Source organism: Pseudopipra pipra, chromosome Z (assembly GCF_036250125.1).
Source record: "Pseudopipra pipra isolate bDixPip1 chromosome Z, bDixPip1.hap1, whole genome shotgun sequence".
Classification (NCBI taxonomy): Eukaryota; Metazoa; Chordata; class Aves; order Passeriformes; family Pipridae; genus Pseudopipra; species Pseudopipra pipra.
Window position 1 is genome coordinate 28,636,157 of NC_087581.1, and position 72,089 is coordinate 28,708,245.

Sequence of the window (72,089 nt, forward strand, 5' to 3'; positions counted from 1 at the left end):
TTCTTATATACATAGTAGGAAGAAATGAAGTTTCAGGAACAGCCATGATAATGTAAATAGTTAGTAATGTAGAAAGACAAGTTAAATCAAAGCAATTGTTTTTCACAACACAAAATTGTGGAATCATAGAATTGTTTAGGTTAGAAAAGACCTTCAAGGTCATCAGTCCAACTGCTACCAGCAAGGACTGGAAAATGCTTGAGCCAGGTGCAAGGAATCTGTTCAACCAAACAGTTAAAAATCATTGTAGAACAGTTGCTTTCCACACCAGTGCTATCCACCTGGAGTGAACTGATGTTGGCAGAGACCCTACTGAGAAAGCAAGATGAGGCTGTACAACTAATCAGCATCCCTGGCTAAAGCTGAAGATACAAAAAGACACAGATGTACCCGTACTTTGGCAAATCACCAGAAAGCTTGAAGCAAGAAACAAAGTACATTAGAAATGTAGACTTTCTAGGCATCTCTGTCTTTGGCACCCACAAAGATTCATCGTATTACTGAGCCAAAAAGAATTGGTACAACATTCTTCACCTGACCATGACCCATTCACTCAGCTGTGCCAGGACATAGCACAGGACTGCTTATGGTTGAGACTCAAGGCTGCAATTCAGTATGCAGTGTTGCTGACACACTCTGAAAAGAAGGGGAATGGGGAAAAAGAGAGAGAAGGTAGAAGGTTAGCATGTCCCTGTGGGCTCAGGACAAGTTCTCCAAAATCATTTCTGTTTTGTTTGTAGGAGTAAGCAGTAAACAGAGCAGTGTTTATGTGTATAGTTTCTGAGACCACCTTACTTTACTGTCAGCCAACTCATCTATTCCTTTCTTTAGAAGTTGCTAAGGAAATTTTAAAGAAACGTGCTGATTTTACTGTTGGATTTTATCTTGCTAGAAGGACTGAAAGTGTACTCATAAAAACTAAACAAAAACTGTTGTAGGAAAGAGTATCTTTGGTACCTCAGTGGGATACACTTGATGCTTTCATGAGGGTGCATGAGGATTATGTGAGTGATGCCTTAGGATTTTTAGGATTTTTAGCTTTTTGTAGATTTTAGTATAGCTGTGTAGTTTCTCACACTTTAGAATAGCAGCTGACACTTACCCAATCCTATTCTTACACTCCATATAGAATTTTCTAAATTCTTTAGGCTTGTTTAGGTTCTTTTTCAAGGAAGGTCTATAGCAAACACATCCTGTTTAAGAATATAGGCACTCTAGACTGGAATAACAAAGTATCTTGTACCTAAAGCAATGTTGAAGGCCCAGAATCTTGAAGAAGCTCCAAAGATAATATGTGCCGGAAGGAGATCCAGGAAGACGAGGAAGAAATGGGTCTTGAGACCCCTCACCCAGTCCCGGGGAGACATGCCAGGGGGGGCAATTCTGGGAAGGATCTGGGGGAAGTTAGTTCTCAGATTGGATGGATAGTACCATAAAATTGTAGAAGCCCTGGACACAGTGCATGCCAGAAGGTCTTCATTAAAGACCTGCTCTCTGTCTTATCTATACTGACATTGTCTTCTGAGTCTTATTCTCCTGATTTTTAGGCAACATGAGGAAAGACCCTGGTGTTCCAAGTCTCACAAAGGTTGTTGCATTTTTAGTAGCATGGAAACTCCTTCCCTTTGTGAACAGAGATATCCAGTCTATATTTGGGAAGCAAAGTACTAGAAACTGAAGTAGTGATAACCTCTGGCAATAATAAAGTACTTCATAATTCTACATCCAGATAAGCAAGAATAAGGCTTGAAAATTTCTAACTGAGATGCCAAATTGAATTCACCCTACTGATAGGGACATGGTACATATAGAACTGAAATGATTTTCCTGAAGGCCTCACAACATGTGAAAAGAGAACCAAGATTTCCTGAACACTAATTCGTTGTTATTTGACTGTGTTATACTAATGCATCCAGCTTTTTCCCCTGTGTTTTTTTCCCCTCTTCAAGACAAGAAGTGATCTTCAGGTAACCTTCCTACCTCCATACGTCACAACAAAAAATTGTCCCCACAAATTTTCTCTAACTTACGTGTTACACATCTTTCACCTGATCTTCCCACTGTGGATGCTTGATAATGTTTTCTCCAATCACTGCTCAGGCTGAGATTTTTAATAGAATAAAATTATTGGTGCTTGTGTGTAGGTCCAACTAGGTCAGCAGTAAACATGAAAATGGCTCCAGTAAAAGACTGGTGTCTGGAATTCATGTTGCAATAAAATAATATTAAATGTCATAGCAAAAAAAAGTCCTCATAATCAAGCTTTTTGTTATGATTCATCCATGATATTAGAAGGGCTGACAGTTGAAGGATTTAGAAATACAACTAGGCAACTGTCACATTTCCTCCTATCATGTGTCAGAACTGCATAAGATGAGCATAAGTCATAGGATGTTGTTCTACTTCCTTATGTGTCTGATCTGACTAATTCTAGAAGTTCAATTTGTTTTTTTATGTAAGTGTGATATAACCCAAAACTTGGCCATGATTTGAAGGTTTTGGCATAAATCTAAGGGATCCTGGATGTTTGGAATTTTTTTGTCCCAGAAAAAAATAAGTCTTAAATTTAGATTGTTGCATCTAGAGGTCTCTTGCTCATTTTATTTGTAAAACTGACACACATTATTAATTTCACAACAGCTAAAGGACTCAGTTCTGTTGGTGCATTGGGAGCACAGCTCAATGAAATAGTTTTTCAATCAGAGGCTCAAAAATCGTGGGAGATCTGTAGACGGTTTCTTAGGCTTGTTTTGCTAACTTGTCTGTATAAACTACTGTCAGGATATTTAAAGCTATTGTGCAGCAATGTATTTTTATGCAGGAAAATATTATGAAGTTTGTAATTGGGAAAAAAAATTAAACCACTGGCCTTGAAGGTTATTGAGATGCCTGCATGCTCTTGGGTGTTGCACAGAATTCTATGTACAGTCTCCAGTATTGCTTACAGCCTTATATATATCAATGCCACTGTAACTCTGACGCAAATGACTACCACAGCCTCTAAGCTCTTTATACTAAGCTTGACCCATAGGTGTAGTTCGTTGTCCCATATATTTTTAAAGTAAAGCGGATTGTATAAATGGTACTTACAATCTCTGCCTACTGGCGGTAGCACCTAAGGAAATCATGTATGTACATGGGCAAAAGCAGTAGAGAAAGAATAATAATGCTTTAGATACGCTTCTATGTTCTCCATGTGCAATGATTAATGCTTCTGAACTCAGCAGGAGGCATTGGTACAAGTTGCTGGGAACACGTTGAAAAACTGGACCTTCTCTGTATGCTTTCAGTTCTGATTCATCTGGGTTCTTGTGCAAGTCTGTGAAATAGTAAGTGCAGCAGTCTCATCTCCTCCCTTTAAACAAAGGCAAGAAAATAATAATAATCTGGTTTTCTGAATGCTGTTACTGCTTTCCCTTTTCTGCTCTCTTCTCCCAGACCATGGCAAGGAGTTCCAGAAAGGAGATTAATAGCTTTTAGAAGGTGTCACTGAGACAGTGTGTCAAAACTAACATAAATAAAATGGGCTGCTACTTTCACATCACCATGTTCATGTTCCAGTGTTCCCTGGAATTTGGACACAGGACAATGCACAGCAGTGGTATTCCTCCTGAGGCTGCTGTGGAGGTAATAGTGTGTCAGAGCAAGGTGCTCCTGATAGCTATTTCAGGCTTTCACAGTTCTTTTTCTTACAGCTGCACGCAGCCAGATTTGGAGAAAGCCTGCTTTGGAGTGAACTTCCTACACACTGAATCCCCCACACAATCAGACTTTGGTTCATATGACCTAAACTTGTCTTATTCTATAAACAAGCACTAGACTTTATTTTGTTAGTGGATTTGAGAAATAGTCATCTTGATGGTGATTATTAATACCTTCTGTTAGTCTACCTGACTTTACTCATCTGCAGTCATTCTTTCATTATAGAGTATCTTCATTCCTCCTAAGGGACCCACTTAAGAAGTTCATCATTACCCTCCCCAAGCCGGAGTCACGCAATGTGACACCAAAGCATGACCAGTGAACATCCCTCTCAAAACACTTCACTCTTCTCTGGGTGTTGGTTTGAATAAATGATTGCTTCCTAGAAGCATCTGACAAAGAATACCGGCATTGTGATGTAACTGGTTGAAAGCAGGAAAGGCAGGACTCCTGTCTACCACACCCTATGTTGTCATGTACTTGGAATTCTCTTAATGCTCCTGCAGCCTTTGAAGAGAAGAGAAAGGCCCCATTTCTGTAGCCCATACTTCCAAGGGAAGGTTATTATGAGAAATACATTATCACATTATGAGAAATAACTCCCAAAAACTGGCTGTCCTCCAGGAAATTAATTTTTTAAAGAACTTTAAATATTCAAAGTCTGATATGACATAACTCCAGATTAAATATCAACCAAACTTTTTGCTGTACTGTAGGAATCTGTCTGACACTGTCAACCTATTAAGGAAATAATAAACTTGTACAGGCTTAAGGTAGTTGCTGGCTACCTTCCAACATATTCTTCCAACATAATTTTTATAAAGGGGAAAAAGCAATGACAATATATACGAGCATTCGGGTCAGTATGGTAGAGCATTTTATGTTGGCCAAAAGGTGAGGTCTGACTGAATGCCCAATCAGTCAGCTGAAAACTTTGAGCAGTCTCTGAATTAGGCTAATGTTTCTGACACCGGTGAGTCAAATTCATCTTGGATGTACTCTGGTTGAGAGAGGGCTTGACTGTGGGTGCACCCCTTTGGATCTGGCTCCAGGAAAATTCCTACATTTTAGAATCATATTACAACTATTTTTGCCCTCTAAGACATCTTAAAGACTTTATTTAATGGAAATTGAAAGAAAAAGTATTATGAAGAGATCCGTTATTATTAAAATCAATTATACAACTAACCTGAGTTGCTGTGTCTCATCCCCTAAGTATAACGTCCCTTAAGTATATCATCCCTGTAAATAAATTTGCTTTTATTTTGTTATTTCTTTCCATTTTGAAGTCTAGCACTCCTCAACATGCATCTTTTGTGGAAAGCAAAAAAAAGACGTACATTGAGAACAAGACTTTAAGCCTCTTCTCAAGCCGCCCGTTGTTGTCCTGTTTCATGACTTTTGTCCTCTTATTTCCCATGTGTTTATCTTCAACAATCACTCAAGAGCTAAATTTGCAAAGAACTATCATTAAAATGAGGTTCCCATCTTACAGGCTTGAAAGTAGTTACCTGATTAAACTACATTCCTGAAGTTCATAAAATCAAGGTCACGATGTGATCTTCAGAAATACACGTGTGTCGCATGATGGCACTATGGGTTTTTTACAGTATTTTCACCCTCCTGGACAAAGACAACACCGTGTTCTGGACCTCAAAGGTCTAAGGCATCAAGAAAAATTAAACAGTGAATTAATTTCATTTTACTTTCAAAATGTTTAACATAACATCCACTCTCCAATTTCTTATGTAAAATCATGGTTTGGCCTAAGGCAAGTCTAAGGCCATGCTCAGTAAAGTCATGTGAAGAAACTTTTATTCCTTCACTCTTACACCCTGAAGGGGATGCATATGAGATGGTGTGACAACAGAGAGCCTGTCCAACAAGAAGCTGAACAGCTTCATCTCTTATGCACACAAGAATTCACACTTTGTTGGACTGAAATATCAAGACTTCCGGCTACAGAAAGAATGAAGGGGTTGATAGGAGGCTTTAACAAGGTGTTAAAATTGGTGAATATGTCTTACCTGGACTTAAAAACAAACAAACAAACAAATAAGCTAGTAAAGACTGATCTAAATGACCTTATTTAGAGATTCAAAGTAAGAGATTCAGAAAGCTCTGAATCTCAGATAAAGATTAGACAGCACAGGGCTGAAGAAAACAGGGTAACACAGAAGGACAAGAGAGATACTGTTCACACTGTAGAGAGTAAATTCATGTGGCCAAAGCTCAATTAAGGTCCAAACTCAACAGCACTGTGAAGGACAACAAAAGAAGCTCCTTTGTTAAATATGTTAACTAAAAAAGAAGAACCAGAGATAATAGTCATCCGTTATTCGATTAGGTCAGTCACCTCAAAAACAAGATGTAGACAAAGGAGAGGCATTTAGTGCCTTTTTTTCCTCTTTCTTTAACACCATTGAGTCCTGAGCTCTGTTTTGGAAGACTGTAATTGGGGAAATTATAAGCTCCCAGCTGACTCTGAATTTTTTTGGGCCTTACTGTTTCAGCTACATGCATATAAATTTATGAGAACCACTGAGACCCTGCCAGTATAGTGAAAAAGCTGGCTAATGTCATTGCAGAACCTCTCTCCACTATTTTTCAACAGTATTGTGAATCTAGAGAGGTCCTAGTCAACTGGAAGTACAGCAAATGATCTCCCAGTTTTCAAAAATTTTAGGAAGGAAGACTTTGGTAATTAGAGGCCTGTCAGTCTCACTTCAGTGACTTGTAAAATTATGGACAAATTTTTTCTGGAAGTTAGTGAAAAACACTTGAGATACAATACAGTCACTGGTGACAGCCAGCACTGATTCATGAGGGAAAAGTCCTGCTTCGCTAAATTAGTTTCCTTTTATGACAAAGTCACCACCCATCTAGTTGTCCATGGAAAGGCAGTAGATGTGGGCTCTTCGATTTTAACAAAGCTTTTGATACAGTCTCTCACAGTGTCCTTCCGGACGAAATGTCCAGCACACAGCTAGTCAAGTTCATAATTTATTGGGTCAGCAATTGGTTGATAGGTCAGTAAGTGGGGTTATATCAGGCTGGCAGCCAGTCACCAGTGGGGTTCCCCAGGGCTCAATTTTAGGGCAGTGCTCTTCAGTAGTTTTATAAATTACCCGGATGCAGGAATTAAATGTATATTAAGTTTGCCAGTTATACTAAAATAGGAGGAACTGCAAACTCCCTCCAGGGTAGAGAGGTCTTACAGAGCGATGAGGATAAACTAGAGAGCTGGGCAATCACCCATAGCATGAAATTTGACAAGAGTAAGTGCCAGATTCTCTGCCTGGGACAGAGTAATCCTGGATACACATAATTGATGGAGAGACCAGAGAGAAATATTAAAGAGATTCCTTGGTTTGGGTAGATGGCAAGTTGGATACGAGTCAATGATATGCCCTGGTGGCCAAAAGAGCCAGACCTGTCCTGTTGTGCATCAAGCACAGCATCATCAGCCAGTCGAGGGAGGTGATCGTCCCACTCTACAGTGTGCTGGTGCAGCCCATATCAAGTCCTGTGTGCAGGTGTGGGTGCCTCAGTAAAAGAAGGACATCAGATTATTAGAGAGTATCCAGAGGAGGGTGACCAAGGCGGTGAAAGGCCTTGAGGACAAGGCATACGAGGTCACTCTTTGTTCACCTTGAGAAGATAAGGTTGTGGGTTGTCCTTACCAGACACTACAGCTTCCTCATGGAGGGTGATGGAGAAGGATCTGGTCTCTCTGACAACCAGCAACAGGACACGAGGAAACAGAGTGAAGATTCATCTGGGGAAATTCCTGTTGAACACTGGGAAAATGTTCTTTGTCAGGAGAGTTTTTGGTCACTGGAACAGGCTCCACAGAGAAGAGGTCACAGTACCAAGCTTGTCAGAGGCCAAGGGCTGTCTGGATGATGCCCTATCATACAGTTTAGTTTTAGATAGTCCTGCAAGGAGCAGGGAGTTGAACTAGATTGATCCCCTTCCAACGTAACACATTTTAAGATTGTAAAATGAAGAGAGAAGGTCTGACTGACAGGACAAAAATGCAATTTGTTTACTGCTTACTGTTTACTGTTTTTGTTTATTTACAGAGAAACCTGTTTCCTCGAAACACTTATGAATTTAACAAATCTGACAACCCTAGAGATTTAGCAAGGTGACCGTAAATAGGCATATCTTTTTATCTTTGTAATTCAAAAGTATACCCATGGACTTGCTAACTGTTACACTGATGCAAGGCCAGTGAGAGGTAAGAATCAGGCCACCAGATGGTGAAGAATAAATTCATGAACCCATAGGGTACATTATGTATTTAACTTTCTGAATGTTGCTTATAAAGAATAACAGAAAGGGTTTATTTTCATTATTTTTAGGTTATTTACAGTAGAATTTTGGGAACTTTTTATTACTATGAACACTCTTTTTAAACTAGTATAAAACTTTGGACTATTTCTTCTTATATTTTCATTTTAAGAAGTTTGATTATTCAGGTAACCTGAAATATTTTTGAAAAATAATATTAATTTTTCAGATTTTTTAAAAAATGTCTTCAAAAAGAAAGTTTGAACAGAGTTGAATCATTACTTTTTTAATGCTTCTTGTATAACAAAAAATTGTCCTTTAATAGTTCAATGTCCTAACAAAAATAATGATATAAACTTGTACTTTTACTTAACAAGGCATTCATAGATCACTGAGGAAGACTTTCAGTGGGATTCTTACTAATCTACAGAATGGCATAAACAATTTGAGATGATATAGAAACTGGTCTCTAAATATCCATATAACTGTATGACATATTTGGTACTGGTGGCACTGATTTTGTGTGTGTGGCTGCTTTTGGCTTTCTTTTCTAAAAAATATTGATGGAGTTTTTGTCATCAAAACTTGCGAATATGAGAGAGAAAAATGTCTTTGCATACGTCTCACACAAAGGACTTCCAGATGATTATAGTGACACAATAAGGGTCCTGATCTAAAATCAATGCACCTCTAAGATTATCAGATATGTCTGTGAATTTTTTGCTTGACTGTACTAAATCCTTGCAAAATTCTCTGATCAATAAATCTCAGATTTTAAAGTACTGATGAAATATTTTGCAGAGAGCATCCAGTTTGCTGTAACAACATTTTGCTTCCCAAGCTCACCACACTACTTTTTGTGATTCTAGATGCTGTAAAGGACCTGGCACTCAGGGTTGGTGGCCTTACCCTCTCAGCCTCCTTGACATGTGTCAGCTGCAGTTCCACGGATCTGGCTATTCACACCTTTGTGCCTAAAAGGATTTCCAGTGCTGTGACAGGTATATGCAGCAGCACCATGGGACAGGGAGCTAGCTACAGGACACATCCAGCACTGCTACCTACACAGCCAAGACTTGCCTTGCTATCAGAGCAACTGGCTCAGGTTGCAAGTTTAACCTCTTAAAGAGGACGAGGGTAAAAAAATATTAAAAATAACAAGAGTTTTGGGGAGGAATCAGCTTGTCTGCAACAAAACCTGTTTGACAAGTGGGAATATCATTTGCACTGTACTTATGCTCCTATCCCAGTTAGAACGGGAGACTAGTTAATTTTCTTTTGTGTTTTGGGGTTTTTTCCACTTTTTCCCTTTCTCTTTTCCTTTATTTTCTCTTTTCCTTTATTTTCCCTTCGCTCTCCCCTTTTTTTTTCTTTTGCTCTTTTTCTTTTTCTTTTTCCTTTTCCTTCCCTTTCTCCACTCCTCCATCTCTCCTCTCTTTCCGCCGAGGGCACACGCAGTTCCCGAGCGCTGTCCCCGGAGCCTGGCGCAGTCCCCACCGTGCGAGGGCGCCCCGCGGCCGCGGCCGCGCTGCGCCTCTTCTCCGGGCACCGCGGTGGGAGGGCCGCGCCGCGCCTCTTCCACCTGCCAGCGGCTTTAAAGTTGCAGCCGGGCGGGACGCGATGACTCGGGTCGCGCTGCCCAGGCCGGCGGCCGTCGGGGTGCTTCGCGGTCTCGCACACGGAGCAGAGCCGTTTTCCACCGTCGCCCCCGCCTGCCCGCCGTCGTCTTTCCCCGCGGCGGCAGAGCAGGGCCGGGGAGGGGGCGGCAGGGGCTGGTGTGCCCGGGAGATGCCCGAGCCCGCGGCGGGTCCCCCGCGCGGCGCGGCCGCCGTGGGTCTCGGCGCCTCCGCGCCCCGGCAGCGGCCGGACGGACGCGGGTAGAGCCGGCGCTGCCGCCGCCGCCGCCGTAGGCCCCTACCAGGCAAGCCATGGAGCCGCCTGACCTCCGCGACGTCGAGCAGAAACTGGGTCGCAAAGTGCCCGAGAGCCTGGCGCGGCCCCTGCGCGGAGAGGAGCTCGCGGCCCGCCCCGCCGCCGCGGCCCCCGGCCCCCGGCACCGCCGCGCCGCCCTGGCCCGTCTGGAGGCGAAACTTCAGCTCCTGAGGCAGGAGATGGTGAGTAGCCCGGCGCCGGCCGCAGCCCTCACACTCCGCCGCCTCCCGCTCGGCGGCACCGGCCGGGATGGGGACGGCGCTGCGCTCCCCCTGCCCTGCCGGCCCGCCCTGGGAGAGGCGCTGCCTGACCCGGGAGCAGCCGCCGCCTCGCATCCATCCCCCGGCGGGGCCGGGCGGCAGCGGGGGCTGCGGTGCCGGGAGGGCAGGAGGCTGCTCGGCGGAGCGGCGTGGAACGAGGAACTTGCCGGTTCCTTCCCTCGCAGCGTGGCAGTTCGCCAGTGACTCGCTGTTGGCTTCCGTTCCTCTGTCAGCTCGTTAGAAGTACTGAAAGCTGGAGTACCAATAAACGAAAGAATGCACTTATCTCTCACCTTTGTAAGTGCATTTTCTGCATCGCACCTGTTTCCTGCTGATGACTAGTACCTAAGGAGACACGGGATATTTTGGGGCTGGAAATTTGGCCCAGAATTCAGGGACTTGATTTCTGGACTTCAATCTTCAGAGACTTAAGTAGTTCCAAACAGGCTACAGATGATGCACACTAATTCTTGAGCAACTATTTATAATTTGGTGGAATGATTTCTCTTTTTTTTGCTAGTGATCTGTGATGGGACTAAGGTGTACGTAGTTTGGAACTTTTAACTTGTTTACTGTCTTAATGCAGGCTTGTCCTCCTTTGTATGCCACCATCTCAATAAATTTATTTTTTGATGATGCCATAAAGCTGGCTTAATTTTTTAAGACAAACAAAAAGAATGCTCTTTGCAAGCAAGTGAGCACCTAGTGAACACTCAGCACATATGATCTTGACAATGCAGGGTACCTCAGATTTGCAGCCACAGTTAGCTTCCATTTTTATTAGGGAATAATTGTTATGTGAGGTCCTAAAAGACTCTTTTCAGTAGCAGTTCTTTCCATAGCTCCTGCCACTAAGCTTATTTGAACACAGGATAAAATTTGATCGTGTTGGGATGAGGATTTTTCTGGCAATGTGTTGAGATAACTTTGTGCAACAGTCTTGGAACTCAACCGTTTACAGCAAACAAATCAATCTCAATCTGTGTGAACGACTGTAATGCCATACCTTCAGTCCCTGTGCAATGTCACATATATAGATGGATAGATATAAGTGAAAGGTGTGTGGGTTCATAAGTGTTTTTAAAGAAGAAGAATGCTAAACAAAAAGAGGAAGAGAATGGATATTTTGAGAGTTAATAGCCAAAATGGTAATGTTAATCTTGAGGGGTAATTTATAAATCACACTTGCTATTGTAGGGCTTCAGGTTATTTAAGAGATACACACAAATCAAGATATCAACATATTCTGTGGAGACCTTTTAGGCACCTTTCAGTATCTAAACAGGGCCAAGAAGAAAGCTAGAGAGGGAGTGTTTACAAAGACATGTAGTGATGGGACAAGAGGGAATGGCTTTAAAATAAAAGAGGAGAGATTCAAATTAGATATTCGGAAGGAATTCTTTATTCAATGGGTAGTGAGGCACTGAAATAGATTGCCCAGAGAAATTGTGGGTGCTCCATCCCTAGCAGTGTTCAAGGCCAGGTTGGACAGGGCTTTCAGCAACCTGCCCATGGCAGGAAGATTGGAACTAGTGATATTTAATATCCCTTCAAACATAATTCTGTGATTCTATACTGTTAGTTTAATGATCACTGGGAATTTCAGTTTAGCATTGAGTAACACACTGTCAGCGTATCTCATGTTTATTTTTTAATTTTAAGCTTGCACAATATTGTAGCATGACCTGCAGGTAGCTTATAATGTATGGGATGTCAGACTGCAAAGGAAGCAAATAAGGTAGCCAGAGTTCTCGGCATGCCTGTCTAGACATATCATGACAATTAGGCCTATTAAGGGAGGGGGATGCCAGTGAGTTGCCCATATCACCCTTTCCTTTCAAGTTGGTCTCTTCACCTACTTCATACTTAAAAGTTTCATGTCACAATCTTCGATTTGCCTCTTCTTCCTCCTGCCACCCAGTTTCCCTCTTTTTCCTTCATGCCGTAAGCATAAACATGTTTTAGTTCCAAAAGCCTTGACCTCTGCTGTTCTTCATCACTTCAATGACTGACTGACTTTCGCATCTGAACTCATTGCTCTTGGTAAGCAAGGAGAATTCAGTTACGCATCTCTTCCTATTTGACTTCTGGTCTATGTATACACATTAAACCACCAGTAAAATGACTATTTGTGAAGTATTACTACCCTGTCTATATCTTATTCATGCTTTCAGCTGTGTTCTGTAATTCAGAGCGTGAAAGTGAACTACCTTCCTGAGGTTTGTCTCTAGTCTCTACCATTTTTACTATTTTCCTCTATCCTAAGAGTTTCTTAATGGTCTTAATCTGTCACTTTCCCCTCTGCAGTTTTCTTTGTTACATTGTGCAGATTTAATCAATTTAAGAACAATACCAGGTAAAAATTGTGGTTCCTTTCTATGTTTTTTTTCTCTTTTACTGCATATCAGTCAAAACTTCTTATTTCAGACCTCTATCTTATTTATTGTTCTTTGGCTTTGCTGCATGGCCTAAGATGCCTTTAACATATAGAAAAGTAATTTATATTTGCTGCAGTAGTAAAAAAATGCAAAAAATGGAACATACTAGAAGCTTAGAAAACCAAGTGTCATCCATCAAGCTGGTTTTTTCTGGTTGTGCTATGATGGCAAATTCCGCAGCCCACTCACTGAATTTTGGATAGAGCTATCTCTGGTTTTTTTTTGCTTGCTTGTTTCAGACTCGAGGCAAACTTTTTGCCTTGAATAACAAGGTTATTCAGGCTCTTCTTTTCTAGTCAAATATGGAAAAAATTTACAATATTTGACTTGGAAATGCTGGTTTTGACTGTGAGTTACAGTACCTGACAGACTGGGGGGGGGGGGGGGGTGGCAACTGTACGCCTCCTGGGTAAAGGTCTTGAGGCTCCTTCAGATCCTTTTGTGGTTCACAGCATATGGTTCTTTTTCCCTCGAGCCTGGTTTTGCTGATAGTCACTTCAATCACACACAAAGCACCACAGACTATCTTTCTAGAAAGGCAGACCTGTTTGGCCTTACTTCCCTTTCCTTATCCTCCACTTTCCCCAACAAGGCCACAATGGAGACTGGGTTGGATGCTGAAAACCTTTGAGTTAAAAGGCCATAAAGTTACGAGAGTAGCAAGATGTAATTGCCAGTGCAGGTCAAAACACTGTGCTCTGGTCAGCCTAGAGTGGAATGAGTACTTCCTACTAGCTAATGTGGCCTTGACTCAGTATGAAATTTGTCACAATATTACTGTTAAGCTCTTTTTTCCCTGTGGTATTTTAGGTGGAATGTTCCACTGGGGAATTAATAATAACCCTTTATAGCTGCAGCCCTTTTTCTAGTGTACCATGCTCCTGAGGTCACCATTCAACACATATAACTTCAGCAGCTATGCACTACAGTAAATAATCAGTGAGGCTTATTCTGCAGCCTGAAATGATACTGCTTCAAAAGCCTCAATTCTCCTTCAAAAGTTCTGAGGTTACTCAAAGGGAGATTTTCCTTAACACTTGAAGAAAGAGAGTGGGTTTTGGTTTTTTTTCCTTTAATTCAAAAGTTTCCAAAATCAACTTTTTAATGCCTTTTTTGAAAGCTAAAAAATTAAAGAATATAGTCTACATTACATGCAATAATTAAAAAAATATTTTGCATAAAAATGTATCAGGCAGAAAAGATACGCCGTGGCTTGGAATTGAGGGGTGGATGGCAGCGCTGGGACTTTTAAATGAGATTCCTTCTGGTGAACACTGTTGAGGATCAAATACTGTTTATGAGTCTGAAAGTCAAAATTGGTATACTGAGTGCAGCAGTTTTTAGAGTGAAGGATAAAGAAATTGAAACAATCCTATTTTCAAGGAGCGGAGCATGCCAGATTTAGGCTAAACCTATTTGAGATAGAGGTACACTGCTATGCTTTCTCATTCTATTATTTTTTTAGTATAACTATTTTTTAAGGGCTAATTGTCATTGATCCCTGACAAAATGAAATAGAAGTAAAAGCTTCTTTTACTGACTGTAATTAAGGCAAATACAATCATTATGGTGCCAGTCGTTCTTGGGGTTTTATGTTGGTTTTGTTTTGCTTTGTTTTCTTGTTGCTTCTTTTAGTGGTTTTGTTTTGTTTTATTGTATTTTGTTTTGTTTCATTCACATATCCTTAGCATGTCAATGAAGAAGCAAGTTGGAGGGAAAAGCTGTTGTCACTCTCTTCTACCAGCTCTACAGAGTTTGAACAGTGCTTCAGATTTATTAGATCCACAGCTGGGGGGAGAGTCTACATTTATTAGTTTCTTTAAAGAAAAAAAAAGTCAACAACTAATTTGAAACATCTCTTTATCACTTGCTGTAAGTACAGGCTGCTACTTTCACTGTTTTGTATGATAATATCAGTTGTCTTAACTGAAGCCAAGTCTGGTTCAGTGTGCCTAGTCAGCCATGCAAAACTGTGTATCAGATGCTGGGTTTCTATTAGATTAATTGGAATTTTTGCTTAAAATCTTGACTGAAGATAAAATCTTAAATATAAAATTACTAGTGGCTAAGCCTCAAGCCTGTGTAGGACAGTTTGATTAACCTTCATTTATTCGTGAGCAGTTATTCAGTGAGGCTCTTAGAAATAGAAAGACATACAAAAATAGAAATTAACTTATTTCCCCAAGTCCTCCTGAAGTTCACTGGAAAAGGTAGTGTCATGGTTTGAGAGCCCCAAAAATCCAATTCCCTAGTCCTAGCCCCCTCCCACATCTCAACCCAGTGTGAGATGGTTTTTTCCAGACAACCACACGAGACTCAAAATGGGGGAAAGGGAATATATATTACAATGACTGTACAAATAAATACTACAATACATTATATACAATCTTAGCTATCTCTACCATGACATAAGTATTTACAATGGATCAAATCTCTTCTCTCCTCCAAATAAAAGTCCAGGAGGGAAGAAGGAAAAAGATCCCTTTCCACTCTCAGAGCAGCGGTTTCTCTAGGGCAGCAGTCTTTCTTCCTTTTATGCAGCATCTGTATCTGGATCTCTGCCAGTACACACAAGGGGGTCTTCTTTCACCCGTCTCGTCCTTCGACTCCAAGCGAAGGTCTCACCCGTGGACTGGCAGCAGGGACAAAACTCGCATCACCACAGGCATATCACGAAATGCAGGGGCATCTTCGTGAAAGTCCCTTCCTCAGGGGATTTACCTCTGAGTCAGAACGTCTCGGGCAGCTTCAGTTGAAAGTCTTTGCCTCAAGAGTTCCACTAGAGCTCCTGTGCTCCATCTCAAGCAGTGGGGGGGACCAAGGTCTCCCTCTCCACATTCCTTTGGCCGTCCTGGTCCAGCTTTCCAGGACGCTTTGAGCTTTTCAGCTCCTCTGCAGTGCATGTTGCACTTCACCCCTCCCTTCTAGGAGGTGAGGGGTCTCCAAGGAGTTTGGGGTCTTTTGGTTTCAGTTTCTTACCCCAACTCTGTCTCTCTGCTGCTGGCTCTCCCTCGGCTCTCTCAGACAACTCTGTGTCTTCTTTGGTTGCGTGCTGTTTGCTGCTGCTTCTCTGGTTCAGTTCTTATCTGTTGGCTTTTAGCCATAGCCTCTGTTCACTGCTGTCTCTGCCGCTGCTTTTCAGTATCTCTTGCTGCGGCTCATAGTGGAGATACATCCCCCAGCTCATAGCTACAGATACATAGTCCAGCTTAACACTGTTCCAAGTCTCTGTAGCCCCCCCACGCTGGGGGTTTGGGGGGCCCAGCCCCCAGTGGGGCTGCTGCTGTTTCTCCTCATGGCTTCACAACATGGCTACTTCTCCTACCACAACTACAACTACCTTCTCTTCTGTTCTGCTTGTGATATGTTTATATTTTGCAGAAGCGCTCACTGGGTAAAGCCTCAAAACTTCAAGGGTCACCACCCCCTGGGGTTTTACCATTTTATAACTGCAGGGGGAAAAACTGTTTCCCCCCACCACAGGTAGTATTCCTGGATCTTGCAAGGAAGTTCTCTCCATACTCTCCAACTCACATGATGTAGTAAAGGAGTTTGTAATTTTTTACATATAATGCAAATTGGGCAGTGATACCAGGATACTCATGCTAAAAGGCACTTGTAGGTTTATCCTTAGGGAAAATGATCAAATCTGACAGGAAAAAATTGCAACCTAAACAAAGTGCCACCTTTTCAGATCATCTCTGGAATGATGAGCTGAGCAAGATTATTTAAATTAATGCATATTTAAACATATATTTTGACTGGCAAATTTCAGCCAGTGTGGGGCAGAAGAATTTGAGTTGTGGAGTGTCTCCATGTTGCACTTGGTGCTTATGGCTGTTCTTATTCAGCTATAGCAGATGCTGAAGTGTTTAAGTCCCTAGGAAGTACAGATGAATATGTGCATACATTATTAGCTGCTGAATGGCCCAGGGTGTGATACCTTACCTGGCAGCATCAGTGTGAGATACTTTGGTACATACGCTCCTGTCTCATGTATGGATCGTCACAGCGGTGTTGGGGAAACTTGCAGTCAAGACTTCCAGTTAGACTGCCCATGTACTGTGAGACTTCTGCCAGCCTTTATTTCAAAGAGTATATATTATAATTTCATGATTCATTCATGATTACTTTTTCAAGAATAGAAGAATCCTTGAAGTTGCTTTTTAAAGTCTGGTTGCTGACGATTGAAAGACATGGAAACTAAAGCCTTTCTGCACAGAGTTTTACAGTTTATGATAGCTTTTAGCAAATAGATTATAAACTTTCTAATGAAATCAGCAAAACACCATGGTTTTCATAGAATAGCCTAGGAGGGAAGGGCCATTCTGTGAAGGGAGCCCAAAAATTGTCTAGTTTCACCTTTCATAGGACCCAGAGTCTGGGTGAGACTACTGAGCACTCTGTCCAGTTGCATTTTGAAAACCTCCAGCAACAGGGACTCCTCCACGTACATAAGGAGGTTGGTTGTTATCACTGAAAAAAAATTATCATGTATTAAAATGAAGCCTCTCCTAGTTCTCTTTGTAGCACTAGAATACTGTGATGAGACATCCCCATCCCCAAGACTTCTCCAAGGAGGAAAGAACCTGTAGTCTTTCCTCATATGGCCAATGCTCCAACCCTTTGATCATCATAATTTTGTGTGGATGCTTTCTTTTACGTGGATACTTATGGCTAAAAATAATTTAAAAGTACCTTTTGTCTGTGAGCTGGTAAAACTTGAAATGTACAATACTAAATACCTATATTGAGCAGAGATGATGGCAAACAAGTGCATTTCTACTCTTCAATAGTTTCTTTTTCCTAAAAGTAAATACTTAAAGGAAAAGAATACACTTTCAATTCATGTTTTAAAGGTTACAAGATTATTTGTCTATTCTCTGCTCTCAAGGCCAAAACCTAGTAAACTTCCTGCAATGGACATGTTTATTTCCTACGTGTTTCATTTCTCTTGATGTCCTGGAAGAGAGGCTGGATACTTGAATCTGGAACAAACAAGGAAAAAGTTACAGGACTAAAAAGTCAGAGGGTCTGAGCTGTTGAAAAACAGCTAGAATTCAATTAAATCGAGTGCAATTTCTCTAACGGATTTTCACCCACATTTATAAGCATGGAAGTTAGATTTCTTGCATATAAGCAGTTCCAAGAGATGGTTCTCACATTACTGTTTGTAAAGTTGAAGAGCTCTGATTGTAAAATTATGGACAACATCATAATAAAAGGGAAACTTTTTTGATGTGAAGACAGACTTGTAGCCTTTGTTATGGAGCTTTTACTCTTATAAATGAGGCTTCTAATTATGAGCTTTTACCTGTGTTCATGATAACCAATCCTAATCTGAACGGTGACCAAAACAAGTGACCAAAATTCATCCAGGAGGTCTGTAAGCCATCTTGTTTTACAGCTGTGAAAGGTATAAACAACACAGCTTCAAATCTAGAAGCCTATTGGGATGGTCAGTTATTTCAGAGATAACCTGTCCTGTCTTCCAGTGGTGAGTCCCTCTGCTGCATGCCTGTGGATTAGCATGTGGAATGTGTCTGAGGATTCCCCTCCTGAAGTAGCTCCAAAGGAAGTTTCCCTCCTTCCATAAGAGAAGATAAGGAGAATATACTGGGGAGTATATATATATATATATATATATATATATATATATATATATGTATATATATATATGTATATGTTAAAATTAGCTACTCTGTTTTGTTAGGATATGCAATCTCTTCTAGAGCTTCCATAAACATAGAGAAGAGCTTAGTGGCACACCTGTGCAACCCTGCTTTCATCAATCCAGTCCTCATCCTTCCCCACCAACTAGCCTTTCTTAATACTTTTGTCAAGGGAATGATATAGCACATTTGTTAATTAACAGGAAACACAAACTAGCGAAGCTGCTAGAGAAGTTACCTGTTTCATTTACTGTGCTGTAAAATAAACTCCAAGTATTGTGTGGCCCTGTTGGGTGCAGTGCCAGGTGAAGTGAAAATATTTAGTGACTGTAAAGCAATGCTAAATTGCTATTTAGCTGCTGGGAGTTTCAGATTTTATAAACACTTATAAACATTTTACTGGCTTAATTTGTAATTTTGTTTGCTGCATTCATGACTAAAATGCTTCCAGAAGGAGAGCAATTTTACTACCATTATGCTTTGGCCATGAAACCTCTCTTTAGGTACAGAAGGAAACACATATCCAAGGATTACAATGTAACGTGTTGAGTGTTTCCAAGCTCACAGGTTTTTACCTTAAGCAAGAAACAAAAATAGAACAGCTTTGTTGCTTTACGGTTTTCTATTATTTTCTATTTTTTTGTCTTCCTACAGAATTTCCACTGGTTTAAAGAAATGTATTTGAAATTGTTTCACTGCTTTTTTTTGTCACAGATACATGCTTATGTAGTAGACATTGGACATGACTAAATATTAAGTGTTTACTGAAAAGACTGAGGGTGACTGAGCACTGGAACACGCTGCCCAGAGAGATTGTGGAGTCTTACCTCTCTGGAAGTTTTCAAACCCCACCTTGACATGATCCTGTGCAACCTGCTGTAGCAGTGAGGTTGGATTAGATGATCTTCAGAGGTCCTTTACAACCCCAAGTATTCTGTGATCTGTGATTCTGAATATCTAGCATCCTTCCTGAAATGAGATTAACATGTACCTTTTTAAGAGTGGCCAGAGAAGGCCTGTTCCAGCCACACTGAAAGCCTGAAGTTGTCCTCCAATGAGCATGATCATAAAACAGTGATAATGTAGTGGTTTTATGTTGGTTTTGGTACTGAACAATCCTTTCCACAGACAGGATTTGGATGGGTCTGCGCAAAAATATGACAACTTTGAGAACTCAATCATTGTAAACTCCAATGGTAGACTATTTTTCTAAAAGACTTCTCAAAACTATACACCTGTGAGAGGAGCAAATATGAAACCAGAATGATAATTTTTAGAGATCTTCTCCTGTTCTTTGGCTCCAAGTGCATTTTGCCTTCACAGGAGCACTCCAACCACTGTGACTATTAGTGGTCTGTCCAGATGTCTTGGGAGAATTGTGCTGTACACTGAAATATTTTTGTTTCACGTTGTGGCCCGTGTCAGGGTCCTAGTGTTACAGGGTTTGTAGGAATTGTAAATCCTGCAACAGCAGAGGAGAAAGCTTCTTCGCAGGAGAAGAATAGTACCACCGGCATGCCAGAGCAACTATAAGTTTCTTCAAATGCCCATGGAATTAACATCCTCCTTTGCTAGCATCTAGCACTAGTTGTTGTGACTGGAGCACTGGAGTGGAAGCGTGTTTTGTGTTTTTCCCATAGCCAGACAAAGTAGCCCTCTGTGATGATCAATTCATAAAGTTATTTATGCATTCACCACTGCAGAGCATCAGTCCTCCCATTTCAGACAAAAAAGAAACGCAACCCAAACAACAGTATGATGTTTAAGCTTTGTTATTTCTCTGTTTCATTTTCACTAATTTGTACTTAGTTGACAAAATTACTTCAGAAGAGTCCTAACCAGCCCTTTTCAAATGCAACTGAACTTCTCTAATCCAAACCTGTTGCGTCCTGGTTTTCCTTGTCTAGTTCTCTCATTTCCCAGGTCACCCTTGATTATTCGCAAAGGCCATGTTCGTCTTTTTCTAGCCATGTGTTGCAAGTCTTGCACCTTATTTCTGCTTCCCAACTAGCTTAGTAGCTAGTATTTTCTCAGTAGAAAGAGAAATGGGAAATATAACTAATGACTTTGATTCCTTCCGACTCTACTCATACCTCTGGTAACTGCGTTGATAGCTATGATTAATATTCTTTGCTGAATTAGGATCACTTTACACTGCCCCAGTACTCTTCTATGTAGAAACCTTCATTAAGAACAGGTTGAAATTAAAAAAGAGTAGTATGACATGAGTTAGAGTTGTGCAGGAGAGGCTGAGGACTGCACTATATGGTGTGGATGATAGTTATTGATCAGAGGCGAGTTCAAATAATATAGAAAGACTGGTACCTACAGTGCCTGATTTTGCCTTGAAGTTTACAGTTCATGACTGATTGCTCTTGCTACCTTCTCTAATCCTTCCCTGGAAGTATAGAATTTTTCTTTGTTTAATTGTTAATGTATGCTTTCACTGTTCTACCTAGATAGTCATGCCTTGTGACCTGCAGAACAGATTACTGCAGTGTGTTCTGTAGTAAACAATGGGGTACATGGCTTTTTGATCCATAATGGCTCAAAAGCTGCAGCTAGCGCAACTTTCAACAACCTACTTTGCTAGTTGTGCTGGACAACTTCTGCATTTCAGCTTGCTAGAGATGGTTCTAAACTCTTGTTTGCTTCTAGATCTTTAACCCATAGATTCTATATGCATCTTATCTGCTGGCTGTTTGATACCTTCTTAGTGGATGAGAGAAAACTAAAGAAGCTAACTTTTTCTAGATATCTGGAAGTTTAAAAGGGTGTTTTTGTTTGAAAAACTCAAAATATTCAGCTTCATTTTATCTGAAAGACCTAAAATTTGCTAGTACTTTCTGATAGACATAAAGACTGCGCAGGAACCATATTTTAGGAGGATGGTGATTACACCAGTAGGAAGATTTAGATGAAGTTTTACATTTAAAAGAATAAATGAGTCTGAATTTGAAAGACATGCAACTTTAAATAGTGCACAAATTAAACGTAAAGAAAAAAAAAACAAAAAGCCTTATTTTATAAGATATTGAATCATTTTTATTCAATAAGTTTTAAAATATTTAGCATGGAAATGTAATGCTTATAATGTTTTAATAGGAAAAAATCCCAGTGATCACCATATCACTTTCTAATACTGTTAAAGCAGTTCTAAGAGCACCTGTGATCACTTAGAATTACAAGTCTGTCTTGAAGTTCTTTTTTATTCTTATCCAAATAAACCTTAAGTAAGTAGGATGGGAGTTTGCCTTTACTAAAGTTTTGGTTGTTAAATTAAAAATGTGCTTTCAATAGGATCTACCCCATCTCCAGGAACACAAAATTATTTCAAACAGAATTCCATTTTGGCTTCTGGGGAGATTAGACAAAGATTTTTAAATTTTTTTTAATAGTATGTGTCTTTCCAGTGGTATTGTGGAAGCAGACTTGAATTTCAAGAAACTTCAGATTTGTCTCCAGCATTAATATTGTCATTTCTCAGTTCTAACTTAATGAAATAAGTTGGGTGGTTAGATTTTTTTGTTGTTGTTGTTTTTTGTTTTATTTTGTTTGGGGTTTTTTTTACGTTTTTGAATATTTTCAAAATTTGGTGTTATCTCTGTAAAAGCAATATCTTCAAATTTTGAATAAGTAAAACCCATTATCTTTTTTCACTTTTACTTTAGTTATATGCTTTTGAGCATACTTGTACAGTGCCAGTATTAAAAATAATTAATTTTAAAGGGATGAACAGGTCTGAAGTGATTATTAACCAAACGAGCAGACATTTTATCCATTTTTTGCATTGTGTTTTTAAGAGCATGTTTTGGTCAAGACAAACATAAGACAGAGAGTGAAATTCAATGAAATAAAAGAAGTTAGATATGCTACTGAGCCCCAGAGCTGTCTCATGTTGGTGGGGTGACACATACAGTCCTGTATTGTGGCTGGTGTCCAGAACACTTAATAATGATGCTGTGATCGTCCATCTGCTGTAACACTTTCTGACACCAACAGCCAAACATTACCGCTTCATATTGACCTGAATGTTTGCAGTGGTATTATCTTGTCTGTCAACGTATGTGGGTCCATATTATGGATTGTTCTGGACATTTTCACCTTTGTCATAGATACATCTCTAAGGTCAGATGATGCTTTTATGACAGTAGCATGAGATATTTGGAAACATTTGGTAAGACCTTACAGTAGCATTACAAGTTTTTGCTCTTCTCAAACCCCTACATTTCCTCACTGCTCCTTTTCATGTTAATTCAACCAAGTTTTAAAAGAATCAGGATCTTCCTTTTACATTCATTCATCTTTATGAGGCTGGATGTTTCTCTATCTGAATTCTGTGGTACTTCTATGTTTAAAGATCTTATTTTATGTTATTTTAATTTGGACAGGAGGTCATGAAATAGGGACTTAACTGATTAACCTTTATTTTTTTCCTCCTTCTTACTCTGAGGTGTATAGCATGTTTCTCTCTGATAATTCTTGTCATATCTACTTAGGAGATATTTAAATTGTTCCTTCTTTTTCATAGTAAAATAAAAAGAAAGCCAAAAAACTAGAACAAACAAACAAACAAAACGACACTATACCTCCTGAGATTTTTTTTTATTACACTTAATCATACAAGATACCTCAAATTGTATAATGTTGAAAAAAAAAAGAATTGTACCCTACTGAGCAAATGATTCATCTGAATCATTGATATTTTACTACCAAAGGTATTAATGCAAATGACAGGCTACACACACACACACTACACAGAAAAGGACCGTGCGTATTTCAAGGAGGTGGAAAAAGGCCTTGTGATCCACTGTTTCTTTTTTTTTGAGATAATGTGATTAAACAGTTGCACAACTTGGCAGTATGTATTTTTCCCGTCAAGTCTGAGAGGAATCAATTACTATGCATAAATTAAAATATTAAAATATGGTGTTGTAAGAGAAATGTAAATCACCAATATTGTAATTTCCTGTACCGGATGATAACCATACTAGCATAATATTTTAGTCATTTATTTGCAAGAAATGTCCTTGGAACCTGTTAATTATGTTATTTACTCTCATTGCTTGCTGAGTTAACTTGCTCTCTGATGAAGTTGCTCTGCCTTCCTGATTATTCTGGTGGTGGCTCAGGCTTGACTGCTCGCTTCCTTGCTTTAGCTAATCAGCTGGTAAGCTTTGCTTTCAGAAGGAGAATCCTTTTTTGGCCGATGGAGAATCACAAGGTCTCTCCTTCCTGGTTAAAAATCATTGTGCACAAAGCTATGTTATGTGGCTGCCAAATTTTACAGGAGGACCTGCAGAAATATTTATTGGAAGCATTTGGTGAAGGATTGTACTGGACTGCAGCACCTTGAAACAGGTGATGATGACTATGCTAGAGCTTCTGTTTAAAGTAGCAAAGTAGCAAAGGGTGCAGACAGAAAACCAAATTACTGAAAACTGAATGACTGCTCACTTTCTGAACAGCTGGGACTTCAGTGATTGTAACGAATGCTGCCTAAAAAACTGCTATGAGGGTTTTAACAATTTTGGAGTCTTCAAGGGAAACAAGAGTATAAACAATCTCTTTGGCAAAAGCCAAAAATCAAGTGATTAAGACTGCTTCTGTAGCCAGCCACAATGTTTTTATTGTGACTCATAATGGAAGAACATCTGAGAAAGGTCAGTGTACCTCACTCACTTTGCAGAAATAAAGTAGATCAGCACACTGCAACTAAAAATCAATGGATCACATAAATTTAGCTTTTGTATAAGCACATAGCTTTTGTATGTGCTCTCTCATTGTCTGAAGTTTACCACAAGCCTAAAAAACAGGAATAAGTAAATGGGAAAATGTTACAGCAATACATTTTGAAACAAATCCATGATGAAAGAAACCAGGTCCACAAAAAGCTGTTGATCTACATATATCACTGTTAACCAAACTTTTATTTACCTAAATCAGCGTGAGGTAAATCACATTCAGAGACATCTGGCCTAATGATGAACACTGCAGCACCTACCTCAATTTACTGACAGTCTCATCTCTGCCAGGCTTTGGTCAACATCTCTGTTGTTTGAGAGAGCTCACATACAGTGTCAGTCAGGTTGGTTGGGTTACCCTGAATTACTGTAGTGCCTGAATTAATCAGAGCTAGTTGGCTTTGCTATGGAGTGAATGTGAAGCATTCCCAAAAGCAGTTACAGTTTCACCTGTGCAAATATAATCCCTTGCAGTTAAGGATAGTAAACTTATGTTCTTACACTGTGAAAAAAAAAGCTCCGTTTTTTTTTACAGGAGATGCTGAAGATTGTGTTCAAATTCAGAAGTCAGCCTAGGCATTCTGATTTCTTCATCTTGATCCTGAAATACCATTACCTAAAGCAGCATCATTATTTGAGGAAACCACTGCAAATATTTTGAATCAGTGAGACAATTTAGAAGCAGGCAAGATGTTTAAAGACACGCGGATGCATATGTATTAGTTAAAGTAGATGTAGCTCCTGCACAGCCTGTTAATCATGTTGTGTGTTAAAGGAGCAGACATTATCTGTTATTTGTGAGTTTATTTTATTTTAGACATGTTAACTGGAAAAAGAGCTTCCCTTCTACTCAGTGGTGTCGAGAAGCTGTGGTAGTACCATTTTGAGCTTGCTGACCTTCAAGTGGCATGCTCCTTGTTTTGTGGTGGTTGTCCAATAAACAAAGCCTCTGTGTGTGTTACCACACTTGTCCTTGTTGTAAATATGTTAACTTGGTGACTCCAATTAAATAATGCTTGCATTCACATGTTCTGAACCTTGGACATTGAATAGATTGTTTATGGTCTTTTTAGCTTGTTATATATATTCTCTCACAGAATTGGCTGATGAGGTTTAATTGTTCAGTTTTTTATGCTTATATATCTGCTTATTATATTTGTATCTTGATAAGGCTTGAATAATTCAATATTATTAACCACTGTTTACTTTCCACACTCTCATCTTTCTCTTTGTAAATTGATTTTCTTTAAAAATTGTTATTCAGTGTTTGTCATAGCAAAAGTAACACCAGGAAAAAGTGGAAGAAGGCTAGCTTTTTTGACAGAAGAGGCATTGGAGAATGCAAAACAAAGTATTACTTGGACATTAATTTTTAGGGGTTTTTTAAAATTATATCTCAAAATAATTCATAGAAGTCATTATTCCATGGAAAACTGAGGTAATCTGCCTTTAAAAAAAGAAAGGGGAGGTAGGCATAGCTGGCAAGCTGTTCATCCTGAATGATATAGGAAACAGTGGAAATCGAATAGGAAAGTGGGAAGGAGTGACTGACACATCCTAGAAAAATGAAACAACAGTAGCATTAATATTCCTGAACTGTAGTGGTCATGCACCTACTTGGCATGGAAATATTCTCCTGGTTAGAAATTCTGTTTGTAAAAGGTGCAATAGAGATGGGTATGGCAGCATTTAACAACAGATAGAATTGACTCTTCATCTAACCCTCTTCACATATTCATTATCTTCTACAAGACTTCTCACATACTGAACCTCTGAGTGACTTTCCGTATAGTACTGTACTTTGCTACTGTTTCCATCCAACTTCCATTTATAGTGCAATATGTGCCCAAACTCATACTGCTTTAGAACATAGATTCCATAGTAGCCAACGCTAGATCCATGTTTGAGTCCTGCTCGAGACCCTGTACAGAACAGAACTTCTGTTATGAGTGACTTAAATACCTCCCTGAATCCATTAACTTGTAAGTATAAGATTTTGTGCCTTACTGTAGGGACTTATTTCGCTGTGATCTTACTGTAGGGACTTATTTCACTGTGATCTGGCTAAAAGATTTGTCTTGAAGGATATACTTTATTATTTAGGCTCACTCATTTCTTTTACTAAGGAGCTCTTTACAGCACACAACATGAAAGTGTTGAGGAAAAAATGAAACTAAAATAGGTTAAATAAACTTAGGAGTATCTTTTCCTCAGATGACATTTTATCATTGACACTAATATCCCTGCAGACTCTCTGTAATTAGAAGAAGCAGCAACATGTGAGCTCAGGAATTTAAAAGAAAGTAATCTGCAAGAAGAAACTAGAGTTTCAAACAGCTTTCAGATATTAAAAGGCTATATCGAACAGAATTTTTAGCTTTGTCATTTTTGGAAAGAAACGGCACCCGCTATATTTGGACCAGACTGGAAACTGCCTACAGAACATGCAGCAGGAAAACACAAGTCCATTTTGCCCATATTCTGAGTGCAAGTGCAACTTTGATTCAAAAGCTAAGTGACCAGTCTAGGGACAGCTAATGCGCTGCGTTGGGTGAAGGCCAGGAAGCGATAATTTTCTCTGTTAGCAGCCCTGGTCATTAAGAGTTTTATTCTAAAAACAATAACCTTGTCAAGTCCTTTTTTAAAAACACTGTATATATAAAAATAGCATGAATATATGCATATGTCTGTACATACATATGTACACAAATGCCCATATGTTTGTAAATATAAATTCTCTTGAATATATAAGCCAGTGTTGTGCATATTATTATGGATGACCAAAAGCAAGGCTAGTTGCGTAAGGAAGAAATATTTTGTTAGAACAAACAGTATGAGAGAGAGGCACAGACAGATGCTTAGACCAGCTATCCCTTCCAGACTAAAGATCTGGTCCTGTCTGAATGCTAATCTGTCCACCTGTGCTACCAGACTGTGTTACTTGAAAGATGCTGTCACTTTAATTTCGTTATTTTCTCTTACTGTGACTAGCTGTTGATATTAAATATTTACGATCCTTCCTGTGGATCTGCACTATTGTAATTATACAAATTAAGCAAAAATATATAAAAACCTGTAGCAAGAATTTATTTTTTGCTCTCTTATCATGAATCGTTTCCTCTGTACACCACAAGTTTTGCTGAGGACTGCTCTATGCTAATACACACCTTCCCTATGGTATTGCTGCACTACCTGTTACTGTGAATAACAAGTGGAGCTGTCAAACATGGTGGTATTTTATTGTGTTTAGTGCCTTTAGCTGAACCATCTTGGACTGTTTTTTTAAATTGTTAAATTTGTTTAAATTGGTTACAGCCATGGAAGTGACTAAAAACTAATGTGATTGTGTCTGGGCTAAAGCTGATAAGGGGCAAGAAATGTCATTTTGACATTCTTGTGTTATCAAACAGATGATAAAGTAAACCATGTTAAAGAAAGATGACACTTTTGGACTACTTTTTAATGTTTGCTTTAGGAAAAGCGCGCTCTTGATATGGGAGACTTGGGATGACATGGTAGCTAGGAGGAGGAGAACTCTAGTAATCAGGAATGCAAAAAATTGCTTCCGGTAAGGCTATTCCACAAAAAGGATGTAGCTGTGGGTGTATTTAGAGCAAAAAATTATTTCCAGTGAACTGAATCTCAAATATATGAGATTCCCTTTATCTAGAAGGGACTGTTTCATTAGAGTCATATTAGTTCTAGTTCTGTTGAAGATTTTCTTAATCAGCCTTTTGGGAAACTTGTCTCCGAGCTTGCTTATATTCAGAAAGTTGCTGAAGTCTGTAGTTGCATTTGAGAAGCTGGGTAATTCACTGCTTTCATGACAGCCTTGTTGCTGAGCAAATGGTTTCTAGTGATTTATTAGTAGGACTAGAGGAACTGGCTTGTGCAGAAGAACAACAAAATGGTCAATTTGTTTTCATAACCTCACATCTGAAACAATGAGAGTTGGACAGTATTGTTAAAACTGTGAATGGTAAAGCCATTTTGCACAGTACCAGGTTAACTGTGTTAAATCCTGGGATGTTGGATTGAGAATAATTCAGAAGTCATTTTGGTGATTGAGAAGGAAACTGAGAATACATATGACAGTTACTTAGGCAGTCTGTTACTGGCAAAGTTTGAAATATCTTTGCATTGGGTTGACCCTGACCAGTAACTAAGCACTCACCAGCTGCCCACTCACTTCCCTCTCCTCTTCCAGTGGGATAGGGGGAGAGAAATGGAAGAACAAAAGTAAGAAAAATTCATACATAATAATGAAGACAGTTTAAAAAGTCAAGGAAATAAATCAAAAAAACCCAAACAAGTGATGCAAAGTCAGTGATGCACTATGTCCTGCCAGGAGACCAATGCTCAGCCAGTCCCCAAGCAACAGCTGGATTGGAAAGACCAAATGCACAGGTTTTATTGCTGAGCACAACATTATATGGCAAGGAATATCCTTTTGGTGCATTCTGGTCAACTTTCCCATCTCTGTTCCCTCCAAACATCTTTCTCTGTCCCAGTCTACTCGCTGAGAGTGCAGAGTGAAAAACAGAAAAGGCCTTGGTGCTGTGCAGTCACTGCTCGACAACTGCTGAAACAATGGTGTGCTACCAACATTGATTTAGTCACAGATACAGAGCACAGCATCACACTGGCTGCTAGGAAGCATCCCAGCTACAGCCAGTACAATCTTCTGCAGTATCTAGCAAAATAGAAATACATTAAAATAGATTTTTGAACAACTGCTCCAGGTCGATGTAATTAGGGTACTGAGAATATGACATTTGAGTATGGAAAGAACCATGTTCAGATTGTACTCTCAGCAAAACAAGATACAGTCTCTGCTTCCTGAGAATACAGATTCCGTTCCAGTCCATTGTGTATGAACAATACGGGTACTATTTTTCTGTATAACAGTTGTCAACATGGAGAATATCATAAAGTATCTATTGTCTGATGTAACAGGTCTTACTTGTGTTTTTCTTTATATCTCAATTGAGTGAAGATGTTCAAAGGCGTCATAGATTTTTTTTGCCAATACTTGTTATATTTCAGATTAAGAGAAAGCAGCAATGAATATAACCCTTAGGCCTCACCTTTATTTGTCATCTGAAGTGGCTTCTGAAGTGGCTTGCTTATAAATTGGCTTATATAGTTAGCCTATTAAGGAAAACATGAAGTCGATTAACTCAGGTTTGTCTGTGAAATGCAACACCACAATGTTCCACTGTGCATTGCCATTAGCACTTCTGTGTGTATGCATCGACCACCACAATTAAGTGGGAAAGTAGGAGTTGGTACTTAATGTCCATTTTTTATTTAGTTATTTATTGCAAAGTGTTGCTCTTTTGACTGTGAACTCATCACCTTCATCTAATATAGGTTTAAATAATTGAAATTTATATTTTCAATAAGTTCAATATTTTAACAGTCAGACATTTATACAGCAGATAATAACATCAACGCAGGAGTAATGTGAGTAAAAGTTGAATGTCCACAAGCTTTTTTCCAAATGATGCACATCTGAAAATTTTAGGTTACCCAATAAAAATAACTTTGGGTGAATGCTTAGATGCCTGTAGCTGCAAGTAGCTTGGAGTAATTGCAAATAGAAATGGCTTGGTGTCTTGCTTCTCTGATTAGTGAAAAGCTGTCCCCAAGTGTTGTCATATTAGCTGTGTTTCTCATCTAAATAGCGTCATACCAGTGTGTGTATAAATATTGTCATTGACTAGTGTTCCCATTAATGGACTGCTTAGGTAGCCTGATTAGGTTCCCACTTGACCTTCCTTGAAAGCATTAGTATAGCAATATATTTTTTTTTTACTTGTATTTAAGTAGGTTGGCTCTAGATTGGCTGGATTTTTTAATGTGTTTTCTTTTAACCCATTCTTTGCCTCCAGCCTGCTATTTGGTTTGATTTTGAAGAAAAAAGAGTAATTTTTTTAATCCTTTTTGCATTATAGGTTAATCTCCGAGCCACTGATGTGAAACTTATGCGCCAGCTCCTTATCATCAATGAAAGTATTGAATCAATCAAGTGGATGATTGAAGAGAAGGCCATTGCCAGTAGAGGCAGCAGTTTGAGCGGCAGCCTGTGCAGCTTACTGGAAAGTCAGGAGACATCCCTCCATGACAGCTGTAACAGTTTACAAGACTGTAGTGATGGACTGGATGGAATATCAGTAGGGAGTTATTTGGACACCTTAGTGGATGATGTCCCTGGTCACCAAAGCCCTTCAGATATGGACAAGTTCAGTGATTCTTCTGTTACAGAGGACCCACAGCCTCTTCATAAGCATCCCAAAATTGATTCTGATGAGTACTACTGTTTTGGTTAATAAGAAAAAGTTCCAGTGGGACACAAATGCACTTGTACTTATCCTTTTTCTTTGCTGCTGTTTTATTTCATGTGCAAAAGCCCCAGAGTTCTCTTGGAAGGAGAACATACTATGATACTTCAATGCTACTGCATAACTTTTCCATTGCTTCTAATGCATTTTCTCCTTGATAGGTTGGGCTTTTCTTCTTGCATTTTCTTTTTCGTAATTTATTGTCACAATTTTTCTTTCTGTTTTTTTTGTTTCCATTTTTTACAGTGCTGTATTTACAGGTCTTTAAAAGAGGTGAAGAAAAAGCTTTATCTTTAAAATGAGACATCAGGGAATGAGAGCAACAATTTTGTATTTGTTAGCAATAAAATATCTTCTAAAAAATATATGTTGCCATAAATTTTATTGACTACCAGGTTTGGTCTTTCCAAAGACACTGTTTTTATTGAGCCTTAAATCTGAATCTTGAAAATACCTCTAAAAATAATTTTTCTTTTATAAGCAATGAAATTTGGTTCTGTTAGGCTGTCTTAACTTGATATATAAAGTATCCTAAACTTTTCTGTGTGGGATTTCTTTCTTTTTGCAATGTTCTCATGTCTCTTGTCTAATTTTGCCATTAAATTCTAAGTTTGCTTTTTTATTCAGCAGTGTTGTCCTGCTGTCTTTTGGTTACTGATTTGCAAGTAAGAGTTTGCTTTAACCTTTTTGTGCTTGTTGGTGCAGTGGAGAGCTGCAGCTAGTCAATTGTGATAAAAACAGCTGAGAACTAAAACAGTAACTGTTGTGTGGAAAGTCTCCTGGTTCATGCTTTTGTGCAGAAAACTAGAAGATAAATTTTATTTTAGCTGCTTCAGAATTATAATAAACACCTGAAGATTTTATCTGTCTACAGTAAGAAAAAAATTAGAATAAAAGAAATAGAATTGAACTAGACACTTTAACACATAATGAATGTGTATTTCCAGTGTACAGATAGTGAAAGAGGTATTGATACTTACACGTCATCTAAAAGTGTTCTGTTTTGCCATGTCTGGCAGTATTCTTACTGCCAGTAAACATGAAATTCCCTCACCAGAGAAAGTAATATTTGATAAGTAAAAAAACGCAGTGTCCCACTTAAGAATTTTTTTACACTTTCTGAAGGGATAAATGCCACGGCCTCAGGGGAAAAGGAGTAGGGACACGGCACCACACAAAAAGGTTCAGATGCAGCTGAGGGTCTGGGTGCAATGCTGATTTATTAAGAGAACACAGGGACTTATATAGGGTAAGGATTATATAGGGGAGGATTCATAACTGGGGAGGTGCATGGGACTGACAACCAAGGGTGAGACAGGATTGGAGACAGGGGAAAGGTGGGTGTAACTTATGGGTATCCAAGGGAAGGGACCAACAGGGGCTCACTCTGCACTGCGACAACTCTCAGCTAATCAGTACCAGAGGAGCAGGAAAGCAGGGAACAGGGGAGTAAACAACTTTTGGCGGGAAAATCTGAGGGACAAAGGGGAATAACATTAGGGTACATTAAACTTAGTATGAAATCAATGATAAACTGGGGAATAACAGTCAGTCCAGGAAGATATCAGTCCATTCAAGCTCCATAAATGTCTCTCCATGCTTGAAATCTTTCCCAATTGGATTTCTTATTCTCCTCAGATAAACTAGCACATGCGGCGGCAGATGTATGTTATTTTAGTTCATTCTGAGATAAAGTAATAATCTGAAAGCTTCTGCTCTTCCAAGCCATGTTTCCATGGATCTGTCTTGTCCAGTCTTGAGCAACATTAAATGTGAAGAACAGGTGGAAAATCAAGAAATTGAAAGTGGTAATTTGTGCTTTGTGGGCTAGCTCCATTGCTTCTTAATACAGAAGATGTCTGTGTCCCTCAAAATTAAAAAACAAAACATGTATGTTTTGCTTTGGACATCATGACTTCTTCAGATAGTGAAGAAATGTGTGGTTTCCAAGAATGAGCCTTCTCAGTTCTGCTTCTGAGATCAACCTGGGTATTTCAGATAGCTTGAAGAAAAATGGAGGCAAGCCCTCAAATAGCAATGCTGTGCTGACTTAACTTTTTTTTTTTAATTCCTTCCCAAGTTTATGACTGCTGGACGTAGCTTAAAAAAAAAAAGTTTGAATTAAAAAGTTGGGAAAAATTATTTCTCAGTGTAAGATTAAATAGAACTTCAAATGTGAATTCAAAATAGGTTTTACTACTTTAAATTATTTTAATCTAAGGAACAGAACTAAATACCTGATATAAAAGTATGGCTATCTTGAAAGTTTTTTCTACCTTTATCGCTTGACGTAGAAGTTAAATATCAGGATGTATACTCCCTCTGAATCTAATGAATGTGAAATATATAGTCTTTTCTTCCTCAACTGAGATTTTGGGCAGTAGGCCAAGACGCACATAAAATTTTTCTAATGTGTAAAAAATTAAAGAATATTCTTAACATACGTTCTCAAATATCCCCTCAAGTTACGCTGAAATTATTTCAAGGAAAATAGTCTGTAGCTGTCATTCACTCTTTCACAGCTGGAATACTGGATAAGGAGTAATTACATCAGTGATCAATTTATCACATTATGATTTAGAAGTCCATTTAAATGGGAATCAAAGGTGGGGGGGAAAAGCCCACTACTAGAAGTGGTGACATAAAAACTGTATGTGATTAGAAGCTTTTATTCCTCCACGTCTCGACTGGAAGTGGAGAAAGAGTACAAATGCCAAAACAGAGGTGTCAGCAGACAGTTAGAAGGAAACAAGAATTTTCAGGTGTTTGTTTCTGATATCCAAGAACATGAACACTTCAGAGATTTAGGTTTGACTTAAATTCCTTAATTTCATTAACAGGATTTCATAGTCAGTAATTTACTCTGACTTGTCACTTAAGACAGATCATGAAATTTGATCATCTCTTAAAATTAGTCGAATAGCTTTGACACCTGAACTACTACTTGACTGTTTAGACAATGGAAAATGTTCAATGCTCATTAAAAAAGTATTCACATTGAGTCTTCAACTTTGGTTTTAAAGTTTGCATATTTCTTCTAGCTTCCTCTTTATCTGGTTGACCTTGGTCTTGCAGAATCTTTTTGTGGTAAAAAGCGGTCTGGATGCCCTCTTCTAGCATAGGCTTCTTTGTAATTCTTTATCTGATTTAGAGAAACACAAACACAAAGCTGTGTTTGTTTCAAATGGATAAAAGCAACAGTATTTAAAAAAGTGTAAAAATAGCAAATATAATTCATTATTCTGTGTCACTTTCTACCACCTTGGCTCTTGTGACACTCAGCTTGCTTTCATGCATGACAAACCATTTCAAGAAGCTTTGTAAAATCACAGGTGATGAACAACACCCAGTCCATTCTTATTTCCGTACTACTGAAGTTTTGTCTTTGAAAGACATTCCACTATGGAACCTGTGTGATTCAGAGACAATAAGGGACAGACAAAAATAAGGTGAATTGAGTATGCTTTCTGTTTTAAAATGAATCTTTCCTGTTAATAATAGGAACCAGCTAGTAAATGAATATGTTCTGGTTCACGAGCAAACTACTGAAGCGGGGGGGGGGGGGGGAAGCTTATATTTTCACATCTGAAAACTGCAGTTTTTAAAGATTCTGCCAAGACAGTCTAGTTATGAAGTTTCGAGGCACTTTCAAAGGAGCAATTAAAATTCTTTGAAATCTCTCTGCCAGCTGCCAGGTCTACTATTGATCTCAAGGTTGCATGACTGTGTCTCCACAAATGCTGTGAAAGTGTGAAGAACCAAGCAGGAGTTCTTCCGTCTTCCATCAGAAGGCCTGAAACACTGCACTAGGAGACCAAAGACAGAGCAGCATCTCTGCATTTGGAAGAGGAACTACCATTATTCTATGAATAGAAACAAGATGACTAAAAAAAACAGAAATCTGGTGTAACTTAAAATGAGGCCTAACTTTTGAAGGGAGTGGTAAAATGCTGGAAGTACTGTAGAACTGTCATTTGAAGTTTCAAAAATCTTTCTCTGCATTTCCCTTTGAAAAAGAGAACTAGTTAGTCAAGCTGGGTGAAGTGCAGTCTGAAGTTATGTCTGGTTACACCATGTAGCTGCATCTCATATAACCCTATATAAGTGACTGAGAAACTGTGGGGGTTTTGTTCAGTAATCTTAAGCAGTTACTAAGCTGTCGAAAAAGCCTGTGCTAGTATTTTTCATCTTGCCAACACTTCTGAACCAAGTCTAAAAGATGTGTCTTTGATATAAAGAATTAACATATACCCAGTAAACATGAGACAAGCAGAAACATCAATCACTGTACAGCAAAGGAGGCTTTGTTTTGCTTTAGATGTGCTCTCTTTCAGAAAGTTTGTCTTTTTCAGAATACCTATGAATTGACTATAGAAACAGTATAAGAGCATCCTGCCTTGAAACAAACAGAAGCTTTTCCCTAACATAACTTAAAAAGAGATTAATGCTGCCAGCACTTGACCCTCCCATTGGCCAAAGATTAAATTTCCCTACTAAGTATGTCTAGAGTGAAAATAAAACAATTTATTTTTTCCTCCATGAAATTTTCTATGCTATGGCATACCACTAGTTTGGTCTTCAGGACTGACATTTCCCTACTATCTTGCTTGGTTTCCTTGGCTCAGTCTCAAAAATAGGATATTTGAAAAGATGTGTCTTTTATATAAAATTAGGGAACTAATTTTATATAAGAAGAATACACATATACAAGAAACAAATATATGATAATAAATACTAATGACTGAATTTTGAGTTGAGGGATGGGTTGTTGTTTTGTTGGGTTTTTGGGGGGTTTGTTTTTTTGGTGTTTGTTTGTTTGTTTGTTTGTTTCAAAAATAAGCTGCAAAAACTGTTTTGGTATTCCTGAGCAATTTTTTAATTTCCCCCCCCCCATTTTTGTCTGATATTCATATAGAGAGAAAACAGCAGATTGAGCCCAAAGGTATGAAATCATGCTTTTATCTGGGAACACTTATCCTCAGTGCAAACTTATCAGCATTGCTGGGTCGAAAATTTTATAGCTGACAGCTATAACATTATAGTCCTTTAAAACCCTTTCGCATAATGACAGCATTGTTCATCTTCTAGAAACCTATGAGACCACTGAAACCTTTTTAGTTTAGAAAGGATACTGCTTTGATTTTCTGAAGGAAAACTTTAATGTAAGAACACAGTAACTTTTGGTTTATGAATTATGAACTCAAAGGACAAAGTACACAATAAAATAAACATCTTTTTGTGTTAGGTCTGTCTTATAGTATACTGTGTTTCTCTTTAATGTTGCTGGAGACAGCATTTGTCTTCAATTTGTATTATATCACTAAAACCCAAAAAGTAGTTTACTTTTTACAGATGGCATTATGTGAGGTTTTGTCAGAACTATTTAAAGTTGTAAGAGCAGTAAGAGGATGCACTGGAATACTGAATTAAAAATAGGTTTTAAGCTTTAGAAATTTTAGTTGTAAACTATTTATTATTGGCAATATGGCTATTGCTACTATTTCATTTTGAAGAAAGAAAAACTCTGTTTTGACTCTTAAATATTATTTTTTTGCATTCCAAGTTAATTTCCAAGAACCAACACTACAGAAAGAGAACAATAAATGTTATATGTGAGATTATTCATATAAAATTACTTGGTTAATTCTTTTTTCAAGTTTTGCTGTCAGAAGTGTTCCCATCATCTTACCGGATGAACGTCTAAACAATAGTGTATGGCTTATCTGGAAAATCAGTATTAAGCAATACAGCACAAAGTTGTATTTGTAATGAAGTGATTGTGCTGCCTTTTTAGAGAAAAACAAAACAAACCACCAAAAAAAAAAAAAAAAGGCAAACTAAAGACATTTCTCTAGGAAAGGAAGGAAGAGAGACAATAACAGAGTAGTTATCAATGCATCCAGTCCTGTGTGTGCATCAAAAGGATAAGGGATCTCAATATGTTAAGGACAAATCTGAACTGCTGCAGGAGGCAGCCAAAATGTTTTATATATAGAAAACAAATCTGGATGCTTCCTCTGCATTTTCAGTTTACTGAACTCTACCTAAAAGTGTTTGCTAAACCAAGGGAAAAAAAAGATTATCAACCCAGCATTTGGTAGTCTTCCCAGATTACTTGTTCTAGCTTTTAAGACATGCTAATTTCCAGGGGACTGTTCAAATGTTTGAAGAAAACGTGCTACACTTTTATTAAAGAAGTACACGAATATAAAAACATTTTTAACAGTAATTCATGCTTATTTTTCTCCTATTGATTTTTTAAAAACCACCTTTTTCTAAAAGGCAGCCTTTTCCTCTGAACGTAAGAGGACTATGCCAATATTTACATATTTTGCAATCCAATTATTTAGGCACAGTTATTAACTTCCCAGTTGATATCACAAATTATCAAATTAGGGACAACCTATTTTTTTGTGCATCTCTGAGAATTTTGATTGCTCAGAAGACCACCTCTTTCTCTCAGGAATACAGTGCCCTTTGTTCCTGACAACTGGCTATCACAGAGTTAGCACAGTCAAGTAATCCTAAAAATATTTTGATGAGGGGGGAGGAGAAGGGTAATTAAAATGCTCCTTGCTTTTGCACAGAGAAGCTGTGTTTGGAACAGTGACATAATTCTTAGGACAAATATGGCTTTCATTTTGCCACCCCACCTCCCCGTTGTCTGAATTAATGTAAATATTTGCTTCAGTCCATGAAGCTACTCAGAGTCATTGCTGGGTCACTTTCTTTCTGGTATTCAACATGCTGATATCAGCAGAGACATTTGCAGAGTGAGTCACAAGGCTGTATGGGAAGCTACCAATTTGTTTAATCTTCGCATAGAACATATTGCTCTTCAGAACACCACCATTAGGAAAGGTAGAGTTGAGAAAGGCTTTCAGATAATAATTATGGGTTTTGTTAAAAAATTAATGTAAGCCTAAACTTACAATCTTATCATCCTGCTTGTCATACTGTAGTTTCAGTTACTCCAGCCACTCAAGAAGGCTGAACAATGAATTTCAGTTTGTAAGAGGAAGACTGTGATTTATTGATGACTTTTTATGCCAAAGCATAAGTAAAAGAGAAAGATACCATCAAAATGTTATGAAAATATTATCATGATACTTTTTGCTCTGAAATGAATTACAATTCAGAATATTCCCTTGGAATTGCTGAAGATTAATTTTTTTTCTTTTCATTTGGGAGAGAACAAAACCTCTCCAGGGAGCTTAGTTTCTTGGTGAACTGGAACACACAGATGAGGAAGTGAGTGAATATGGAGACAGTATTTGAATAAAGAGAATATGCTACTGACCCATCTGAAGTGTACACTTGCAATTGTCCCGGAAAACAAATATAATCTGATTGATTTCCAGAGGTCAATCTTAAAAACACCTCTGTTTGTAGTGGACTTTTACAGTATTTGTGGAGACTTCCTTGTGGGTAAATGTTTGGTGGCTGTGGGCTTTCGGGTTTTTGTTGGATTTTGCTTGGTTGTTTTGTTGTTGTTGTTTTTCCCCCATTACTGAGTGGTAAGGTAAAAAACTTGCATTTGTACCAATTTCTGGTTTAGGAAATCAAACGCCATCCCTTCTTCTGTCTTTACTTTCAAGTGCTTGGCTGTTAAAACGGCTAAGACATTCACTGAACAATGGTAATCTGTAACACCATGCCTGGAGTTGGACTTTCTCCTAAAATGCTGGCATTTCTCTACCTTTAAATAAGCATGCATGAAACATTTTCGTATACATTTGAATTTCCACAGTAGAAAATCAGCTTAGAGCAGTGTACTGAGGAAGTCAACTCTGTACCAATGTTTCCTTACATTTCTACACAATGTGAAACCTTTGATTTTTTTATTTCTCTTTGCCATATTGTAATAAATCCATGATACAGTAAAATATAGAGTGGCTTTTTCCCCTTACGTTTTTCATTCGGACCAAAAAACATCTAGCAAGACTTTCAAGTTCTTGGTATTTCATAAAGATGTAAGAATCACTTAGAAAGAAAAATTTACTCTGTTTTTTCTCAAAGAGTTAAAAAATTGTGTAGAACTTAACAAGGCAATATCCATGTTTTCAGATCTTTTACTATGGCAATTAGGGCAATAAAAGCAACAAGTCTGGTTTACTCCACATTTCTAAGTGGATGTTAATCTTGACATTATGACATGAGCATTTAAAGCCTGAATTGCCAGTTTTGCCGTGTCATCAGACTGATGAACCATTGACAGTGTAAACATGATATATTGCCATGTTTTAAGACTAGATGGCACATCATCTAGCCTGGGAAATTCTTTCAATGAGGCATCCTCAGAATGGCTGATTTGTGCTACCAATCCCAGGTTGATTCTTGTGCTTTTATACTGATGAATATTAATCAGCAGGACCTGAGGTGGTATCTGGAATGTACAGTACACAGAAGACTGTACCATTAGAGTCTGTCATGAACAATGTGCAATTCATTCAATTTATTAATGCTCTGTTTCCCCTTCAGGCAAATCATTTCACCACTGTGTGAGAATAAAGGGCTTCAGTCAGACAATTTTGACAAACTTGACATGTTATTGGACAGAAGCCATGTTCTCAGATATATATCCACAGCATGTTTTGCTGGATTTTCTCATAACCAGGCCTGGAAAAGGAACACACATTTCCATCGGTGTCAGGTTATTTGATGCAAAACTTAGAAGTTAGCATATGTCTGATATTGAAGAGAACTGCTTAGTGAGAAAGACTTGGAGCTGGAGAGGGAGGGGAGAAAGGACACTGCCAATGTGAAAAGATGCTGTTGTCATGGAGGTTCCAGACGTGGCTCAGAACCAAAAGTACAAAGCAGGATGAGTCATAAAAGCCAGGAAAAACAATTGCATCTCATTTGTCCCATCTGTCTCCTTTCCACCGTTGCAGATCTCATGGATATGTACACTTGTAAGGCAATCACAAGGCATCATTCCTTTTCACTGGCTGTTTCTACACTTATAGGGGATAATTTTATGAACCCTTTAAAATGCTACAGCTTGCTTGCCTCTCCTGCCTCTCGTCCCAAGCCACTTTCCTTTTTCACCTTGAGAAGAGCCTGGAAGAAAACTTAACCTGTGCCTTTTAACACTCAGGTAAGGAATCCTGGCAGAGGAAGAACTGGTCGCTATTCAACCCACCTTTGCCTCTCAAAACTGCCCTACAGGCTTTGCCAGCTACTGATTTGTGTTAACCAGTACAGTAAACAGAACTTTATTAGCCAAAAGGTGATGAAGAAGGACAAAGTTTAAAGGCTTTATAATTCTTTAATTCGGTGATAGTCTATATTCTGCTCATGTTTCAGCAGCTTGTCTACAAAATGGGGCTATATTGTGTCAAAATATCAAAACAGCAGATAAGAAAGTCTAGCTTTTCCCATGAATAAATTAAAAATAAATTAAAAAGAAGAAGAAGAATTACCTATGTTTTTGATGTGGAGTAATAAGGTACAAAGGTTTGTCACTTTTCCTTGATAGTGAGGGAAGTTCAAAGTACAATTTGGAATAAAGCCCAGAGTACCTGGAATCACATAACTTTATCAAGGACTGCCTTTTCATATTGACAAAGTACTGTTCTCTGCTGTAGGTATCTCATTTTTTTAACATGGCTTCTGACTTCCAGCTTGTAAGGGAAAAAAATTATATACTATATATATCTTCATGTTTTCTACATATTTTATGCTTTATGTATAGAATTCTTTCCTTTTTTCAGATTACAAAGTCAGAGTAATTTCTTGGACATCTAGCCTCATTTTGAAAATTAAGTGGGTTTTTGTTCTGTGTACAGGTTCATTGTTTATTAATCTTCAGCAGTTATTGTTTACATTGTTTAGAATTATTTTAAATTATTGACTCATCTACCTGTTTAAGCTTCTAGTTTTCATAATGGTAAAGTGTGTATATTATTTTTTCCCTTTCATTGCACTAATTGAATTTATATAAGAATGATAGTACCATCTTCCGCTTTAGTGATAGGGGACTTCCTTTCAAGCTTCTGGAACAATTCTGTTGGGATATTTTTGCCTTTTTGAAAAACAATGAAATATGAATAACATTTTACAAATCTTGCAAATCAATCAGCACTTTAATTTAGAAGTGCTTCCCAGGAGGAGGATTTGCTCCAGTAATAAGCTCACTCATTAAGATACAAATATGAGAAAACTGGTCTGGAAAACAATTGGCTTTCTTGACACACTAGGCAAAGTGCAAAGAGCTTACTCTATGCCCCTGCACAATCTTCTTAAAGAACAAGGCAAAGGACTATTTTATCTGTTTTACCTACTTGCCTCTAGCTATTCTGACAGTTCAGTAGGGTGGAAAAATGTACCTTTTCATGGGAAAGTTCTGGCAGACTCTCCAAACAAACATTACAAAGCTGATTTGTAGGCAGTCTCTGGCAAACCAGTTCTCTACAACAGTTCTGCAAGTGTAGACATTCATTTCAGAAAGATACTTAAGTATGTGGTTAACTTCAAGTGAGTGAGTAATCTCATTGATTTCAATGGGACTATTCATGACCTTAAATGCCTGGCTGAATCAGGAACCAAGTCTTTCTGGTTATCCTTTCAGCCTTCAGAGCCGACTCTGTGCAGACACTGAATCTTTCCAAATGAAAGTTCGCCAAACGGTCTTCACTTAGTATCCAGGGTTCATTGTTCTCTCAGACTCTAAAATGCCTCTGTTATCATCACATTGCTGGAAAATAATCCAGCTTTCAGTTGCTTCATTCCTAATCTTTACAGAGATCACCATGTAGTGATATTATCTGGTAAAGCTGTCATTGAAATTGTGACCATACCAGGGTTCAGTCAAAAAGTAGGGGGGTTTATTAGTCAAAGTATGAGGTAGTTTTCTTTTTTTAAAAGTCAGTACTTTTTTAAGGTTTGTTGTAATCTAGGCCAACTTTTCAGTCTTTCTGAAAAAAAAAAGAGGGAAAATATACATTGTGACAGGAATAGGGAAAAATATTAACGATTCTGTCATAGCTCTGTCAGTACTCTCTGTCATAGAACCTGCTTAAGATGTTTAAAATTTGTAATTTCTTTGTCAGCTTTCCAGATATCTTTAAATTATTCATGGGAGAGGGGAAGAAAAAAAAGAAAAAGAACAGTCACTGGCTTTCTTTTTCCTTTTTTTTTATTTTAAGGCTATTTCATCATATTGGGTTAATACAGCACTACTTAGTTCTTTCACTGAAGAGCAGTCCTACATGTTGCTGGCATGTACTCTTCTGAGCTGGGTGATAACATATTGTAGTGCTCTTCCTGAAGACATTAAATGTGTAATTAAAATACAAGAGAGTGAGATCAGAAGAACGAAGGGTAAATCTATTTGTAATTGTCTATCTGTTCTGTATGGATAGTCTTGCTAGACCTCTATAATGTTTTTTCTGGTATCCTCATTCTATTAATTGTCAAGTGGTAGGGACTTAGGCTATAGACAAAGGCTGGGTTTTCTTTTTCTTTTACTGTTGGAGCTACATTGTTGTCTGTCAGTACAAAACAAGCAACAAAAGTCTCTTCTTTTTTTCTATTGTCTCCTAAGGAGCTATGGGAGAAGTCGTTAGAAAGAAAAAGGGAGATAAATGCAGCAGAAGGTATCCTTCTAGTTAGGGATATACAAGAGAAACGGTATCACCGTGGAGTACTATATGTGTCTTCTGATCAAGAAGTTCAGGCATGTTATTGGGCTTTTCATACAGTGTCTCTGGATCTGGGTATGGATTAACAAAAAGAGATTCCTTTTTTTCTCTTAAAAAGAGAAAAAAAGTTAAATGTGGTTTAACTATGTTTATGCTTTCTCGCTGATCTCTTAAGCACAAAATACATAGACTTTGTAGTTCTAGGGATGTAGAAGTAGAAATTTACAGGAAGAGCTGACATTTAAAATGAATATATGACAATAGTATCTTAGTATGAACTGTATCCTTCAAAAATGCTTGAGGACTAACCTTCTTTCTGTCAAAAGCTGCACATTTGCTCAGATTTATTTATCCAAATTGTCCCAGAATTTTGCCAAAATTGCTTGTGTGTAACAATAAAGAGCACACAGTATACCAAAGACTAGTACCATACAGTGTGACCAGTGTAATTTACTGCTTTTCGTCTGTTATGCTGTCTTCATTGTGACCTCTGAATAACATAGACCTGGTAGGAGGAATCAAACTCTAATGTGAGAGCATAAATAGGTAGCATAAATCCAGGAGATGCTGGGAGACTTGGAGCAGCCAGTCTTCTTACAAAAGGAGAAGAAGATCCAAACCCTTATTTTATGGATCAAATCCATTTCTATTATATCCTCTTGGGATTTTTTACTATTCTAAATGGAAAACTGTCTTGCAAGGAAATTTCTAGCTGTTAATGCTTCATTCCATTAATGAAATTAATATTTTATTTATGAAAGTGATTCTTGCTTACTAGAATATGCACCTATTTTGTTCTCATTGGAAATGCAAGATTGTTTAGGAAATGCTCATTTGATTCACTGTAAAGTTCAAGGACATTCAGACAAATGGTTGGCTGGATCACATTTAATGGATTATACCAAATAGAATGCAAGAACCAAAAAATCTGTATAATAGGCTGTGGAATTAAGTAAGTATTGACCAGTGCAGAAGGAATCAATGGCTGTTAAAAAAAGAATGATTACAGTATACTGCATCCTCAGGGTATAAGCATATAAACACATAAGAGTGTTTGAACTTTTGAAGCTTTATTCTGTTTAGGCAATGCAAAAAACCCTTGGAAGTATTAACTAATCTAATTGTTACTTTCACTGAGAGAGAGAAGCAGTACAGGAACAGTTATTCTTGTAAAAATATGATAATATCTTTGCTGCAAAAAATACAGGTGACATAAATTCTTTCAGAATTGTCTAAATGTTTACAAGGGTCTGATCTAGTCTGACAAGAGCTGGAATGTCTGTAATTGTGTTAGGGCAAAACCATCAATTTATACTCACTTCAATCCGAAAAGCTAGGTAGTAAAATGGCTCCAGGGGATTCCATGTTGATTACATGTGAAAGGCCTTCAGATTGTTGTGGAAGGACATACAAATATTTTGGGCCAGCATCTCACAGAAGTGTTGAACTGAATCATGTACAGTATCAGTGTACAAAGACAAAACACAAGTTCCTTGGTCGAAAAAGTGAAAGCAGAACTATCATAATCTTGTAAAAAATCTGGCATAGCAGTGTACTTAAGAGTTTTCTGCTTTTTGGAGATATTTCCATGTATGAAGTTCATATTTATGTTTTCCCTACAGAAGTATGTAGCCTGCTGCTTTCGAAAGAGTATGCTGCTACTATCAATTATTTTTCAATGTGATTCTCTTTTGATTGACTTCCTCTGTCAACAGAAATAAATGAATATTGATATTCTTGCCAATGTTATGAGAGAATACATTTTAACTTTTAACCATAACTACTTTTAACAAGCAGTTTAACAACAAGTATTATTGAATTCAGTGAAAGTTTGATAGTTTGACTTGAATAACTTGTTCTGAAATAAAAGTCAACAGCTTAAAAACTCAGCAAATAGGTCCACGTTTAGGTAGATAGCGAAGTAGTCCAGCATCTCAAAGTGCTGAAAACCAAAGTGAAACTACATATTCCTCATGTTTATGCTTTCTACTTGGCAGAAAATATTGACAACATCTTAGCAGAAAGGTATTAACATCTTAAACTCTGTGTTTGGAATTTTTTGTCTTCAGTTGTGTTTGATAATTTTCAGTAAGTGCACAAATGAGATGCATATCACAAAGTCCTGAAATTTAAGAAAGCAAGCCAAAATACTTGTTCTTCCCAGCAAGCCTGAAGATTTTGCCCAATTCTGTCCATTAGGAGTCCTACCGATATGACTCTGGCGACTGATTTAATTCTGGTCGGTCGCATGAATCATGCCCAGATCGAAGTCCCCAGTGGTGAAGCTAAATTCAGAATACCCATTAACTTCGTATGAATTAATTAACTGTGCACATGACTGAACAGTTCCATTAATTATTTAACTCTATCAAATTTAAAATTGACTTGGACTTTATGAGCATCAGTTAAACTGTGTATATCAGTTGGATAAAGCAATCGGCACAGGAAGTATTTACAACCTAACTAAGTTCCATGGTAGAGATCTATTTTTATTTCCTGTGTTTTTTTAGTAGTCTTTTTAGTCTTGGCTGAGAAATACCAACTTTGCCACATTTAAGCTATTTATAAATCTGGGCCTAATTCAGTTAACAGTTTAGGTTGAGCTTAAAGGAGAATTATTTTGGGGATGTCAAGAAGGCTCATTTTGACTTTTTGTGAATATACTCTTCCAAGTTTCTAAGCCAGTCTTAGAAAGGAGACTAAAACCCCAACTTCCAAATGAATAAGAAGGAAGTTCTTCCAACAGACTTCTTCTTGATGTCTGTTATTCCAGCCATCCATTAAGATGTGAAAATCCTGATTCAGATCCATTCTACCCCCGATTTCCATTTCTTTGCCTCTGGATACTTCCTTGAATGATGTGGTTTATAGGTTAAACCGAACACCTAGATACTGACACATCTGAGTTTCTGTCTCGCTGTCATTAAGTTTATATGTATTTTCTACAAAACAGGACCACATCATGAGGAAATTTTGAAGGGGTTATCTTCTGTGAAAGAGTTAACCTTTGTCTTAATGTCTTCTGTAAACCAAGCTGAAAGGGAAGGAAAATAAAAACAATATTGTAGGCTGGATAAATTGTTTAATTTTATATAAAATAACTTTTTTCTCTTTTTTTTTGTGTTTGACCTCTATACTAGCACATCCATTTTGAGAGAGATTTGAAGTAAGATGAAAGAGTTCATCTGGGAGACAATAGAGAAGTTTTTTTCAATTATATGGACATTTTGAAAGTAGATGTAGAGCCAGATCTGCTATGCATCCTATTTATCTTCTTCCTTGATGATAATAGTCCTCAAGTGTTTGAAGAATGTAATCATATTCCTTCCTAGTAACTCTTTAACCAAATCAAGGTATTTATTTCATATGAACTTTCCTCATAAATTAGTCCCTACAACCACATGTTTATTTCTGTTGCTTTCTCTGAACTCCCTCCAGCATACGGAAATTTTTTGGCGCAGAGACTCTTGTTACCATAAACTGTATCTGTGGTGTGGTCTCTTTTATGCTACACAGACTAGAGCTATCTTCTCCCTAGCCTGCAGCATTGTGCCTCTACTTGTACAGCCTGAATTTACACTGGCAGTTTTTGTTGCTGCATTCCTTAGCAAGACCCTTTATAATTTGCAATCCAGTGTCACCCTGAGGGATTTTGGCTGAATCCCTATGCTGATAAATATCTTCGTTTCAGGTTATTCTTCCCCTAGACTAGCCTGCATATTTTCCAGATTTGACTTAATTTTCTTATTTTCTGATCAAATTTCTAGCCTTTCATTCGTCTTGTCTAACTTTAGTGGGTTTTTTTACCACAATAAACCTTATACTATGTAAATATCATTTACATCCATTCTTATTGCTTTTAGTTCATCAGTGACCAAGATAAATGAGACAAAATTTAAGGTTAATCTCTTTGGTATCCACCACTCTCTCTTTGTTACCAACTATTTTTCTATATAAAGCATTACTGTTTTAATTAACATTTTTACTATAGCCCCTAGCACATATCTGCATATGTGCTATCTGATATCTATTTCTTGCCCAATTTCTTTCCTGTGGTACTTGGTAAAACAAGAATTCAGATTAGTAAAATGACTTTGGAAGTTAGAGGCAGAAACATGACAGTGCCTCTACCTTAAGAATTTATATGTACATATTATTTTTGTATATTAAAATCTCAGCATTTCAAATGTAACTAACTTGTCATTATTGCTGTTCTAATGTAAATGCAGGACTATGGTACCCAAAGACTGAAGCTATGACTAACAGGAAATTTAAATTTGCGATGCCTGGACCCTAACCACTACACCATATTAGTGAACTGGGAGTCCTTGTCCTAAACAACCTTTGCAGAAATATAAATTATTAGAGAAAAAAGATCATATTATTTTGTAAAAACAAAATAATTAAACACTTGAAAAAGATGTCCTGTAAAATGCAAGAAGGAAGAAGCTTCTACTTCTCTTATAGAGAATTGTTCCAATGATGTAAAATCTATATATTCATATGTAGAAAGAAAAGTAATGTTACAAAAGGTTTAACTTGCCCTTAAGAACACTAATTCCAAGGCCGCTTCAAAGTACGTATTTTTTAATCATGGTATTATTGAAAAAGGAGGCTGCAGCAATGCTAACTCACCACTCTCTGAGTTGTTTCGAGCAAGTGTCAAAAGGAATTTAATAACAGCGCTTGGAAAGACTTTGTAGATTAATAATAACCTTGGAAAAGACTTGTTTCTTAAGGAATGAGAGATGTTTAATACAGATTTATTTGGAAAGTAGGAAGGTGTCAGTTTTATTAAGCACAAGTCTGAATTTCACTTTCTTGTTAATGGAGGACCACTGATGACATGGATGCTTATGATCTGAAGAGGAAATAATATTTTATTTGACACTGTATTATAAATAGGATACAGAAATGTTTCCACAAATGCTTTAGATGCTTAATCAACAAAGAATGTACGAAGTTATTTTCATAAGGAAAGAGAAAGAAAGGACGATGCTTTAAGGTTAAATATCTGAAGTTTAGATTATTAGCTTAGTGGGGTTGGATTTTTTTTGAAGGTTAAAAACAAAGCAAAGCAAAACAAAACAAACAATCAAACAAAAATACCAAAATAACAACAAAAAAACCCCCACAAAACACCCAAAAAACCAACCAAACAAACAAAAAAAAACCCACAACCAACCAAGCAACCAAACAAACAAAAACAGATAAAGGCTTAGAAAGTTAAAATGGTACATCTAAAAACTGTTGCTTTGAAACCTTGCATAACGTCCTACAACAGAGTTTTATCAAGGTGCCATGGATATTGACAAAAACTTATAATATGTCAAAAAGCACTTCAGGAAAGTGAAGACTTCTTTTCTTAAAAGACATTTCTCATAGGCAGTTAGATGTCAGTATGTTATTGGTACATACACGCCATATTCATATATTGTTGAAGGTCTTCCACACCTTCATGTTTAGTGAAAAAGACTGAGTTCTCCCTTACAGGGCAGCACATTCCTGTTTTTATCTATCCTCTCACATGTACTCTTTTTTCAAGGACTATATTAGGAATTCCATTCCCAAGACAGTCTGGAAGCGAAAGTTTTCAAAATCCACCAATTATGTAAAACCTTATGGAAACGTAGAAACATCACAACAGGTGTCTGGAATCTTTTTTGGCTCATTTGCCAAACCCCACTGCTTTGGGCTGCAAGTCTGGCACATAGCTGGCAGTCTGCTTTAGAAAACAGGTAAATGAAGCCCTGCTGTTTGCTCAGCAAGAACTCACCAAAATATTTCCATTTCAAAAAAAATTAGTGTTTTCCAAGGGAACCCTTCAAGAGAAAGTGTTTGACAATACCTAGTAATAAATAACATTGAAACATACTTCAGTGCATTTGATTCTATAATGAAACAGAGTGGGAGAAATTTAATCACATAAAATCTCAAGAGATTGGTTCAAAAATTCTGCAGGTAAAGATTCATATCTATTTTTCTGAGAACCAGATCTATATTACTCAGTGTGATTTCAGTGAGTTATTCACTATTCTTGAGAAATAGTTTGCATGCTGTACTGCACATCATAGATTTTAGGATGTTTATTGTAGAACCCAAATATAATGATTCTTTTGTAAAAATGTGTTAGATACTTTTTCAGATATCCCAGAGCAATGGTCTGTTTCCCAAAGAATTAAATCTGAGTAATTTACAGTCCTACTAATAATTCCTAAAGGAAGGTATTGAATGGTTGTGTAACCAGCTCTGTCTTTAACATTTTTCAGATCTTGGATGAATAATTCAATCTCCAGTGCTTCAATGTGTTGATCCGTGTTCAACAGTGCATATCTATAAACCACTATGAGGTAAAATTCAAAACCCCTTTTTTTTGTTATATTTCCATACCTTTTGCTGGTTGTTTTTTATCTTCTTGGCCTCAAGAAAACACTTGTGTTTGTTTCAGCATTGTTCTAGGTGTGCAGTGAGGCACTCCCTCTTGCACAATGCAATATATACACGTGCATTTAGCAAGAGGCACTTGTCCAACAGGCAGATACAAACTGCTGTTGCATTCCTTTACCCTCACCCTTCCCACCAACAAGGCAAGATGGGGTTGATTTTCTTCTGCCTTCATTTTCAGAGGAAAAAGAAGTGCAATCTGTTTTCCGTGCTGTTTCAACCACGATAGCAAAAGGGTGTAAAATTTCAGGCCCAGTGCTCTGTGCTTTAAACTCCCATGTTTCTCTTAGCATTTTGAGAGAAAAGGTGTTTGAGGGAAAAATTGCACCAGGTATGTTTACTGATGTGCAGAATTTTGTTTTTCCTATTTCTTTTGACAACAATGTGAGGTTGCAGAAATATTTATTGCCTATTTGACAGGAAACTGCTGCAGATTAGCACTGTGGTCCTCCATAGACTGAAGATCTTATTTGTTAATACTTAAAACAGTGTTGTACAGTAGTATGATGTCTTCACTGTTCAGGGAATCAGACAGAGAAAATTTTTGGCTCAGTTCACATATTCTGATTTTAAAAATATACAATACAATCAGTGTAGCCTTCATTGAATGGACAAACTCAGACAAAAAAATAAATGAGAATTTTTTATCCAAGAATGGCATGCTTTCTTAAAATTTCCACCTTTTAATAAAGGCGACCTTTGATTTAAGCAGAAGCTAGAGAAACACATCTCAAATACAACCAGAGAACAGAGCCATCAGGGAATATTAGGAGAAGGAGGAGGAAAATGCTCTTACACTTTATAGCATCAGTGAGGCTATTACTGTGTCTGAAAGACATATTTAAAAGCAATATCTGAAATTGGAAAAGGTCTATTGAGATAGTCTGAAATCTGAATAATGGACTATATAGGGTAAGATTTAAGACCCTTCTACTGTGGAAGATTTAAAGTATCAATCCATCAAATAATCCAACAGGAGATTAATCTGTGACTTGATCTCATTTTCGAAGTATCTACATGGGAAAGATTTATGTATCTTAGTAGAAAAAAAAAAAGCATAAAGACATCAAGAGATGTAAGCTAGTGGAGGTGGATGTCAACTAAAAATAAAGCACTGTATTAGCAGTGGAGTGATTTCCATGCCACCTGAAACTCTTAAATCAATACAAGCTGTCTTTTCAAAAGATACACTATAATTCAAGCAGAAATGATTGGTTTAGTGCAAAAATACCAGAGCTACGCTGTTGCTCAGAACTTAATTTCTCTTTTGTGGACTGGGAGGAGTTTCAGATCATGCTTCAGAGTTCAGCCTGTGGCTAGATTTCTTTATTTTTCATAAGAGATAATTCAAAGACAGAAAGCCACAGGCTAGGATTCCTACACGTTTTTGCCATGCACAGTGCTGTTTCTGATGTCTACAATCTAACACTGGAGGTAGGACACAGACACTGGGTGCCTCACTTCTTGCATGTTACCTGTTAGGCATATCATCATTCAAGTAGAGACTGGGTTAGACTATATAAAATTACTATAGATACTGAGATATCACGTGGGCTTTGCTCTCCTGAGCTTGAGACAAACTTAAGAATTAGCTCTCAAGTCATTCAAGCCTGTATTCTTGTATACCCCAAAGCTGAGATAATGTAGGTGAAATTGTGGAAAAGCTGTTCTGAATTTTAGAAAATATGATTTATGTAGGAGCAGCAGCATTGCATCCCATGGTTTGTCCCCTTCCCAAACTATTCATTTCCCCAGCAATGGATAGCTTCTTTTTATACCTTAACCTTTTGAACAGGCTTCCTGGAGGCTTCCAGGATCAGTCCTTCCTTCACAATTAAAACATTTCTGATGTCAAACAACTCTCCATTGTTGTTTCAAGAATAGCTGCTATATCACCTGTTAGGGGTTTCCTGTTTATCAGTAGAGAGCCCAGAGATCACAAAGTATCTCTCTTGAGTATTAGGAAGACTAAAATACTACTTTACACTAGTAGTATTGTATATACTTTAACTACTACTGCTGTGGACATTTTGCACAAGTACAGACCATTTTGACAACTAACTTCAATAAATCAATTTTACATAGTTGTTTTTTCTTAATCTGTTTCCAAATGGTCTTTCTAAACTACTCAATCGAAAGATACATAAAAATGTTCTGAAAGACAATATTCCATAGCCAAGGCACATATTAAAAAATCATTCTATCTCTTCCTTTATAAGATATTTACTATCTAAAAGTTTGTGTTCCTAATCCCTTTTTGAATGTTTATATTAAAATATTTTTCTCTTTGTAACAGTTTGGACCAAAACATGTAAGAAGTATGGAATTGCTGTTAAAATGTGTTGGGTTTAAGTCCATAGATAATTTTAAATACATGGTGGAAAGTGATGGGAAGAATAACATATATAGTGAATTAATACTGTATTTCTATCTTTCTGTAGCTTCAGATATGCTTGGTGTTGGCTTAGTATTCCAAATCAGCAATAAGGATGTTAAAGAAGAATAAACTAAAATAGTTAATGCCCTATTCATTTGTTCTTATTAATGAATGCTTGTTTGTAAATTGCTTTGATGCATACAACTGAAGGCACAATTATTCAAGTCAGTAGACCAAATCTTTATGTACTAACAAGAATGTAGCAGAAAGGCCTGACAGGTAACTGGTCTCATGAGGCTGCTATCACAACTGTTTATCAGGGAGCATTAGGAAGACCTTTCCTCCAGTTAACCAAATATAATTAATGAAAACTTGGCACCCTAGTGGCTGGTGAAGGAGCTAAACAAATTAGGTCCATTGTATTCCATGGCCCTAGCCAGGGGGGTTTCAACCTTATGAACATCATGATTTTTAGCAAGGGTAATTTAGACTGGAGTGCAGACATGAAGGTACTTAAAGCAGTTCTGTTTCTTTTTTCAAGCTTTATCTTTTCTCTGTTTCTTTTAATTGGTTTAATGTGATTTTTATTTTGTCCTTTGGTCCATTAAAAAAAAAAAAGCCTTATGCAAAGCAAGATGATAAACAATATAGAAATATTTTTTCTTTTTATCATTTCCTTTGGCTTTCATGGAGACAAATGTTTCTGGTTCCTGACAACACACTGGCAAGGAACAACAAAAATTTTTCTGCCAACTTGTTCCAAGTTTAATCCACATACTTAGGATCAGACAAAGAAGTATTTTAGAGGACATCTTATAGAAGATGATCATCTTAACGCAGTGGAGAATCAGAAGTTGTTTACAAATATAAAAGCTTTCCCTTGATAGTTATTTAATAAAGGAGCAAGGGCAACTCCATTTCTTGTGCCGTTTGTCAGTTATCTGTGTACAATACTTCCTTGAATAATAGCTTTGGAAGAAAAGAAAGGTAGCAGCCACACTCTCATAAACAGTTTTTTCCTCCATCTACATTTTACTGGAAGCAACAGGAATAGTTTCTAGATGATCTTTAAAAATATGCATGGTGGTTTCATTTTATGCTAGCTCAAAATTAAGAACAAAGCCTCATCTTAATAAATAATCCTGTTGTCATTTAATTTTTTGAGTTTAGGTCTTTCTTCTCTTCATTTCCACATTGAAATGATATGTGCAGGTGAACTCTGTCCCCACGAGAATCCCTGCTGAGATCTACATTATAGTCATATATGTGGTTCAGTTTACCTTATATTTCTCACAGTACACACTTAGGTGACATGAGGATTTTAAAGTCCAATGATAATTAAACACATTTCAGTCTGCAGCATCTATGTAGTAAATGTAGATGTTTTACCTGCTTCTCTGCAAGAACTGAGGAAGAATGCTTAGGAATGTTTAATGGAGAGAATACCACAGACAGAACATACTGTTGAGTGAGTGTTCTTCTCTCTTTTTCCTCGTTTTGCTCCTTTCCCTCCTTTTTTCCCTTCCTTCTTTCACTGCCTCTCACATTCCCTCACATCCTTGCACTGGTTTGCTGTAGCCGTTTAGATCAAGACAAGAGAGAAACTGCAAACATTCATGCTTCGAGGTTACTTTGTTACCGGTTGAAACAAAATCTTAAATGCCCTCCTGTGCATTAATCCTCACTTCCAAAACTTAAGTGTGATAACCTGAAGAGCCCAGATTTGTCCTCCATGAGTAGCTGTCAGTAACTATTTTCTCTCTTCTGGTTTATATATGTGGTTTTTTCTGTAATTCCCAGGGATTAGCCTAAACCTAAGGTAGGAAATAGTTTTAATTAAAAATAGATTGAGTAAACCAATGAATTGTAACACAAAATCCTTGTGAGCTAAGAACAATACTGAATGTGAATAATGTTTTTTCCCATTTTAAACAGGAATGGATTTGCTCTTATCACTGATCTTCAGTCTTAGAGCACATGGAACATGTACTTTTTATAATTAATTCCCAAACTCAAAATGTTTTGATCATCCTCTGGAAGGCTAAATATTTGAAGCCACATAAGTCTCCTATCTGTCTTCTGTAAAACTGTGTTTCTTTGTCCAGCCCTGTGAAATGACAAATAAGATATGGGTTTCTAAGGCTGTACAAGGACAGGTCTATCGTACAAGAATAACAACAAAAATATATTGCTACTTAGTCAAAGAATTTTAAAACTTTAGAAATTCCAATCACAGCATACCTTTGAATCAAAATCTAGAAATACAAAAAATTACAAGATGGACAGGATTCTCCAGATGATAGCAACAGTGAAAAGATCTCTTCTGCTTTCTGTGTGTATCTGTACACATCTCATTTCATAAGAAAATCATGTAATAACATGATGAAAGGTTTTCAAAGTAAGTAAGAGTTATTCAGCCATCTCAAGGCAAGATAGGGTTGTTTTCCTGTTTGCCAAGCTTTTATATAACGTATTTTCTTATCAGTTTCTGCTGTCTGCAGTTTCTTAAATCATGAGTCCTGGATCACTAGACTCAGAAATTAAATGAGTCAGTGGCAGTATGAAAATGTGGCTTCACAATTCTCCCTGACTAAGAACATCTCCATCTAAAAAGGGTAATCGATGCGTGATGAAAATTTTGCTACTCTTTGTAATGAGAGTCTCTACCTTTAGCACGGGACACCCTGTTACAAGTTAGCTGCTTTTTCTGCAGGACATTGAGTAACATGTTACTGCAGCTCTGAGGTAGCAGAACTTAGCACAGTATTTTCCAAGTTTTCTGTAATCTGAGGCACCAGTGATCAGCAAGTAAATTTTTGAAATTATTGATCAACAGCATATATATTTAAAAGTATGGCACACCTCGAACTTTATTGTAATATAGTCCTCATATGCTGGTTTAGACACTAAAAAATTTACTCTGATGAATTAGAGTTGGTAATGAAGAATATAACATGATTCTGGAGGGAATTGGTAGGAGAAAATAACTCAAAACAAACCAACTAAATCAACTGAAAATTGATTACTGCCCTCACTATTAATGTTATAAAGCAAACTGTGTTTCAGACATTTTTACTGCTTTCTGGTCCTGCCAAGAATTCTTATCTTATATATGTACTGTGTTTTATCTCTTTTAATAAATGCAGTGCTTGTGGAATGCAAACTACCCTTTATCTTTCAACTTCAGCAAAACATTTAGCTTTAAAATATTCCAGAATTCCATTTGTTTCCTCGGTAATATGTGAACTTCTGTGGTTTTGTTCTTGACACTGCTAGGATCTCATATAAGCTCACCCAGGAAGCCTCCAGACAAGAGTAACTGTAATATTCCCTTCAGAATCAAAGGTGTAATGGGGGAAAAAATTATATAAGGTCCTATAATAGTTATTTTTTTCAGAACTCATATATATAGATCTCAACATAAAAATAACAAGGTTTTAGTTTCTATATTACAATTCAAACTGAATCTTTAACCTTCCTGATAATATTTTAGTATTAATAGTAAAGGTTTTCAAACTTTCCTGTTTGTCTGGAATTCTTCAGATTTGACCATGCTGATTTCAAGAGCCAATGGCAAAGAGTATAAGACTCTTGCATTATAGGTTTTTCTAGAAGATGCTGGTGTCATTAAACAGGGGATCCAAATGGATTACTTCTGGCCCATTAGTACATCAACAAACGATTGGTACCTTGAACGATGTGAAAGAAAGGAAGCTTATTTTTAGACAAGTACATTTATTTACACATTTAAAATGGATTTAGGTTTTTCAAGATTTTTATTGGCCCCCCATCAGAGTTTAAGGAGCATCTTGATATGCACTTCTAAGATATTTCAGTGAAACTGAGGAGTATGTTAAGACCAAGTTAATCTTGATTCACCTTCATGAAGTTAGGCTGCACACTATTTAAAAAGTTGCTATCCACTTAGATACATTTCTGAGTATTTAAGCACCTGGTAGGCGTAACCTTTAATTACTCAGTAATATTTGGACGGAAAAAGTAAAGCACCTGTAGTGTCCTTTAATTTCAAAACTGCTTTTCAATTTATACACAAAAAAGGCCTCCTGCCAGACATAGTTTTGCATCATGCTTGAGTAGCTTCCTTTTGCAGCCCTATAAAGCCCATCCACCAGGCACTGCACAATAAAGTGCTCCAAAAACAGTGACTTTGAAGAGGGCTCACATGCACCTCTTGCATATTTACTTCTCCCTCTTTTTCCTTTGTTGGTAGCCACACAGCTACACACCATTCCTCAAAACATGTGGCAATTCAAATAATATTTAAAATTACTAAGTAAGTGTTAAGACTGTAAATGTTCATCAAATGTCTCTATAAGGACTTCTTCAAAGCATTGCTGTGTTTAGCTGTTTGGAGATGCACTAGCCTCATAGCTTAACAATGTAATAGGAAAAAACCTTTGTGTCCTTAGGATAAATGTGTTGTTTCTTTTTTTATACTTTGCTTTTGGATAACTAACACAGTTCACTGTGGGAAACTGGAAGTCTGAAAGGCACACAGCTCTGGTACTCTTTTCCATTGAATCACATGGGCTGAAACTCCTCTCTATATAAACACTAAAATACCAGAAATGCCAGCGCTGAAGAAGCTTATCCATCCTGAGTTTTACAGTGTCTGTCTGACTGGTTTGTCAAAGAGATTTGCAGATAAGAGTAAAACAGAACAATTTTGATGCCAGGTTTCTCAAAACAGCAGTCAAAGCAGTAGGGATGTGTGCAAAATAAATCAGACCATGAAGGATTCCTAACTTTTCCCTTTTCACTTTTTTCCCTTCTTTTCCAGTTCTTTGGCACATCCATGTCTCTTGAGCAGATTAAGTTACAGGTTTCTCAGTTTACATCAGAGGAAAATCTAAACTTTTCCACATAGAAAGGAGATTTTGCAGTCAGCAAATGAAGTGTATGTGACACAGTTGGTTTCTCCATCACTGTGACTTTAGAGAAGTCTGAATTTTATGAGTATTTTTAGTGCAGCATTTGCCAGAGGTTTCCAGTTTCCCTAATAATTGAAAATCTGAAACAGAGAGGAAAACTTTCAGGATAGCTCAGAAGCTAGTCAAAATCTGTGAAGGGAATGTCTTCAGGGTCTGAGAAAGAGGACAGCATTACAAAGAAATAAAGGAGTGAGTTCAGGAAACTTTCATTTTAGTCACTTGAGGTTGTCTGTTTAGAAAAGTCAGTGTAGTCTGTGGTTGCACACAAGGCAGGTATTTTGTAATTGCACTAAGCTGAAACCAGAGCTGAAAGAGCCATCTAGAGCTCGCGAAACAATAAAATACCCTTTGATTTGAAAAACGAGGAAGAGGAGCTGAAATACCATGGCTTTAGAGAGCTTATAAGTGACCATGAGGTTATGGAAAGCTCTAGGAATTGTTTATTCAGACTTGAAGAGTGTGAAGCAGGAGAGGTAGTAGCAGCATAAGTCAGGCAGCTGCCATGGATGTCCTGGCTCTCTGTGCTGCATCAAAGGGCACAATAGCCATCCTCTCCCTGTCAGCTGGTGAGTGAGAGATTTTCAGATGAACTCAGGAGAAGACATGTGGGAAGCATCTAATACTCTAATAAATAAATATGTTGAGGAAGTCCCATGCATGGTGACCTCATACTTTGTACAGCAGTTTTAAAATACAAAATTCTTGCATGATTGTTTCTAACTTCCACAAGAAATATCCACAAATAAATACACTTGTATTAATATTCACATGCAGAAATGTTTTTTATAATTCTTTTCCTCCCTTTCCATCTATTCTGGATGTAAAGAATGCAAACACCATTAAGCAAAACATTATCAGTTGCAGTTAAAATTATAGTTATATATACAATTAATCTTCATAACACTCACTGTTCTGTGGCACAAAACTAATCACCAAGATCAGGATAAAAGTCACTTAAAAGGATTAAGAATTGCAATGTACCTGAGTCCCCTTTCTACTCTGGGCTGATAAGAATATTCAGCTGTCACATCTGGAAAACTAAAGGCAAAAGAAAAAGTTTTACATGTTACAAAAGAGCTTTTCTTCTAACAATCTTAAAAAAAAATAAAAGGGAGGGGGGCATTCATTGAAAGTAGAAGAACCAGAATCCAGGACTCAGCAATTATTATGCTGAAAGAGCACTGATGTGGATGAAACGCTTTGCCTTCTTGTGAGCCAGTAGTGAAAGTACAGACATAGAAATAAATATCTGGGTAGCAGCAAAACCTTAATAAACCCTAAAGTTTCTCCATAATAACCAACTCTGAAGTAATCTTAATTCTTTGCTGACAAAAGGAATTAAATTTATGCTGCCTAACATAGATGTTTCTCTCCATTTTATGTTGTGTATTCTCATTGTATAAAGAAGAATTAACATTGCATAAAGATTTTTGTGATAAAGAAAACCAAACCAAACCAAACCTATGAAAAATCTTCCATTCATCTGGAGTCTTTCCTCATCTACAGAATCATGAAATCCAAGCACACTAATGCAATATTAGCACTCTAGGCTGTTTTGGTCTAATAGTCAGATTTTTAGCACTAAAAAAAAAATCAGTCTTAAGACATTATCTTTTGAAGATACCTCTGAATTTATTGTTTAAGAATGTAGAGAGATTACGATATAGAGATATTTACCGGGTAAACGCACCATCTATGAAATCACGTACCAGTTAGCAAATAATAAACAGATGCTTGTTTAATATATTTTGGAACACAACAAGCTATCTATCATATGCAATTCCTTCAACTGCAATAATTTCTGCATATACTCATTTTTTAATGTTGGTTGGTTTTTTTTACTGCTTACCTAAACTTTTGACTACTTCTTTTTTTATGGAACAATTTGGAGATTTATTTGTCAGTAAGTTCATCACAAATTAGCTCCTCTTAACATTTTTTTTCCATGACAACAAGTCTGCAAACACTGATGGCCTCCTACAATACATTTGACCTCTTGCACGTTCTCTATTTTGACTGCTAATGCTTTCCAGCTCAGCGTGCATCACTGAAGTTATAAACAGAGCAGAAAGGATGTACAGCAGAGCAAAGAGCTAAGTGGAATATACAATCAAAACAAGAGATGTTCTTTGATGGTATCTTGTTTTAGGTACTGTAAGAGCATCAGAACTGGACAGGCTCAGTATTTTACTTCAGTTCCATAAACAGGGGAGCTGAAATTGTGCTGTGCATACACACGTGTTTGCACTACACAAGTGAAAAGCATTGCCACAGAAAGGGAGTCCTGGTCAAAGGCAAGTTGAATATGGGTCAGCAGTGCCCTGGCAGCCAGGAGGGCCAACCATGTCCTGAGGGGCATCAGGCAAAGCATCGCCAGCCAGTCAACAGAGGGGATTGTCCCGCCCTGCTCTGCACTGGGGCGACCTCACCTTGAATGTTGTGTGCAGTTTTGGGCACCACAACATAAGAAAGACACTAAAGTATTAGAGAGCATCGCCACAATATAAAAAAATCATTAAGCTACTGGGAGATGTCCAAAGAAGGACAACGAAGATGATGAAGGGCCTTGAGGAGAAGCCATATGAGGAGCGGCTGAGGTCACTTGGTCTGTTCAGCTTGGAGAAGATACTGAGGAGAGACATCATTGCAGTTTTCAACACAGAGGGGAAAATACCTATCTCTTTTCTCATGACCGGTGTCAGGACTCAAGGAAATGACATGAAGCTCGGTCAGGGGAGGTTTAGGTTGGATATCAGGAAGAAGTTTTCACCCAGAGGGTTGTTGAGTGCTGGAACAGGCTCCCCAGGGAAGTTGTCACAGCACCAAGCCTATCTGAGTTCAAGAAGCATTTGGACAACATTCTCAGGTACATAGTGTGATTCTTGGGGTGTCCTGTGCAGGGCCAGAAGTTGAGCTCAATGATCCCGATGGGTCCCTTCCAACTCAGCAAATTCTATGACTCCATACAATTACCAGTCCCTTGAAAAACATGACAAAAGATCAAGCTAACTAGGCATCTTGATGGACATATTTGTTACATGAGTTGTTTCATTTTAGAATTAGAAGATATTTAGGGCTTTAAAGGGACAGAAATACTTGTTCTTTCTAACCTTTTATACTGATATTTACAGCTGTCATTATTATATTTATCCAAGTTATTGTTTTGTTTTTTTTTACAAGGAGTCTGTCAAAATAATTTTGGGGTTTTTGTATTTAACAAATATGACTAATGAAATAAATTTCATTTCTCATGGCAGAAACACACTTTCTGTGGTCATATATTCATAAGAATCACCAGTTTTGTTGTTCCATTTGGTTTTACTGAGTCCAAAACTTAATTGAAGAATGGTTTTAAATACATTCTAAAAGTTTTAATAGAGTTTCTAGTCAAATTCATAATGACCTTCTGATGTTTCCTATGTCCAAGAAGGAAAAATGAAAGCTAGGAAGATCTTATTACTTTCAATTTGAGGGCATTTAATTTTCAAACACAAAAGAAAAATCCTTTTCTAATACCATTTCTTATGACAATAACTTGAAACAAACCAGAAAGAGTTTTAATCTGGCTATATTGTTATTTAAGCAGTTTTTCTCTTTGGGTAACACACATACAACTTTGTATTTTCTTTCTTCTCTTCTCTTTGCAATAAAACTGCAGAAATTAACACTACAAAATAAATGAGTTTTTGTTCTGGCTACACAAATTCAAGATCTCAATGAGTGCAATTTCGAGGAATGCTTTTGTCTAGCTTTGGCTTATCACTGTCACATACAGAGCTAGGGCATAGCACTAGTAGATCATATGAAAAACTGTCAATTATATCTGTCCTTGACAGCCAAAACCAAGCAGAATATAACGGAAGAGTATCAAAACCATGTAAGGTGAATTTTGACCAGAGAATATATTAATTTGAATATTTTTTCTATTTAGTTTTGAGGCACACAATACCATAAATTCAAATCTTTCGTATTTTCCTTCATTTTTTATTCAGAGCTGCATAGAATGCAACTGTCTCTAAGAAGCAGACTTTACCAGGAAGATGTGCAGATGAAGCAATGAAGGTTCCACAGGGGGGAAAAAGTTATCTACATTTTCTGGCATTTAAAGAGCAGCCTAAGCTGTAGATTTTGATCTGTAACTACTTTTATTTTTATTTTTCACTTCAAACAAAACTCACCAAGTTTGCTTTCAAATGAGTTTTGCCAGGGCTCCTTTTCACTCCATTACCATTTAGTCTGCTAACTTCTTTTTCACAATAAAGCATTTGGAATCAAAGCTAACTTTGCTGCTCATTGAGATATTTGTGACCACATTTAACTGTCCATAATAGCCATGCTGCCTGTGTTGGAAAAAGAGAAAAAAATGAATTAAGTCCTTTGGTTTAATCTAGTTTAAATAGCGTATCACAAATGTACACTAGTCACATTGATTTGTTAGGTGTAGTGAGAAAGTGCAGTGGATGTCTACATTGCACTGCTGTTTTATCACATAACCCTTTATAAGGAATTCTGGTTTTAGGACCCTCGTGTTCACAGAGCTTATCTTGCTTACAGTTTTCACATTCAGTGTCAAAATATTCAACTAGAATTCAATATTCATGTAGAAATGCATATAGGAATAAGGGTTGGACTTGATTATCTTGGAGGTCCTTTCTAACTTTAGTGATTCTATTATTCTAAGAACACTGACTCTATTCCTCATGTTTCTCTATTTTTGTCTTCTGCAATGTTATTTATGCTAGAACCCTTGGCAACAGTGACACAACCTTGCTTTCCGGTTTGGTCTCATTTATACAGATTTCAGTTGGTGAAATAGGAGAGTTAATGCCTGTGCTTTTCAGCTGCCTTGGAGCTCTATTTATTACATATTTTCTAGGCAAAGTGGAAAATTTCTTCATGATCAATAAACATTTAAGCAATGGTAGTTTGTATTCTTCTGGGCTTTTTCTCCCAACATTTCATTTAATATCTGAAGGTGATCTGTTCTAGGATATCCTGATTGATAGTATTTCTGTTCTTTTGGGAATCTGGAGCTCAGCATGAAATGAACTGCTTGCAAAATGAAGAAAATGAGATGTATCTTCCTTCAGAGTTGATTTTATTTGGAGCAGCCAAATTCCTCTTTACCTTTTTTTTGAAGGACATTATAGATAGATAGATAGATAGATAGATAGATAGATAGATAGATAGATAGATAGATAGATAGATAGATAGATAGATAGATATAAAGATAGATAGATCAGATTACATAATACATTACATATTTCTTACACAGTTATATTATATATGCTTACAAACATACAGTGGGATTGTATCCTCATGCACCTTTACATCTTGGCTGCAGATTATATTCCTCAGGAAAGCTGGCATTATGAAACAGTATGGAGGGAAAGACTTATGCCAAATTTCCTCCAAAGCTAGTGCTAAAAGAAATTCAAAGGGAATGCAGAAACTGATACCGTCAGTTTCTTAAAGGTTTGAATTCTTAGTTCATTTGAAAATTGAACTCTGACCCTTGGAGCACTATGTGTTTTTAAGGAATCTTTACAGTGATTCGTAGTTCAGTGGTCCATGTTTAGCCAGAAGTCTGTCTCAGCTTGACTTCATCTGCAGGTCAGGGTTTTTGATCAAACTGGGACATGGGACTCCATAAATGAGACTATGGGACACCATAGTGGAATGTTGTCTAAACTTCCGTCCTTTTTCTGCAATCTGCTGCTTTGTAAAATACGGTTAACGGTGAATATTTCTTAAATGAATCCCTCATGAATCATTTAATCCTAGATATGATTAGCAAGTTCTTAAATGTAATGATTATTAAAGTGCTTTCCCTTCCATTCCAGTGGAATTCCACATGCAACCACCTGTGACACTTTCCACCTGCTATTAGATGTATAGTGCTTTATAACTCACCTTTGTGGGAAAACTGTCTTATAATTGTACACTATGCCAGCACAGATCAGCAGCAATTCTTTACTCAAATTATGGCATTTCAGCTTGGGGTCAAAAATTCTCAAGTCCTTTGGTTTATGAAACTACAAAGATCATTCATGGGACCAATTAAAATGCTACTTGACTAGTTATTTAAAAAATTCATCCTTATTAATGATATTACAATAATCTTATATTAAAGAAACCAGGTCTAAATGTGAAGGGAAGACTGGCTGAACATGATGTTTTAATACTGGTAAGAAAAAAATCTTAAGCATTAAGTTAATGCAAATAAGGACATATTATAGATCTGGCAGGAGGAAAGTATGGACTCTGTAGCCTAGCAGTTTACCTAGATCTGTAATAATTTAGTCAGTGTTTTGATAATATTATTTAGCATAGCCTGAAGTCTTAAATTTAGATGTCTCATCAAAAAAAGACATGTATTTTACTCCCTTTTAATGGGCTTGCTGAGTGCCTCGGTTTAGGAAGAAATAAATTCTGAAAGTTTTGTTTGCTTGACCCTGGAGGTAAGAAGATTGGGTTATATTAGCTGTGACTGACTTTTCCTAGTGCCAGAGTCCTAAAATGCAATGAAATCAGATTTCCTTAGATTAGTAGGGTATAAATAGTATGTCAAGATCCTACTTTTTCAAATTAATTTTTATGTTTAGTTCATTATTATGCTTCTAAAGAGTCACATTGATTCTAGTAAGAAGTTATTTATATATTTGGAAATGCATTTTCTCAAATCTAGTGGAAGGACCAAGTTCAGTTAAAGCCCCTTTCTTTTTTTGTACTATGTATGGAGAGAGAAAGAGAGAGAGAGAAAGAGAGACACTATAAATACATATATACTACCACATACATATGTATATATATATGTATGGCAAATTTTACACTTTTTTTTTTTTTTTTTTTTTTTTTTGATAGATGACATATAATGAGTTAAAGCTGTAAAGAAGAAAACCTAAATCATATTACAGCCTGAACACCTGTTGTTACCTACTTTCTCTTGCCCCTTTTGCTTACTGCTATATTGGGGTGATCTTTTTGTACAAACGAGCCCATTAGCTTCTTCAGCTAAAGCATGAAATGTTCAAGGTGAAACTGAGCGATGTACTAAATCTCTCTGATATACTGATGTACTTCTGCTGGGAACTGTGCTCTTCAGTGTAGAAAGTCCTGCAGTAACTTTAACACATATCAACCAGCCCTGGTAAGGAAGTGCAGCGCTGCTGTCAGTTGCATGGAAACAGCCCTGAGATATCCTTTCTTGGACATATCCTGAAAATCCCCAGGAAATATATGCTTAATTGCTTCTCTGGGAATTGCTTGTAGCTCACAAGCAACACTACATTGCTAGTTTTCCTTTTTAGTACATTTCTCTGATATTCACAGCCCTCCACCTAGCTAGTGGCAAGGGCTGATATGTTTTGATGACAAACTACATTAAGTCTAGTCAGTGAAACCAAGCAGCTCTGCTCTCCTTGTGGCAGTTTGCTCTGCTTAAGCAGGGATACAGCAGCTCAAAGTTTGCCTTGTTTACAAGCTATCAGTGATGGATTGAGCAAGAAGGGTCTGCTCTTTTTAGTGTTGAAGAATGCTGAAAGCAGCTTGGCCAAACTACCAGACTCACCTTGAGGATATGCAAGACAGATGTTCCCCAACTGAGTTTGGGAGCAGCAAGAGTATGAAGGTCCTGATATGGAAGTGAGAGTCAGAAGTGTCGAGCAGTAGAAACAAACAGCTGATAACAAGTTTTTCAGCAGCAAAGCATCTATTGCTAAGTAAGTCTGAAAACATACAGTCTAAAAATGTGTATGACTGACAGTCAATAACTTTATACTATAAAAAGGCCAACCTCATTTTTGGTCCCAAAGGTGGGAGAGTTTAAATAAATCATTTAATATATTTATATAAATATATTTGGGTAGCCATTCTTAATCCTGTGGATAAAGTAGTATAAAGGTTCAATTACACCTGTACAGTCCTTCAGACATAAACTATTGACTAAGTCTGGGGCTAGGACTGGATCCATCCACACCTAGATTCTGAGAAGGAGTTTAAAAGGCAAGGTGGGCCTCTCTGAACCTTGTGACTCAATGGTAAGGCTTCTCTAAAAAACGCTGTTTGAAGCTCTCACTCTGCCCATGACACCCCTGTAAACCTGAATTACAACTCTTAACAGCGTGGGAGTGGTGTCCAGCCCTCTGCAGGGAGGAGGATAACTGCTACCAAAAGCTATTCAGCAGAGGCACTGCCAGCATGACTGTCCCCACACCTGTGCCTGCAAGCTAGTGCCACAGCCACAGACAGGCTGCTTGGTGTGGTCCACTTCAGGCTGACCTTTCTGAGCAAGTAGAAGGCTGATTGATGTCAGCAGCTGTAAACATAATGAGAGTCAGATAACCTTTGCAAAGCAAAAACCTGAGGTCAAACAGATTCCCTGAAGTCAATGCTACAACTAGCCTTTGCCCTTTATGAAAAAAAGTTTCTTCTAGCTGCAAAAGAAAAAAAAAATGAAGCTCTTGAATTTTGTGTCAGACAGTGAAAGCCACAGTCTCTGAATAATTTATGAGAAGTGGTCCCAGCTAAGAAACAACAACTGTCCAAAGTTATCTCAGCATTTTTTTAACACCATGATTACCTAGAAGAATGAATTAAGATAAATTTCTCCTTTGGATAGCCACAATATGTTCATCACTAGACTTTAATTTGTTACTGAAAGCAATGGAGATTTTGAATCTGCATATCTACAGTTGAACAAACCCCTCTGTTGACCCAGATACCAAAACCTTCATCCATTCAGTGCTAAATCCCATCTTTGTTTAAGTTAAACTGGCAACAAATAAAGCCTCAGGATCATGTAAGATGATGATCAGTCCTTTAGAACTGTTAAACCCAGTTTTCTGTCAAGTTACAGCAAAGATTTTGTTTTCCACAAAGCCAAATGCAGGTTGATCTATGACATCTTTGCTTATGTTACCTGGAGGAGCAGGCACTGAGGTACTCGGGAAGTGTGCTAGCTCTTTTCTGTTGTCCATTCTGTCTTTCCTCAGCATTAATACCATATGAGTGTTCCCTTACCTTAGCACTGTCTGCATTGCAACATGACCATATATTAATACAGGGTTTAAGAGCAGTAATAATTTAAAACTTATACCCCAGAGGTTAGTTAGGGGTTATACCCACTGGATTCTCCTCAGTGATATCCCAATTACTTGTGGCTCAGTTTTACAGGGCCTGAACCTTAGCAGGATGGATTTCTTAAATCCAACAGTTTTCACTAGGGGTGAGTTGATGTCACTCATATTCAACTGTGCAAAAGGATGTTAACTACCTGGATAGATTCCCAGTTTAGTCACTGGTAAACATCATATTCAGTATCCCAGCCTGAGGTAAATCAGTCACAGGAAGTGCTAATCTCAATGATTATCTCCAAACAACATCAAGATCTCAAGGTTTGGTACCACTTAGGGTATCTTGTCATCCTAGAAATGCACCAGAGCAACAAACACAAGTCTACACTGCCTTTGTAGATCAGCTTTGAGACAAAGGTCTGAAAGCACAGAAGCTGTGCTCCCTCAGAAGATTTGTGCCTAAAAGTTTCTTCTCCTGATGTGCCTATCCTTAAAGTAACCTATGTTAGCTTAAGTAACATCCAATTTACAGTTTTTCTGAAGTTAAAAGCACCTAAACAGAGGGGCTAAAATTGTTTTCCTCTTGACTTTGGATGAGTGTGAAATAAATTTTTCCCAGTTATGATCTCATTTCCATAACAAGACTGATTGTCTGGTGTCAAGGAGTAAAATAACTTGGCAAAGATCCAATGGAAGACATTGGATAATTTAATATACTATTCACAATACAAGGCAGAACAGCTCCAGTTGATTTATAAAATTTTATTTACAGATAGATTGAGTGAGAGATCTGCTTTTTCTGTCAGTATATAGAAGAGCTATATTAACATAAAAGTATAAAAACTTCCAGTAGGATGCAATGGATTTTTTTTAATAATTATTTCATTTTTATAAGATTTTATTTAAATATATATATATTTTCCAGAAAAGTAAAAGGAAAAAGTAAACAAATATCCTAAGGAGATTTTAGCTACAGACAAGGAAAGAATTTCAGCAATTAAAGTCTTACATATGGACTTTGGAATACAAGAAGCAAAGCAATAAACAAAAATTGTAAGTAGCTCTTAGTAATAACATATGCAGAGAGGAGGCCTTTTGGATGACTCAGTAGAAATAACAATCATTTGCTTATCTAGGTTTACGCTCTTAAAATAGTGACTGTGGACATGTGTAATTCAGATGAACTTCACTGCCAGAACTTCCTGAATTCGGGAAAGGTTTGCTATTTTAAGTCAGTGTCTTCTAACATCAAAACACATGCAAAGAACTTATGGAAAATAACTAGAAAAACGGTTACTCATAGATCCAGACTTGAATACATTTGTTTACACGTAAGTGCTTGACAAACACAAGTTGAATTTACTAAACATCATGAGTATCTTTTCATACCTGTCTTGAAAAGACATAGCTTAGAAACAATTGAAAGCCATAATCATGGTGGAAGACATGATGCTGGTGTCTTCAGATGAAGTTTCTTGAGCACTGAGATGTCTGCCGTTAACATATCGGCCTCAAACACACAACAGAAATGTTAATGAGAGTAGGGCACCACGCATCAGTCTTTCCCAATATTCAGATTTAGCTAGGAACATATACTTTCAGCAAACTGATTGTTTCTTGGTATTTACTGTTGAGACCTTTTACTACTGGAACGGTTTTAGAAAACAAATGCTGACTATGAGATCAGCAGACAGGAGATCACTGCCTCTTGCAAGAACTCTTGAAACATGAATGTGCCTCTTAGCTGACTTTTCCTTTGATGCTGACAGCTAATATAGAGCAGACCAAGCTATTGGAAAAGAAAACACATAGGATATACCACAAGCCAACTGTAACAACCATCATTTCAGATAAAAATGAATTTTCTGATAATCATCTAAATTTGTAATCTCACTGGAACATCCCCTCTTCTGTCCTATCAAACCACTTGCAAACCATTCTCTGTTACAGCTGATCCACCATCTGCTGTCACTCATATGTGTTACTCTTTACATATTATCGGGATTTATTTTAAAAAATTAAACTTGTATAATGGGTTTGAGGGAGGAATATAAAATTTTTTATTCAGAAGCATTCCCTCTCATTAACTACTTTTCTACAAGGAATATGGTTTTATTTACTGGTGCCCAGAATCATTTCAATGACTCATGAATTGTTATGTAGAATACTATCTGAGTAATTTTCTTTCAGGACAATCTGACTGTGATCCTTTCATCTTTGTGTATTTTGTGCTTAAAATAAGTATGAAGATGCCAAACTGAAAAACATGGTGGGAAGGTAACAAAATGCATCCTGAAACCGCTGTCAGAGAGAGATGTTACAGTAACTCTTTAATCTCCACTATCATAACCCAGAAAATATTTCTAGGAATCAAGGTCTGAAAATTCTTAATATGTAACTTTTCAAAGGTTGTGAGAAATGGAATGATGGGCCTTTTCAACAATGATCTGTCTCATAATCTTGCTATAATCCGTTGACTAGGTGGAAGAAGTTGTAGCAATGAACTATCAAACCCCACAGAAGTAGTGGTCAAGCTCTGCTTGCTTTTCTTCCCTGTGCCTGCATATATTTATGTTACTCTCTCTTGCTCTCTCTCTTTATCCGCATGTAGAATTCAACTTAGCATCTAGAGACAGAAGACTTCTGGCCTTGTAGTTCTCTAAAAAGAAGGAAGAAAAGTAATTGGCTGAGTCCAAAGGATGATAAGGAGGATTACACAGTCATGAGCAGTTGCAGGCTGAAGCATAAGTAGCCATTCTCTATCAAGCCATTCTCTATCACTAACAATGAATGGATTTCAGACTTTTAAACTTCACTCATATTTTTATATTCATTGTAAAAAATACATATTATTCTTGTTTTATAGAGAAGTAAACCACAGTGAGACACCTGTTTAGAAACCTAAGGGTCAGTAGTGTCCAAATTGTTGATATATGTACCTGTGTTTCTGCCTATGTCCCCATAGGCACAAAGGGACTTACTGTCACTGTTACTGATGCATTACTGATGTCATCATGACATGAATTACACCTCTAGACTGGAATGGAATTAAAATTCTACAGTTTTTCTTGTTCTAGGCCTCAGACAGGTCTCATAAAAGTTCAGAACTTTCTTAAACATTGGGCTTTTCTCTGTCTTCATATGCAGCAACAGATTTCAAACTCCCCTCTGCAATAGAATGTACAGTCACTGGAAGCTCCATGGAAGACAAATATATTGAAATAGTTATAGTAATTCCTATGCTTACAATAAACAACTAAAAAAGGAGCTAGCGACTGATATATAGCAATATAATATTCACCAGTTTTTTACGGTAAAAACGGGGCAAAGCCTTCACCATTAAAATGCATCCACTTTGTTCATTCACATTAGGCATCTGGATCCAAGTTCTGCAATGAATTATACTAATGTAAATTTAAACTAAGCTCCATATGAATGTAGTTAATACAAATTCACACAAACGAAATTAAATGTGCAGTTTACCTGCCCAAACAGATTTGTTTAACCCCTGAGTTCTTGCTGTCTCCCCAGATCTTTTACCGGGTGTGACCTGACTGGCAAAATCCCATGAAAAGGCTTTTGAGGATATAAATGAAGCATGTAGAAGGGATGACTACTTTAATGGTTATACCTGCCAATACCTTGGGTTTGCATCCAATTTTGAATAAAACCTAATATATTGAAGTTTGGCTTCAAGTGTCAAAATATGTTCTTCCTCAAATACTTCATCACAACAACTTCCACATAAAAGCATGTATTGCTTGGGTTTTTTCTTTATGTTATTATATGATCAACTCAATTCCTGAAGTAATTACTTTTTAACCTAGAAATTTGATTTCAGCTCATGAAAAAAAAAAGTCTAGGGAAAGCACTTCATCTGCCTAGACAGAATTTCAAGAAAAGTACAGTAAGTTTAGGGCTTACTGTACCTTCTGCTCCTCCCCTTTCCCTTCAAGAAGGGAACACATAAAGGAATTATGTGTAAAATATAATCCTATTATTTCCTCAACAATAGACTAGCTATGGTTAGTGTCCTTAGTTGTCACTAGGACTCTTGGAAAACAACTTAATATAGTTCTATCTCTTCTTCGAGTTTTAAACCAAGATTTATCTGACTTTATCATAAAATCCACCATCCATACCACCAAATAACGTCAGTAACATTAAGAGGATAAATAAGTACCTTGAAAAAAGACTGCATCCATAAAAGCTACTAACCTACCCTAGTTCTCTTCTTCCCCCACTAAACATACCACCATACTGAGCTGGATCTTCCTTTGCTCTGCTGCCAATCCACCAGAATATAATAAACATAGTGCTGAAATATCTTACAAGTCACTTGTGATACTTTGTTTTCATTTTTTTCTACTTTAGGGCAGTGTCCAAGAGCAGCAAGATACTTTTTGAAGGATGAATGTCTTTATATCAGCATAAGAAATAAAAAATATCAAGTATGTCATAGGAATGTTATTGCTGCATTGAGCTAAAAAACCCACTGAATTAGTTGAAGTAATTTTGTAAAAGCTCGTGAGTATTTAAATATCAGTTAATACTTAACAAACCTGAAGTATCTTGGATAGTTTAAAGATTTAGCATGCATTCCAGCCTTACGCTATTTGAAATTCAGGGGGTTTTTTTCTCATTACAGCTTACCAGAGGGTGTCTAGAGTTTAGCTCTTTTCCTGTAGGAAACAGGAACTAAAAGTAAAGAATTCACTGGCTATTTTGAAAAAGAGAAGTGCAGTTTCTCTACGTACAGCTTCTCTTTACTCGAGATAGGTTGTGAACCATCCACTACAGATGGTTCTTTAACCCACTTTTCACAATTAAATTGCAGAATCCAGAGACATAATCACAGAATCATCAAGGTTGGAATAGATCTTCAAGATCATTTAGTCTAACTGTCAACTCAGCACCAACATAATCACCCCTAAACCATATCTCCAAGTACTACATCCAGATGCCCCTCGAAGGCTTCCAGAGATGGTGACTCCACCACCTCCCTGGGCACCTTATTCCAAAGCCTAACCACTCTTGCAGTTGAAAAAAAGTCTGATATCTAACCTGGACATCTGGCACACTTGAGGCTGTTTCCTATCATCCTTTCACTTGAGACATGGCAAAAGAGACTGAACCCAACTTGATCCCCGCCTCCCTGCAACCTCCTTTCAGGTGGCTGTAGAGAGCAATGAGGCCCTCTCTGGGAATCCTCCACGCTAAAAAAACCCTGGCTCCCGCAGCTGCTCCTCACAGGACTTGTGTTTCAGATCCTTCACCAGCTCCTCTGCCCTTTTCTTGGCTCACTCCAGCACCTCAATGTCTTTCTTATAGTGAGGGGCCCAAAACTGAACACAATATTTGAGGTGCAGCCTCACCAGTGCCAAGTGCAAAGGAGCAATCGCTTCCCTGGTCTGGCTGGCTTACACTGTTCTTCTTACAGACCAAGATGCTATTGGCCTTCTTGTCCACCTTGACCACCACACTGCTGGCTTATATTAGCTGGATTTCAATCAGCACCCTTAAATCCCTCTCTGCTGAGCACCTCTCAAGCCACCCTGCCCCAGGCCTGTAGCGCTGCCTGGGGTTGTTGCGATCCAAGGGCGGGACGCGGCACTTGGCTTTCCTGAACCTCATGCAGTTGTCCTTGGCCCATTTATCCAGTCCGTCAAGACTTCTCTATAGGGCTTTCATGTCCTCAAGCAATTCAACGCTTCTGCCCAGCTTGACGTTGACTGTGAGTGTAGGGGCGGGTCAAAGGTGGCACAGAGGATGTGCCCAGGTACAGAGCCCAAGGAGCATGCCCCAGAGTTAGTAAACTGGTTGGTTAAGAAAGTCACATGATCTGTAAGGATAAAAGGGCGCGCGAGTTTGAATAAAGTCTCTTTGTCCACAACATCACAGAAGGAGCATCATTCATTCCTTGTTATACAAGGGTCCCATGCTACATGTGAGCTTACTGAGGATATCCTCAATCCCCTCATCCAAATCATCAATAAAGATATTAAACAGAACTGGCCCCAATACTGAGCTCTGGGGAACACGCACTAGTGACTGGATGTAAACCCATTCACCACCACGCTCTTGGCCCGGTGGTGCACCCATCCACACCATGAGCAACCAGTTTCTCCAGGAGAATCCAGGGGGAGATGGTGTCAGATGTTTCACTGAAGTCTGGATAGACAACATCCACAGCCTTTCCTTTATCTACTAAGCAAGTCACTTTGTCATAGAAGATATTAGTTTTAAACTTTGGTGTTTCACTCAAACACACAAAGAAGAAAAATCTTAAACAGGGCCTAGTTATCTAGTGCCAGCAACAGAAATAAATCTATTTCACCATTTTTACAGCTGAGGACTTCCGTCTTTCACAACTAAAGACTTGATGACTGAGACCTCTGGTTCCTTTCATTCATGTTCTTATGATTTTCTCAGCAATGTTTACTGTAAAAACTCATTTAAAATTCGCTTTCTAATATCTGTAAAAGAAAAGTAAGCTGAAATAAGATTCTGACTCATGTTTAAGTGACTGTTTGATTTAAAGCAATTAAATACCTTTCTTCAGAAGGCTTCCAATATCAGAACATTGTCATGATAAGGCTGCGTGTGACATTAGTGGCAGGAGTCTAAATTCAGCATTAGTCTCACTCAAGAGGCATGCTTTAATAACAGAGCAGAAAAACTTGGAAAGCCAAAGTATTCCTTCTTTGTTTCTCTATTTTGTTCCTCACCTTTGAGTGGTCCACAGAATACTACTTTTTTATCCCCTTTTTCAAAGACTAGACATACACAGTAAAAAAATCTTGAAAAATATTGCTTTCTTAATTGATCCATATGCTGACTAGTACAATATCATTTATCTCCTGTGCTTAAGGAGAGGAAGAATTAGAGTCTCTATTCCATAAAGTAGGATGATCCATGGATTTGGAATAAATCAAAATAAACCATACACTTTCAGTTTGTTGCAATAATCACTGTTTGTAGTTCACTGCAAACTTTTCTAATCTCATCAGACTAAGTAAACAATAAGATCTTCACACTCGAATGGAGCAAATGGAGCTGCAAAAGAAAAAAAAAATCTCTAGTAAAGTTAGCTCTCTCTTGGCTCATACCATTTATCCCATCCCAGTTATGTAAAAAATGTTCCACTTCATCCTAAACACTGGAAAATTAAATCAGTCAGCCTGAAAATACTCATTCTGCATTTCCTGC

At 37.5% G+C, this 72,089-nt stretch overlaps 1 protein-coding gene and 1 long non-coding RNA gene across 3 annotated transcripts; one reads left to right on the forward strand and one right to left on the reverse strand.

Moving 5' to 3' along the window:
- Nucleotides 1–3,170: 3,170 nt before the first annotated feature.
- Nucleotides 3,171–4,115, reverse strand: LOC135407767 (uncharacterized). 2 transcript variants are annotated; one of them, XR_010427019.1, is made up of 2 exons: nt 3,876–4,115; nt 3,171–3,319 (listed from the first exon to the last, which is right to left on the reverse strand). It is a non-coding gene; the product is annotated as an uncharacterized LOC135407767 (long non-coding RNA). The 2 variants fall into 2 exon arrangements; XR_010427018.1 differs by having other exon boundaries at nt 3,171–3,355.
- Nucleotides 4,116–9,376: 5,261 nt separating this feature from the next.
- Nucleotides 9,377–31,014, forward strand: LURAP1L (leucine rich adaptor protein 1 like). Its single transcript, XM_064643126.1, has 2 exons — nt 9,377–10,112; nt 30,002–31,014. Exons 1-2 carry the CDS (start codon nt 9,927–9,929, stop codon nt 30,374–30,376), a joined length of 561 nt encoding a protein of 186 aa, XP_064499196.1. The 5' UTR covers nt 9,377–9,926; the 3' UTR covers nt 30,377–31,014.
- The last annotated feature ends 41,075 nt before the right edge of the window (nt 31,015–72,089 follow it).

Excerpts from the sequence above, each read along its gene's own strand:
- LURAP1L (XM_064643126.1), top strand. The coding sequence starts at position 9,927 with ATGGAGCCGCCTGACCTCCGCGACGTCGAGCAGAAACTGGGTCGCAAA. Across the intron at positions 10,113-30,001 it reads AGCTCCTGAGGCAGGAGATG|GTTAATCTCCGAGCCACTGA; the intron begins GTGAGTAGCCCG and ends TTTGCATTATAG.